General features: G+C 44.9%; 3 protein-coding genes and 2 long non-coding RNA genes across 6 annotated transcripts; 1 reads left to right on the top strand and 4 right to left on the bottom strand.

Annotated features, from left to right (window-relative positions):
* Window positions 1–17,845: 17,845 nt before the first annotated feature.
* LOC100276774 (uncharacterized) lies at window positions 17,846–19,909 on the bottom strand. The gene is made up of 3 exons (NM_001371578.1): window positions 19,522–19,909; window positions 19,344–19,403; window positions 17,846–18,204 (listed from the first exon to the last, which is right to left on the bottom strand). The coding sequence occupies exons 1-3, from the start codon at window positions 19,786–19,788 to the stop codon at window positions 18,046–18,048; spliced, it is 486 nt and encodes a 161-aa protein (NP_001358507.1). The 5' UTR covers window positions 19,789–19,909; the 3' UTR covers window positions 17,846–18,045.
* A 27,171-nt stretch (window positions 19,910–47,080) lies between these two features.
* Window positions 47,081–48,611, top strand: LOC100217248 (rho GDP-dissociation inhibitor 1). The gene is made up of 5 exons (NM_001143603.1): window positions 47,081–47,435; window positions 47,516–47,582; window positions 47,692–47,910; window positions 48,117–48,241; window positions 48,328–48,611. Exons 1-5 carry the CDS (start codon window positions 47,280–47,282, stop codon window positions 48,406–48,408), a joined length of 648 nt encoding a protein of 215 aa, NP_001137075.1. The 5' UTR covers window positions 47,081–47,279; the 3' UTR covers window positions 48,409–48,611.
* A 6,173-nt stretch (window positions 48,612–54,784) lies between these two features.
* Window positions 54,785–57,113, bottom strand: LOC103630292 (aspartic proteinase oryzasin-1; the record flags this gene model as incomplete). The annotated part of the gene is made up of 9 exons (XM_008651358.3): window positions 54,785–55,095; window positions 55,184–55,272; window positions 55,390–55,509; window positions 55,591–55,750; window positions 55,892–55,956; window positions 56,060–56,173; window positions 56,697–56,761; window positions 56,843–56,882; window positions 56,967–57,113. Coding segments are annotated over 9 exons (885 nt in total), but the record flags the coding sequence as incomplete, so codon positions are not given.
* Window positions 57,114–59,135: 2,022 nt separating this feature from the next.
* LOC118472255 (uncharacterized) lies at window positions 59,136–59,518 on the bottom strand. The gene is made up of 3 exons (XR_004850368.1): window positions 59,463–59,518; window positions 59,316–59,388; window positions 59,136–59,221 (listed from the first exon to the last, which is right to left on the bottom strand). It is a non-coding gene; the product is annotated as an uncharacterized lncRNA (long non-coding RNA).
* Window positions 59,519–60,494: 976 nt separating this feature from the next.
* Window positions 60,495–60,885, bottom strand: LOC118472254 (uncharacterized). 2 transcript variants are annotated; one of them, XR_004850367.1, is made up of 3 exons: window positions 60,798–60,885; window positions 60,629–60,704; window positions 60,495–60,545 (listed from the first exon to the last, which is right to left on the bottom strand). It is a non-coding gene; the product is annotated as an uncharacterized lncRNA (long non-coding RNA). The 2 variants fall into 2 exon arrangements; XR_004850366.1 differs by having other exon boundaries at window positions 60,497–60,565.
* Between the last annotated feature and the right edge of the window lie 10,741 nt (window positions 60,886–71,626).

The raw sequence follows: 71,626 nt of genomic DNA, 5'->3' as shown, positions 1-71,626 counted from the left end.
GGTTGATTCAAATGCTTGTAATGTTTCAATTCCCAATCTTAAAAATGATAATGTTGATTTACTTGCTAAGATTGAAGAATTAAATGTTACTCTTGCTAACCTTAGGATTGAGAATGAGAAATTAATTGCTAAGGCTAAAGAATTAGATGTTTGCAATGTTACAATTTCCGATCTTAAAGATAAATGATATATTGCGTGCTAAGATTGTTGAATTTAATTCTTGCAAACCCTCTACATCTACCACTGAGCATGTCACTATTTGCAGTAGATGTAGAGATGTTGATGTTAATGCTATACATGATCACTTTTCCATGATTAAACAACAAAATGATCATATAGCTAAATTAGATGCTAAAATTGCCGAGCATGAACTAGAAAATGAAAAAATTTAAGTTTGCTCGTAGTATGCTTTATAATGGGAGACGCCCTGGCATTAAGGATAGCATTGGCTTCCAACATGGAGGCAATGTCAAACTTAATGCCCCTCCTAAGAAATTGTCCAACTTTGTTAAGGGCAAGGCTCCCATGCCTCAGGATAACGAGGATTACATTTTGTACCCTGCCGGTTGTCCCGAGAGCAAAATTAGGAGAATTCATTCTAGGAAGTCTCACTCTGGCCCTAACCATGCTGTTATGTATAAGGGTGAGACATCTAGTTCTAGGCAACCAACCCGTGCTAAGTTGCCTAAGAAGAAAACTCCTAGTGCATCAAATGATCATGACATTTCCTTTAAAACTCTTGATGCATCCTATGTTTTAACTAACAAATCCGGCAAGGTAGTTGCCAAGTATGTTGGGGGCAAGCACAAGGGGTCAAAGACTTGTGTTTGGGTACCCAAAGTTCTTGTGTCTAATGCCAAAGGACCCAAAACCATTTGGGTACCTAAAGTCAAGAACTAAAATTGTTTTGTAGGTTTATGCATCCGGGGGCTCAAGTTGAATCATCGATAGCGGGTGCACAAACCACATGACTGGGGAGAAGAAGATGTTCTCCTCCTATGAGAAAAACCAAGATCCCCAACGAGCTATCACATTCGGGGATGGAAACCAAGGTTTGGTCAAAGGATTGGGTAAAATTGCTATATCTCCTGACCATTCAATTTCCAATGTTTTTCTTGTAGATTCCCTAGATTACAATTTGCTTTCCGTTTCTCAATTATGTCAAATGGGCTACAACTGTCTATTTATTGATGTAGGTGTCACTGTCTTTAGAAGAAGTGATGATTCAATAGCATTTAAGGGAGTGTTAGAGGGTTAGCTATACTTGGTAGATTTTGATAGAGCTGAACTCGACACTTGCTTAATTGCTAAGACTAACATGGGTTGGCTCTGGCACCGCCGACTAGCCCATGTTGTGATGAAGAATCTTCATAAGCTTCTAAAGGGAGAGCACATTTTAGGGTTAACAAATGTTCATTTTGAGAAAGATAGGATTTGTAGCGCATGCCAAGCAGGGAAGCAAGTTGGTGCTCATCATCCACATAAGAACATCATGACGACTGACAGGCCACTGGAGCTCCTACACATGGACCTATTCGGCCCGATAGCTTATATAAGCATCGGCGGGAGTAAGTACTGTCTAGTTATTGTGGATGATTATTCTCGCTTCACTTGGGTATTCTTTTTGCAGGAAAAATCTCATACCCAAGAGACTTTAAAAGGATTCTTGAGACGGGCTCAAAATGAGTTCGGCTTAAGGATCAAGAAAATTAGAAGCGACAACGGGACAGAGTTCAAGAACTCACAAATCGAAGGCTTCCTTGAGGAGGAGGGCATCAAGCATGAGTTCTCTTCTCCCTACACCCCACAACAAAATGGTGTAGTGGAGAGGAAGAATATAACTCTATTGGACATGGCAAGAACCATGCTTGATGAGTACAAGACTTCGGATCGGTTTTGGGCGGAGGCGGTCAACACCGTCTGCTACGCCATCAACCGGCTGTATCTACACTGAATCCTCAAGAAGACATCATACGAACTCCTAACCGGTAAAAAGCCCAATATTTCATATTTTAGAGTCTTTGGTAGCAAATGCTTTATTTTTGTTAAAAGAGGTAGAAAATCTAAATTTGCTCCTAAGACTGTAGAAGGCTTTTTACTAGGATATGACTCAAACACAAGGGCATATAGAGTCTTTAACAAGTCCTCAGGACTAGTTGAAGTTTCTTGTGACGTTGTGTTTGATGAGACTAACGGCTCTCAAGTAGAGCAAGTTGATCTTGATGAGATAGGTGATGAAGAGGCTCCGTGCATCGCGCTAAGGAACATGTCCATTGGGGATGTGTGTCCTAAGGAATCCGAAGAGCCTCCAAATGCACAAGATCAACCATCCTCCTCCACGCAAGCATCTCCACCAACTCAAAATAAGGATGAGGCTCAAGTTGATGAAGGAGAAGATCAAAGAGATGAGCCACCTCAAGATGACGGCAATGATCAAGGGGGAGATGCAAATGATCAAGACAAGGAGGATGGAGAACCAAGGCCGCCACACCCAAGAGTCCACCAAGCAATCCAACGAGATCACCCCGTCGACACCATTCTTGGCGACATTCATAAGGGGGTAACCACTAGATCTCGTGTTGCACATTTTTGTGAGCATTACTCTTTTGTTTCCTCTATTGAGCCACACAGGGTAGAGGAAGCACTACAAGATTCGGATTGGGTGGTGGCGATGCAAGAGGAGCTCAACAACTTCACTAGGAACGAGGTATGACATTTGGTTCCACGTCCTAATCAAAATGTTGTAGGAACCAAATGGGTCTTCCGCAACAAGCAAGATGAGCATGGTGTGGTGACAAGGAACAAAGCTCGACTTGTGGCCAAGGGATACTCCCAAGTCGAAGGTTTGGATTTCAGTGAAACCTATGCACCCGTAGCTAGGCTTGAGTCAATTCGTATATTATTGGCCTATGCTACTTACCATGGCTTGAAGCTTTATCAAATGGACGTGAAGAGTGCCTTCCTTAATGGACCAATCAAGGAAGAGGTCTATGTTGAGCAACCTCCCGGCTTTGAAGATAGTGAGTACCCTAACCATGTTTATAAACTCTCTAAGGCGCTTTATGGGCTCAAGCAAGCCCCAAGAGCATGGTATGAATGCCTTAGAGATTTCCTTATCACTAATGGATTCAAAGTCGGAAAGGCCGATCCTACACTCTTTACCAAAACACTTGAAAATGATTTATTTGTATGCCAAATTTATGTTGATGATATTATATTTGGGTCTACTAACGAATCTACATGTGAAGAGTTTAGTAGGATCATGACACAGAAATTCGAGATGTCAATGATGGGGGAGTTGAAGTACTTCTTGGGATTTCAAGTGAAGCAACTCCAAGAAGGCACCTTCCTAAGCCAAACGAAGTATACTCAAGATATTCTAAGCAAGTTTGGGATGAAGGATGCCAAGCCCATCAAGACACCCATGGGAACCAATGGGCATCTCAACCTCGACATGGAAGGTAAATCCGTAGATCAAAAGGTATACCGGTCGATGATAGGTTCACTACTCTATTTATGTGCATCTCAACCGGACATTATGCTTTCCGTATGCATGTGTGCAAGATTCCAAGCCGACCCTAAGAAAGCTCACCTTACGGCCGTAAAACGAATCTTGAGATATTTAGTTTATACTCCTAAGTTTGGGCTTTGGTATCCTAGGGGATCCACATTTGATTTGATTGGTTATTCGGATGCCGATTGGGCGGGGTGTAAGATTAATAGAAAGAGCACATCGGGGACTTGCCAGTTCTTGGGAAGATCCTTGGTGTCTTGGGCTTCAAAGAAGCAAAATTCTGTAGCTCTTTCTACCGCCGAAGCCGAGTATATTGCCGCAGGTCATTGTTGCGCGCAATTACTTTGGATGAGGCAAACCCTTAGGGACTATGGTTACAAATTAACCAAAGTTCCTCTTCTATGTGATAATGAGAGTGCAATCCGCATGGCGGATAATCCCGTTGAGCATAGCCGCACTAAACACATAGCCATTCGATATCATTTTCTAAGGGATCACCAACAAAAGGGAGATATCGAGATTGCATATATTAACACTAAGGAACAATTAGCCGATATCTTTACTAAGCCACTAGATGAACAAACTTTTAACAAACTTAGGCATGAGCTAAATATTCTTGATTCTAGGAACTTCTTTTGATGTTTTATACACATAGCTCATTCATATACCTTTGATCATGTCTCTTTTATATATGCTATGACTAATGTGTTTTCAAGTGGATTTCAAACCAAGTCATAGGAGTATTGAAAGGGAATTGGAGTCTTCGGCAAAGACAAAGGCTTCCACTCCACTCTATGATTCATCCTTCGCCGACGCTCCAAACAATTCTCCGCTTTTGGTATAATCTTCACTCATATGTCTTTTACCAAAGGGGGAGAAAGTAATTCAAAGGGCTTATATTTCACTCAAAGTATCCGTTTTTGGCGATTCATACCAAAGGGGGAGAAAGTATTAGCCCAAAGCAAAAGGACCGCACCACCACCTAATTTTAAAACTAATGATTTTCAAATTGGTATCTTATTGTGTTCAAAAGGGGGAGAAAGTAGTATTTTCAAAATAGATATCTTAAAACCCTCTTGAACACTAAGAGGAGAATTTCATTGAGGGGGAGTTTTGTTTAGTCAAAGGAAAAGCATTTGAAACAGGGGGAGAAAATTTCAAATCTTGAAAATGCTTCGTAAAATCTTATTCATTTACCTCTGACTAGTTGCAAAAGGACTTTGAAAAGGATTTACAAAAGAATTTACAAAAACAAAACAAGTGGTGCAAGCGTGGTCCAAAATGTTAAAATTAAAGAAACAATCCATGTGTATCTTATAAGTATTTATATTGGCTCAATTCTAAGTAACTTTTGCACTTACATTATACAAACTAGTTCAATTATGCAGTTCTATACTTGATTTGGTTTGTGTTGGCATCAATCACCAAAAAGGGGGAGATTGAAAGGGAATTAGGCTTACACCTATTTCCTATTTGATTTTGGTGGTTGAATTGCCCAACACAAATAAATGGACTAACTAGTTTGCTCTAGTCTATAAGTTCTACAGGTGCAAAAGGTTCACAAAAAGCCAATAAAAAGACCAAGAAAAGGGTTCAACAAAGAGAGCAAGGGATAACCAAAGTGTGCTCTGGTCTGGCGCACCGGACTGTCCGGTGTGCCACCGGACAGTGTCCGGTGCACCAGGGGACTCCAAGCTAAACTTCGCACCTTCGGGAATTCTCAGAGGCGCTTCGCTATAATTCACCGGACTGTCCGGTGTACCACCGGACAGTGTCCGATGCCCCAAGGGAGAGCAACTCTGAACTCGCCAGCTTCGGATTTCCGCTCCGCTAAAATTCACCGGACATGTCCGGTGCACACCGGACTGTCCGGTGAGCCAGCGGAGCTACGACTACTTCGCGCGCAACGGTCGACTGCAATGCATTAAATGCGCGTCTGCGCGCGCAGAGGAGCAGTGCACGCGCGGGTGGCACACCGGACAGTCTACAGGACTTGTCCGGTGTGCCACCGGACAGCCAGGCGGGCCCACACGTCAGAGCTCCAACGGTCGGAACCCAACGGCCTGGTGACATGGCTGGCGCACCGGACAGTGTCCGTTGCGCCCGTCGACAGCAGCCTTCACCAAACGACTAGTTTGGTGGTTGGGGTTATAAATACCCCCAACCACCCCACATTCAAGTCATCCAAGCTTTCCACCTTCCAACTACTTACAAGAGCTCTAGCATTCAATTCTAGACACACCCAAGTGATCAAATCCTCTCCCAATTCCACACAAAGCTTTAGTGATAAGTGAGAGAGATTTGTTGTGTCCTTTTGAGCTCTTGCGCTTGGATTGCTTCTTCCTCTCATTCTTTCTTGCGATCAACTCAATTGTAACCAAGGCAAGAGACACCAATTGTGTGGTGGTCTTTGCGGGGAAGTTTGATTCCCGTTTGATTGAGAAGAGAAGCTCACTCGGTCCGAGGGACCGTTTGAGAGAGGGAAAGGGTTGAAAGAGACCCGGTCTTTGTGATCACCTCAACAGGGAGTAGGTTTGCAAGAACCGGACCTCGGTAAAACAAATCCGCGTGTCACACTCTTTATTCGCTTGCGATTTGTTTTACACCCTCTCTCTCGGACTCGATTATATTTCTAACGCTAACCCGGCTTGTAGTTGTGATTAAGTTTGTAAATTTCAGATTCGCCCTATTCACCCCCCTCTAGGCGACTTTCAAGGGGAAAGCGCCATGTTGCCCTCGGAGGGCGCCGAACATGGTGTCTCCAGTGAGTTGCTAACGGGTGATCCGAGTGGACGCCCGTGCCCCGTTCGATAAGGGTCGGCTAGTGGCCCAGAGGCGCGCTCCAAAAGTACCTGCCGGTGATTTGCCGGACCCGGTCCCGTTTGATAGGGTCCGAGGGCTCGATGCCTCCCTTTGATGGGATTCTGTTACAAAATCGTTCCTGCCGGTCTCGGAAATGTCCTAGGGTACCTCGGGAGCGCAGCCCGAGCCTCGGCCATGTATCGGATGTACCCAGAGTCATCCCTCGCTCTGCACGTTCTGGGGCGGCTATCGAACCCTTCGGGGGGCCAACCTTCGAACCCTTGATCAGTAGTGGGCGCGGAGCCCGAGTGGTCTGAGGCGGCTGTCGAACCCTTCCGAGGGGCCAGCCTTCGAACCTCTGATCAGTAATGAGCCTGAAGCTCGAGTGCTCTGGGGCGGCTGTCGAACCCTTCCGAGGGGCCAGCCTTTGAACCCCTGATTAGTAGGAGGGCTCGGGGCCCGCTTCCTTCGCGGAGAAGGATCCCTTTCGGAGTATCCCCTTTCCCGATCCCTATAGCAAGAGAGAGAAAGGGGAAGGAGAAAAGGATACGAATTTAAATGATGTGGCGCACCTTTTTTGACGCGGTCATCATGGCGGAGGTGAAACGTCGCCCGCTTCACCTGCCAAAGGTGTCGCCTGCCCTACCGCGAAGTTAATGCGACGGGACGGGTGGTTCGCGGGGCAGCCGTTGCGCGAGCCGTTCGAGGGACGGATCACGGGCGCGTCGTCTTCACGCCGTGGGAGAGGGCTCCCCCGCTGCTCCAGGAGGGGACGTGAGCCTGCAGACGATTTGACTGTTGCCTCCGCCCGCCTGATGCCGCCATTACTGTCGACCTACTTTTGGCCATATCGACTGTCGCGCCTTCTCCCGCGGCTGACTGACCTGTGACCGATGTGCTTGGTTGGCACTGTTGGGCCATGCGCAGGGTCGCCTCGAGTCGCGGCACCGGTTCCGCAGTCGAGAAAGCGCGGTATTGGCGCAAGTGGCGGTGCAGTTTTTCGCACGTAGCAACCGGCGCGCCGGTTACATGACATGTGGGCCTGGGCCTCCATGCTCGATGCGTCGAAGTCGAAAGGCTGCATCCCCGTGGTGCAGTTGCACGCTGCCTGCAAGGCGGTTCGCCCTTCCACCCGCTGGTTTCGGCGAGAGTGGAGGGGTGCTTGTAACCGCTGGGCGGTTACATGCTCCGCGCGCGGCGGTTTGGCTTCTTCTGTCCCGGGGCAGCTTGCATGACGTGTGGGACCCAGCCCCCGTGTCGTAGGGGGAGGACCCTGAAGCGCGTTGGTGAAGACTTAGTCCGCGACGCCTGAGGACGCGAGCGGGGAGAGTCGCCTTTTAAAAAGGGATCGACCCCCTGGGTGGTAGCCACGCCTTCGCATTCCCCTCATGCATTGTGCCCTTCCTCCTTCCGAGCCCCCGGATGGGGAGCGCCCGCGTTGCTTTCATCTTGCTGTTGTTGGAGGAGCGCAACTTCGCGGAGGTTGGCACCTTTCAGCCATCGCTCGGCTTCGAGGATTTTCATCAGGCAGCCCGGCTGCATCCCCTCACCAATGGTCACGCAGGAGGGTGACCATCGGTTCGATGGTGGGGAGAAGCAAGTCGAGCTGCAGCCTCTGCCTCGCCCTCAGCTTCAAGGATCTTCATCATCCTTGCTGGGGCGGTGGGCGAGCTGAGTCGGAGCTCCACCTCCCGTATGGGCCGGCGAGCCACCTCTTCCTTCAGCATTCAGGGGAGAGGGCGCTCACCGGCCCAGCGGAGGGGGCGAACTTCAACAACGCGGGGCCGATCGGCCGCAAGCGTCGTCAGCTCCAGCATGCCTAGCTCGCTGGCTCAGCTGGCTCTGGCACAACTTCCGGTGCCACCTCCCACCGCTGGGGCGGAGTGTGGCTGTCTGCCCGTCGTACGGGCGGCTGTTGCGCCTTGCGCACCGGGGGACCGCCCAAGACGTCGCACGCCGCTAGGGCGGCGTTCGTGTTCTTGGGTTGTCCTGCCCTTGCTCCGGCACGACGCCTCCGTGCGGAGGTTGGTGCCCGCCCGTCCAGGAGGACTTGAGTGGGGATCTGTCGGTGCAGGCTGGGGGGCCACTCGCGGACATACCTCCGTCTCTTTGGCTTTGACGGCTTGTCCTCACCCCTCGTGTGGGGACGTGGGCGTGGGCCTTCCCACAGCAGCGTTTGCCCTAAGGTCATCGCTGCTGCTGTTTAGTCGCCCGAGACGGAAGTCGTTGTCGCTGCTGCTGCAAAGGTCGCCGGCGAGCCACCCGGAGTTTGTCGTCCCGTAGGCCCCCCCGATGTGGGGGTTGTTCATACCCGCGGGAGTGGAACCGGAGTTCCTTTTGTAATGGCACCTTGAGTGCCGGTGTTTGTTCATTGTGGCTGTCGGGGCCTGAACATCTAGGTATTTGGGCGTGAAGCCATGTTTTCCCCTTATTTTGAGCATTGGGACTTGCCTGTCGACTAGCTGAACCGCTTAACCGAGTGTGAGTTGCTTTGCGCGAAAGGTGACGAGTGAGGTATCCGTATCCCGGAGGTGTAGGAGTCCCTCGGCTCGGTCGGCCTTGCCACTCAAGGCTTCTCTTGCTCAGTTAAGGAACCCTCAGCTGCTCTGCGATGAGCCGGAGCCGGAGGCAGCGGTGTCAGCATGGACAGAGGCGGAGTCGGCTCGAAAAGGGGCTCCGTCGGCCCAGGAGCAGGTGGCTTCCCAGGCCGAGGAGGTGCAGCAGCGGCGGCCGGAGCCTGGCCGGGTCATCCGTGAGCGAGACCGTCTTCGGAGTTATGCTGCCGAGGCCGTGAGCCGGGCTGATGTCCTCGAGGGACAGCTGGCTGAGGCTACGGAGCGGCCGGTCGAGGTGTTTGCTCGGGCCAGGACCCTGGAGGAGACCCTGGCGGCGATGGCCCAGGCACGGTGCCGACATCTTCCTTCGAGGTGGAGATCCTTCCGCCCGTGTCGCCGTCCGAGGTCGGGCCAGATCCCGCCGAAGGTGGAAACAACGCCGAGGGTGCTGCCGTTCCCTCTGTTGATGTCAGAACCTGCAGGAACAGTTTGTCTATAGCATGCTTATGTCTTTTGCGGCCGCCGAGGCCCAAACATATCATTGTCGTGTTATAAAGCTGTGTTTCTTTTCCTCTTGTTTCGAGTATCAGGACTTGTTTGTCGGTAGCAGAATCACTTATCCGAGCGAGAGTTACTTATCGCGGAAGGTGATGAGTGAGGTATCCATATCCCGGAGGCGTAGGAGTCCCTCGGCTCGGTCGACCTTGCCGCTTACGTGTACTCTTACTCGTCCGCAGGATTCTGATATCGATATAGTCGAGAAGGCACGAAAAATCGTTCTGGCAGAAAAGTTTTCGAGCGTTAAGACTTGTTCGGTCAGCAAAATCGCTTATCCGAGCGTGAGTTACTTATCACAGAAGGTGATGAGTGAGGTATCCGTATCCCAGAGGCGTAGGAGTCCCTCGGCTCAGTCGCCCTTGCCGCTTACGTGTACTCCGTCGTTTTCAGGATCCCGCTATCGAAGTAGTCGAAAAGCGCGAAAGATGTTCTGGCAGAAAGACTTTTTTCGAGGAAAATTTTGACGCAGAGGGGGTTCCCCCTTCTAGCCCCCGAGGGAGGGTCGGGCTTTGCCGAGGCAAGGCTGACCCTTCCTTGACGGTTAGACTCTATTTGTGTATGTAAAAAGAACGAGGTGTATGAACGACTTGAAAACATCTTAAGGGTAAAAGCGATGTAGCTGTCGAATGTTCCAAGCATTGTTGTAGACCTCGCCTTGACTGTTTGCCAGCTTGTATGTTCCGGGCTTCAAAATCTTGGCGATGATGAACGGCCCTTCCCAGGGAGGAGTGAGTTTGTGGCGCCCTCGGGCTTCTTGTCGTAGCCGAAGTACCAAGTCCCCCACCTGGAGGTCTCGGGACCGAACCCCTCGGGCGTGGTAGCGTCGAAGAGACTGCTGATACCGCGCCGAGTCCACACGGATGTGGTGGTCCTCGCAGAAGTCCAGGAACTTCCTGCCAGTGAACTGGGTGCCGTTGTCGGTGATGATGGAGTTTGGGACCCTAAAGCGATAGATGATGTTGGTCAAGAACGCCACCGCCTGCTCGGACCTGATGCTGTTTAGGGGTCGGACCTCGATCCACTTGGAGAATTTGTCGATAGCGACCAGCAGGTGCGTGAAGCCCCCGGGTGCCTTCTGCAAGGGACCGACGAGGTCCAGACCCCACACAGCAAACGGCCAGGTGATGGGTATCGTCTGCAGGGCCTGAGCGGGCATGTGTGTTTGTCTTGCGTAGAATTGACACCCCTGGCAGGAGCGTACAATCCTAGTGGCGTCGGCCACCGCGGTCGGCCAGTAGAAACCTTGTCGGAAGGCGTTTCCAACGAGGGCTCGAGGTGCTGCGTGGTGACAGCGAGCCCCCCGAGTGTATTTCTTGCAATAGCTCCTGACCTTCGGCGATGGATATGCATCGCTGGAGGATGCCTGAGGGGCTACGGTGGTAGAGCTCCTTTTCGTCACCCAGCAAGACGAACGACTTGGCGCGCCGCGCCAATCGTCGAGCTTCGGCTCTGTCGAGGGGTAGCTCTCCTCGGTGGAGATATTGCAGGTACGGGGTCTGCCAGTTTCGATTAGGCGTGACCCCATTCCGCTCTTCCTCGACGTGCAGTGCCTCACCCTCGACGGCCGAGGGTGCCTCGGGCTGGGCCGAGGCCTCCTCGGGCTCGGGCGTGTCGTCGATCTTGACGGAGGGTTGATGTAGGTCTCGGGAGAAGACGTCCGGGGGAACCATTGTCCGCCCCGAGGCTATTTTAGCTAGCTCATCTGCAGTCTCGTTGTACCGTCGAGCGACGTGGTTGAGCTCGAGCCCGTAGAACTTGTCTTCCAGGCGCTGAACCTCGTCGCAGTAGGCCTCCATCTTCGGGTCACGGCAGTGGGAGTTCTTCATGACTTGGTCGATGACAAGCTGCGAATCGCCACGAGCGTCGAGGCGCCGAACCCCTAGCTCAATGGCGATCCGCAACCCGTTAACCAGAGCCTTGTACTCAGCCACGTTGTTTGACGCCGGGAAATGGAGGCGTAGCACGTAGCGGAGTTGCTTTCCGAGGGGTGAGATGAAGAGCAAGCCCACACCCGCTCCTGTTTTCATCACCGACCCATCGAAAAACATGGTCCAGAGTTCCGGCTGGATCGGAGCTGTCGGAAGCTGGGTGTCGACCCATTCAGCCACAAAGTCCACCAAGACTTGGGACTTGATGGCCTTCCGAGGAGCGAACGAGATTGTCTCGCCCATGATCTCCACTGCCCACTTTGCAATCCTACCTGAGGCCTCTCGGCACTAGATGATCTCCCCCAGGGGGAAGGATGACACCACAGTCACTGGATGAGACTCGAAGTAGTGTCGCAACTTTCACCGCGTCAGAATTACCACGTACAGTAGCTTCTGAATTTGCGGGTAGCAGATCTTGGTCTCGGATAGCACTTCGCTGATGAAGTAGACCGGTCTCTGGACGAGCAATGCATGCCCTTCTTCTCGTCTCTCGACCACGATCGCGGCGCTGACCACCTGAGTGGTTGCGGCTACGTAGATCAAGAGGGCTTCTTCCGCAGCGGGGGGGTACCAGGATGGGCGCGCTTGTAAGGAGCGCCTTTAAGTTCCCGAGGGCTTCCTCGGCCTCGGGGGTCCAAGTGAAGCGCTCGATCTTCCTTAAGAGGCGGTACAAGGGTAGGCCTCTTTCGCCGAGGCGCGAGATGAAGCGGCTCAGGGCCGCAAGGCATCCCATGACCCTCTGTACTCCTTTCAAGTCCTTGATAGGCCCCATGTTGGTGATGGCCGCTATTTTCTCCGGGTTGGCCTTGATGCCCCGCTCGGAGACGATGAACCCCAGGAGCATGCCTCGGGGGACTCCGAAGACACACTTCTCGGGGTTAAGTTTTACGCCCTTCGCCCTCAGACACTTGAAGGTCGTTTCAAGGTCGGAGAGGAGGTCGGAGGCTTTCCTCGTCTTGACTACGATGTCATCGACGTAAGCCTCGACCGTTCGGCCGATGTGCTCTCCGAACACGTGGTTCATGCACCTTTGGTATATCGCGCCTGCATTCCTCAAACCAAATGGCATAGTAATATAGCAGTACATGCCAAAGGGTGTGATGAAAGAAGTTGCGAGCTGGTCGGACTCTTTCATCCTGATTTGGTGATACCCTGAGTAGGCATCGAGGAATGACAGGGTTTCGCACCCAGCAGTGGAATCCACGATTTGATCTATGCAAGGCAGAGGGTAGGGAACCTTCGGACATGCTTTGTTTAGACCGGTGTAGTCTACACACATCCTCCATTTCCCACCTTTCTTTTTCACAAGCACAGGGTTGGCTAGCCATTCGGGATGGAATACCTCTTTGATGAACCCTGCAGCCATCAGCTTGTGGATCTCCTCGCATATGCCTCTGCGCTTTTCTTCGTCGAATCGGCGTAGAGGCTGCTTCACAGGTCGGGCTCCAGCTCGGATATCCAGCGAGTGCTCGGCGACATCCCTCGGTATGCCAGGCATGTTCGAGGGACTCCATGCAAAAACCTCGGCGTTCGCGCGGAGAAAGTCGACGAGCACTGCTTCCTATTTTGGGTCGAGCTCGGAGTCGATTCGAACTTGCTTGGAGGCGTCGTTGCTGGGGTCGAGAGGGACGGACTTAACCGCCTCTGTTGGCTCGAAGTTGCCGGCGTGGCGCTTCGCATCTGGCACCTCCTTGGAGAGGCTCTCTAGGTCGGCGATGAGGGCCTCGGACTCGGTGAGGGCCTCAGCGTACTCCACGCACTCCACGTCGCATTCGTACGCGTGTCAGTACGTGGATCCGACGGTGATGACCCCGTTGGGGCCCGACATCTTGAGCTTGAGGTAGGTGTAGTTGGGGACGACCATGAACTTGGCGTAGCATGGTCTCCCCAGTACTGCGTGGTAGGTTCCTCGGAACCCGACCACCTCGAACGTGAGGGTTTCCTTTCGGAAGTTGGAGGGAGTCCCGAAGCAGACGGGCAGATCGAGTTGTCCAAGGGGCTGGACGCGCTTCCCGGGGATGATCCCGTGAAAGGACGCCGCACCGGCCCAGATTGTGGACAGATCGATCTGCAAGAGCCCGAGGGTCTCGGCGTAGATTATGTTGAGGTTGTTGCCTCCGTCCATGAGGACCTTGGTGAGCCTGACGTTGCCGATGACGGGGTCGACGACGAGCGGGTACTTTCCTGGGCTCGTCACGTGGTTGGGGTGGTCGTCTTGGTCAAAGGTAATGGGCTTGTCGGACCAGTCTAGGTAGACTGGCGCCGCCGCCTTCACCGAGCAGACCTCCCGGCGCTCCTGCTTGCGGTGCCGAGCCGAGGCGTTCGCCACTTGCCCACCATAGATCATGAAGCAGTCGTGGACCTTGGGGAACTCTTCTGCCTTGTTGCCCTCCTTCTTGTCGTTGTCGTGGCCGCTGCCACCTTCTGCCGGGGGCCCGGCCTTATGGAAGTAGCGCCGAAGCATGACGCATTCCTCAAGGGTGTGCTTGACGGGACCCTGATGATAGGGACACGACTCCTTGAGCATCTTGTCGAACAGGTTGGCCCCTCCAGGAGGCTTTCGAGGGTTCCTGTGCTCGGTGGCGGCGACAAGATCTGCGTTGGCGACGTCGCGTTTCGCTTGCGACTTCCTCCTGGCCTTCTTCTTCGTGCCGCGCTGGGCGGACGCCTCGGGGACGTCTTCCTGCTGGCGTCCCTGAGGCTGCTTGTCCTTCCGGAAGATGGCCTGAACCGCCTCCTGACTAGAGGCAAACTTGGTGGCGATGTCCATCAGCTCGCTCGCCCTGGTGGGAGTCTTGCAACCCAGCTTGCTCACCAGGTCGCGGCAAGTGGTGCCGGCGAGGAACGCGCCGATGACATCTGAGTCGGTGATGCTGGGCAGCTCGGTGCGCTGCTTCGAAAATCGCCGGATGTAGTCTCGCAGGGATTCCCCTGGCTGTTGGCGGCAGCTTCGGAGATCCCAAGAGTTCCCAGGGCGCACGTATGTGCCCTAGAAGTTTCCAGCGAAGGCTTTGACCAGATCGTCCCAGTTGGAGATCTGCGCAGGAGGCAGATGCTTCAGCCAGGCCCGGGCGGCGTCGGCGAGGAACAGGGGGAGGTTACGGATGATGAGGTTGTCATCGTCCGTTCCACCCAGCTGGCAGGCCAGCCGGTAGTCCGCAAGCCACAGTTCTGGCCTTGTTTCCCCCGAGTACTTGGTGATGGTAGTCGGGGCTCGGAACCGGGTCGGGAACGGCGCCCGTCGTATGGCCCGGCTAAAGGCTTGCGGACCAGGCGGTTCAGGCGAGGGGCTCCGATCCTCCCCGCTGTCGTAGCGTCCCCCACGTCTGGGGTGGTAGCCTCGGCGCACCTTCTCGTCGCGGCGGTGGTGCTCGTTGCCGAGGCGACCCGGGGCTGCAGGCGTTGCGTCCCGCGTGCACCCGGTGTGGACCGAGGCTTCCCGCATGAATCGGAAAGTCGCGGCGCGATGCTCCGGGGGGTACCCTTGCCTTCGGGAGGCAGAGCTCTCGGCCCGTCGAACCGCGGCATCCTCCAGGAGATTCTTGAGTTCTCCCTGGATACGCCGCCCGTCGGTGGTGGATGGCTCCAGCATCGCTCGGAGTAGTATTGCCGCTGCAGCCAGGTTCTGGCCGACCCCACTGGAAGCCGGGGGCAGCCTTGCCCTGGCATCGTCAGCGACGCGGTGCTGGACGTCCTGGGCCCGATGACGCGCTTCTCCGGCTAGTGCTCGATCCGCCCACTCCTGTCCGATGTTTTGCCGGAGCTGCACAAGTTGTCCTGCTTCCTCGTCGAGCTTGGCCTGCATCTCGCGGATTTGCTCGAGCTGTGTGTCCTGACCCCCCGCAGGGACTGGGACTACAGCTAGCTCTCGAAGGATGTCAACGCGAGGCGCAGGCCTAGGGGGATCATCATCCTCCGGCATACCAAGGTGGTTGCCTTCGCTGAGACCCCCTAGATCGACGTGGAAACATTCGCGACCTAGGCCACAACCCTCGTTGTCAAGGTTGTGGCCATCATCGGAGCAATCGGAGAGGCAGTAGTCACACGCGGTCATGAAGTCTCGCATGGCGCTAGGGTTACCGAGCCCGGAGAAATCCCAACCAGAGTCGGGCTCGTCACCTTCATCGGAACCCGGGGGCCCGTAGGTCGAGATGGTCGTCAGTCGGTCCCAGGTTGACCACATATGGTACCCAGAAGGTTAGGATATGCCTTTATGAAAGCATCCACCGAAGCGGGGTTGCTTGGTGGGTCGAAGCTGAATCTAAAAGGCACGAGGTGGAAAACGGACGGTACCTCTCGATCGATGGACGGTGACGAAGTCGTGTCGGGGACAGACTGCACCGTTGTCTCAGGTACGAGGCTAATGCCCAGCAGGCCCTTCGCGAGCGTGCTGGCGTCATCCGCCTGCTTGGGGTTAGCGTGTTGCGGGGAAACGACGCTCGTCTTCGTCTCAGGCGCGAGGTCAACGCCCGACGTGTCTCCCGCTGGGGCACCGGCGTCGTCGACTCGCTCGACAGCCAACGAGGTGCCGCCTCCTGCTTGGCCACGGTTGTCCCGCCTCCTTCTCCTGCGGCAAGGAAGGCGACGGGACAAACCTGGATGCTGCTCTTCCGCCATGGGGGAAGACGTCGCCGATTCCGCCGCCGTCGGGCGGGCTGACGACCGTCGTTGTCGCTGTCGCGCGGCGGAGGAAGGAGTACCATGTCGTAGCTGCCGTCGAGGGACATGAACTCGAGACTCCCGAAACGGAGCAGCGTCCCGGGTTGAAGAGGTTGCTGGAGACGACCCATCTGGAACTTGATGGGAAGTTGTTCGTCAACACGCAGGAGGCCCCTACCTGGCGCACCAACTGTCGGCGTTTCGACCCCGGGGGGTCCCTGGATCGACGAATAAATTGTCGCTGCGTGTCCCAGCCCAGATGGGTCGGCGCGAGATGGAACACAAGGGAGGAAAATAGAACTGCGGCTCGTGTTATCCTGCGCCTAAGGCGGATGCGCTTGCAGTAGGGGGTTACAAGCGTTCGCAGGGGGGAGAGAGAGCCTGTTCGTCAGCCCGTCCTCCCACGCGGCCGCCTCTCTTTGTACGAGGGCCCTGGACCTTCCTTTTATAGATGTAAGGAGAGCGTCCAGGTGTACAATGGGGGTGTAGCAATATGCTAACGTGTCCGACAGAGAGGAGCCAGAGCCCTATGTACATGCCAATGTGGCTGTCGAAGAAGTGCTAGAGCCCTGTGCATGCGATGTCGTGGCCGTCGGAGGAGCGTTTGAGCCCTGTAGAAACACAGCTGTCGTAGTTGCCGGGACCTTGCTGACGTCTCCTTGCTTCCGTAGGGGGCTGAGAGCCGCCGTCGTCATGGGCGCACGAGGGGTGCCATCATTACTTGTTTACCGGGGCGAGCCAGATGGGACGCCGGTCTTGTTCCCCGTAGCCTGAGCTAGCTAGGGGTAGGGTAATGATGATCCCCCCTGTGGCGTGGTCGGTCCGAGCGCAAGGTCGGGCGAGGCGGAGACTCCTCCTGAGGCCGAGGCCGGGGTCGGGCGAGGACGTGATTCCGCCCGAGGTCGAGGTTGAGGCCGGGCCCTGGGGTCGGGCGATGCGGAGACCACCTTCCGAGGTCGAGGTCGAGGCCGAGCCCTGGGGTTGGGCGAGGAGGAGTCCATCTTCCAAGGCCGAGGCGGGGGCCGAGCCCTGGGGTCGGGCGAGGCGGAGACTTCTCCCGAGGCCGAGGCCTAAGGTCGGGCGAGACGGAGCTTCCTGTGGCGCCTGAGGCGGGACTTAGCTGTTGTCAGCCTCACCCTGGAAGGTGGCACAGCAGTCGGAGCAGGGCAGGCGACGCTGTTTTCCTGTCAGGTCAGTCAGTGGAGGGGCGAAGTGACTGCGGTCACTTCGGCCCTGCCGACTGAGGAACGCGCGTCAGGATAAGGTGTCAGGCGATCCTCGCATTGAATGCTCCTGCAATACGGTCGGTTGGCGAGGCGATCTGGCCAAGGTTGCTTCACTGCGAAGCCTGCCCGAGCTGGGCCTCGGGCTAGTCGAGGGTGCGCCCGTTGCTTGAGGAGGCCCTCGGGCGAGGCGTGAATCCCCCTGGTCTACTGTTCCTGCCCGAGGCTGGGCTCGGGCGAGGCGAGATCGCGTCCCTTGAGTGGACGGAGCCTTGACCTGAATTGCGCCCATCAGGCTCTACAGCTCGTGCTGATGGTGATGACCAGCCGAGTTTAGGAGTCTTGGGGGTACCCCTAATTATGGTCCCCGATAACTATCGGGCGACAACTAAAACGAAACGGATGGAGTATAAATAATAAGAAAGGCTGAGTCCATGAGCGGGACTAATTCTAAACAAATATAACATAGAAGGAGCTTACCCGAACCAAGCCAAGGTCCAAAAACAAACGTAAAGCAATTGCATGTTGAGCCAAAGCCTACAAGGATAGGGATATTAGGCAGTTTCGGCCCAGAATTCCCAAGTATTGGAAGCGCTGCCAAATGAATTTACTTAAGCCATCACTAACTTCACGAATCAGCCAAAAAAAACAAATGTTTTTCCTTAAAAATATTCATTGATTTCTCGACCATTTGCCAAAAAAAAAACAAGATCGTGCTTGGGAAATCAAAGGTAAGGAGCAGGGTAAACAAAATCAGGAGACCGAATTATATGCATTTGGCACCACGCACGGCACCACAAATTAGCTCACTCGCTGGATTGGACAGTGCCTCCCGCTCCTGCTGCTGGCTCGTCGAAATCATCGAAGCTCAAGCTTAGAGTTTGCAGCTTGAACCCAGCTCCCTGGATAGCTTCCACCAGGTTCGAGGCTACTCCAGTAGCTTGCACAGTTGTCTCCTTTGTTAACTGAAAAAGAAGCGATAACACAGGAATGTACTTCAAGCACATCAGACTGGAGATATTACATAGGAAATAGTCATCTAATGTGTTTAGAGAGTATTCATCCTTATTTCACTGAAACCATGAAGCAGTTAGTGGTACCTCATTTTGCTTGCTGTTACCCATGATCTAGGTGGTACCTACAATTGTGGGTTTCAAGCTCTTTCTAATTCAGAGCTCATATATATCCTTCGCATAGGAATGCAACACAACAGTCTGAGAACTCCTTATTAAAATAAAAATAGCCAAGAAATCATGTCAGTTAAGAAGTTCCAGCCAAGTTTTACTCAGTCAGTGATTACTATTTTTCTTCAATGTTTAAAGGTTTTGCTGCTACAGTTTGTGTATTGGGACTCAGCAATCAAAAGCCAGGGTCCTTTTTAATTGTATTTCATTTTGCATCTATGGCTGTTGTATCTTGACGACGTACAAAGAGAATAGTCAAATATCTTACATGGATAAAATCTTTGTCTCATTGTTTTCCATCCTCATCAAATCAATGCAGTATATGGCCATCCAAACAAAGAAATCCAGTTTTCAAGGAACATAATAAATGAATTGCAGAGAAATTGGAATACACTTAAAATTGTGTACGTCTTGCAAAATGACTAAGTTGAATGCATGGAGTTCATTTACTTCATTTGCAAGAAGATTGAAGTGATTTCTTTTCTTTTTGTAATTGAACAAGGTTCTATATGCGACACATGATTTGAAATCTGGTTCAGAGATCTTGTTTAAAATATTTGAACCTAAAATTAGGCTTTCAACAGCTGGCAATGCTGAAACTCTAAGATTCTAGTGTCTATTTGTTTTCTTCTTTCACTTAACCTTGGCGGCTTCAATTGAAGCATCTTCTTTACAGCCGAATGTTTCTACCATATATTCAAGTTTCTGGAAAACTGTGCTCCACCTCTAACTACGGATTAAACTCTTTCTAACAAAACGAGGAGATAGATTAAAACTGTATCTCGACATGGTTGCAGGTACAGTTTCAGACGAACTGCTGCAATGTGCAGCAGAAAACCAATCTGCACAGATGAAGCGCACTAACTAGTGCCCAGTGGGAGCACTAATCGAGCGAGTGGCAGCAAGAAAACCTGACGTACCACAACGCTCCCTATGCCTTCTTCAATGAGCACCTCCAGGTCCTTGACTCCCTCCATACCCTTCAAAAAAAGAAAATATATTTCTTTAATTATGATTTAGTATTTAAGTTCTGCAAATTAATTTGCAAGAAAATGGTAATTAGCGGTAAAATAGAACGCAAAGAGAGCGAAGCCGGACCTCAAGAGATTCTGTGATCTTGGGAATGGCCCTCTCCTCCATGGTGCCCTCCGCCTTGAAGTAGAGGATGAGGGAATCGGAGGTGTAGGCGGGCGCCGCAGCATCCACGGTGGCCGCGCGCACCATGGCCATGCGGCGGCATCTTCTCCTCCATCCAGGGACAACTCCACCGCTGGCGCAGAAGAGCTGCAGGGAGACGCAGCGAGGGACGGGGGATACCGCAGCGGCGGAAGGGAACAGTTGGCTGAACGCCGTCGACGACGTCATCTTGCTCTTATCTCGATTTGGCCGCGTCGGTCGTAAGCTCTTACACCTTTTGTTCGCTTGTCCGGCTAGTTTGTGGGTGAAGTGAAGGTGGGGATTTCTTAGCCGTTTCGTTTTAGATAAGGGGCGGGAATTTTTTTTCTTTTATCAGAAACTCATTTATCGACGTTACAAGGAAACAATCTCACAAAAAAATATATTTTCTGCGATTAAGGTTATGTTAGGAAGCAACCAGTTTTTAAGAAACATGTTTTTATCTTTTAGATAGGAGAGGACAATTTTTTGGTTTTTAAGAAAACTGAAATTTAATTTCTATAAACTAAGATATAAATAGGTATGTTTGGAGCCACCTTAATTTCTATAAACCAGTTTTTTTAAAAACTCGATGCTTCCAAACATGCCATAAATTACAAATTCATATTAGTAAAAACATCGATTTTTTATTTTTATCCCTTTTAAATATTATTTCTAAAATATATGGTTCGAAAACTTTTTCCAAAACTAATGTGTTCGGTTGTGTCAATCTTATTGACATGGCTAAACTGTTGTACCACATCGTCCCGCCTGGCTCATGAAGGAAGCCACCCTGATAGATCAATGAGCCGGTGATCGAGTGATGTTACCGATGTGTCACACACTCACACTAGCGACATAACTATGACCCCTACCGACCAACTCGCTTAGTGCAACACAGGGTGTAGAAAGTCATGCGCAGCTATGTCCTTGCTTCCTCTATCTCTTCTTCCTCCTCTAGACAGGGTCTATGCCTCCACCATTTGCCACCTTGTCACCAATATCAACGGATTTCAGTGGAGAATTTCTCCTCCTCTCGTCCTCCCTAATAGCAGGGCAATACATTAACATTCCCTCACTCCTTTGCTTGTTTCTCTAAGCACCTAGGTTTTAATGAAATCTAGATTAGTTTAAAATGGTACGTGGTTTTGGTAGATCGAATACATGTAAAAACTCTCGCTTACAGTGTGTTGATTTATGCATGTCCATATAGTGCATTTATGTTACAAACTAGTTCAGGTTAGCATATATGTTAGAATGTGTAGTTAGAAACTAGTTTAGGTTTTATCTTGTTATTTAATTAGTTCAAATTATATGCTTATATTTAGTTTATATTTCGCTATATTAGTTTGATGTAGTTGGGTTTTAGGGTTATATGTTTAAATTTAGTTAAATTGGTTACTTTAGGTGATATGTTTATATTTAATTATGGGTTTAGAGTTTTATTAGTATTAGGTTATATTTAGTTAGTTAGGTTAGGTTATATTACTTAGTTGTGTTAGTTTTTATTTATATTTACTTACATTTTAGGTCATATTAGTAGGTTATATGTTATATATGAATTCAAATATTGAACGTAGTTTGGTGATTAGTTTTGCAGATGGATTGTTTAGTCTATTTGTTTTATGGATGAATTATTAGACAAGAAGATGAGGTGTTTGAGAATATGGAATATGAAGTTGACATATTTGATATGCCTCCTAGCTTTAGTGATCTTGTTTTGCGGGTTAAGGAGAAGTTGCAAGGCGATTTCACATTGAAGGAGAGGTTGGATAGTGGAAAAGGTAGGGCACACTATGTGGCAATGCCCTTATGCAGTGAGGCCCATTGATTGTGCTACAAAATCATAGTCGAAGGATCAAGCATGACATTGCCTAAGGTGGGGTGGAGAATGGACACAAGAAGGAGGATTTGTCATCTTTTGATGGCATTGGAGGCGATGGATATGAATAGGGGGTGATGTTGACGTAGCACCGATCAATATGTTTTGCAGAGTCCCTTGATGCAGGAGCCACTTTAGTATTCTCTAATGGTAGTCAATGAATCTATATATGGTTTTTAGTAGGTTATGTGTGGAAGGATCAAGATATCCAAGAGGAGGGGGAGTGAATTTGGCATCTCTAAATTTTCTTACATAAATTAAATCCTAAGCACAAGTCAACTTCACCCGAGTGCATAAAGATATGATAAAGAGTTTTGTAACCTAATTTTCAATCTTATACTAGCATGATAATTCTAGGATTGTAAATACTTGAATTGAATTGCTCAAATATAAATGTGTAAAGTAAGAAAAGGGTTAGAAGACTCCTCGATGTTTTATTGAAGTCTCAGAGATTTGGCACTGCCCACTAATTCTCATTCGAGCACTCGTGAAAGGGTGTCACTCCCCATTGGTCTGTGCAAGGACCAAGTGCTCTCTATAAGCTAGTTTTTTTTGCCTCTTCGACACGGTGAACCGTTCCAACCATATGCAAGCCCAAGTCAGATCACCCACATGCTCTCTAGGTGATTACCACACTATCAATCACCACCTAGCCATCCATGTGACGTCGATCATTAAGAGTAACAAGCACTAACTCTCATTGACTTAACCCAGTCTAATGATGGTGGTAAATGCATACAAGTTACTCTCAATGCACTAATGAGATTACTAATCACATGCTTATCAGCCCTTAAGTTCCTCACTAGAAAAAGGATATTCCTCACTCTCAAATGGATTCTCCAATAATTAAAATGAGCAAGATACCTCAATATGTTGGGTTGGGGGTACAAATAGCCCCAAGGGGTGAAACTAACAGTTACACCCCCACTCAACACAGTTGGGGCACCTGACAATTCTAGTGCTCACCAACACACTACATCAGACATGCGGTTCAACGGTTGCATTCCTGACATCTAGTTTCTAAAACTAGTCGTTATTGTACATGGTATCTGGAACTCACGTTTGTACCACACTGGACATATCCAACAAGTACAATCCTTGGGTGCATAGTTGTAGACATCTTTGTGTATCCTTTCTAGTGCCATGTCTAGTGGCACATCAAATACATTTAGTGAGTACCCGACCTCTCTAATATAGTTTACAAGCTCTCTAAGTACCTTGTCCGGTGACATGTCTAGTGAATACAAGTGTTTTAGGCTACTTATGTAATCTCTTTGAGTGCCATGTTTGGTGCAATATATCTGGTGCACACCAGACACATGTGTGTATATCTCACACACTATAGGGAAAACTCTTGTCTAATGCTTTATGTGGTGAAGCACCAGACACATTTGGTGCTACTACGTATACAACACTGCCAACTCACTTGTTTCGATTTTTGTGGGCTCTCTTGGGTCTACCTAGCACTACAACTTAAAGGAAAATAAAGGTAATATCACTCATTTAAGTGTCCAACAACTCCATTAATACATAGAACTAGCTAATTCTTAAACTTCTTGAGCATCATTTGAAAATCGACCATTATTCTCGAGCAATAAGGGCATGAATACCATATAAGCCCAACCATTTTTCTTTATTGTGATCTAACTTACCTTATTTTTGCAAAACAAATGTTAGTCACAATAATTATGTTTACATAAATCACTGAAACAAAACTAGGGCCTAGATACTTGTAATATCCCCATTTTAGTGATTGATGACAACTTATCCTCAAGTATGTGGAAATAATTTTGGGGGTTTCAATGGATCCCTATTCATATGAACTTTTAGCACTAAAACATGAAAGAGAGTAAGGTTAAGCTCATGTGAATGTTCATATAATAAAGTCCACATACATGTACCATAAGAGAGAAAGGTTAAGCTCATGTACATGAAAGAGTAAATTCATTTGCAATATATATGAAATAAAAGATCATAAACGAGCATATGTGACATATTATAGCATATGAATAGGAGCTTATGTTGCATCATTACATACATATCATACATACAAAGCATGCATGAAAGAAAGTGCATGTGGGAGTATCACACATATAAGATACAGCAAATCGAAACCATGTGTATCTCTCACTCATTAATCCCCCTATTGATTGCACTCCCTTTGTCTACATATTCTCCTCTGTCGAACCTCACCTCCTGTCACATACTTTTGCAAGTATTTTGGAATATTCCAAATTGTCATACTCATAGGCTAGGAAGTAGGAACCATGAATCAGGACTTGTGATGCTAGGACCTCTACATACATAGCAACAAAGTTTAACATGCAATAAATCTTATATAGGTCTTCATGAATTTGCTTGTTGTTCCTTGGAAGTAATTGTTGGATTATGGGGAGGCTACACTAGCGCAAAACAAAATTTTCAACTCATAAAACCAGAAACTACTGCGGTTATAGATCATGGAATTCCCACTAGATGCGCAGGGTAGCGGAAGACGTCTCGATGTAGACGAACGCGTCGAGCAGTGATGTGCAGTCGCCGACAACCTTCACGTTCTCACGTGGTTCGTCCTAGTGCTCCAGATGCAACACCTCTAAGGTATTCACACGTACAGGGAGGAAGCGTCGCGTTCCGAACTACTAGGTTCGCAATGGCGACTAGGCGAGGGTGAGGGGCGGGCGGCTGCTCATTTATTGGTGACGAGATAGGGTTAACTTAACTGTGCCCCTGCCCCTCATTATATAGGCATTCTGGTGAGCTTCTAACTCTGAGGTCCATCGGTAACCCTAAAGCCCTATCTAATTTCGGATCTAATCAGAGTTAGGCTTCGTTCCCCTTAAGTGTGTGACCCTATAGGTTCACGTACATATAGACATGGCCCAAGTACTCTTACTTGGCCCAATAATTGGCAGCGATCTCTAGCAAGACATGCCAACTCCTATGCGCATGTAAAGATTATATCAGATGAACCATTGCAACATTACATACATGTTGTTCCCTTTCTCTCACGATATTTGATCTGGCTCTAAGCTGGCCTCTCTTTCGCGATACTGTGATTTGGAATCCTTTCATTGGTTAAGACTTAACTCTAGCACGACCATGCATTTCTTGATCTAATCACTCGAGGGGCTCAGAGATATCTCTCTCAAGAAGAGAGGGACAAATTCCATCTTGACCGACCATGCCTCACATCATGCTTTCTGACAAACTCAAAACTACCTTTATAACTACTCATTACGGAGTAGCGTTTGATAGTCCCTAAGTAAGTCAATTCACATCTTTAGAAAATGCGACAATCTAAGGTCTAAAGATACAATATACATGTTGCAAAAAGAGAACTATATTACAATATCTCACGTTGGGTCGGTCAGCCTCATGTCATACATGCGCCCATATTATTAGTTTAACATTTTCATGTCCATGACTTGTGAAATGTAGTCATCAACTAATACATGTGCTAGTCATCGACTCTGACTAGGGACGTCATTTAGAATAACCATACAAGTAAATAATCTCACAAACAATTCACATAATTGCTAATCAATACAATGTGCCTTTCCTAGATATTCAATTAAGCAATATATATATATATATATATCATGGATCAAAGAAATATGCTCATCTCTATGATTATCTCTTGGGCATATTTCTAACAGTAATAGTACAAGTTGGTTGCACACAAGCTTTGTTGTCATAATATTTTGTGCAGGAGTCATGTATACTTGTTGTCCGTGGAATTCGATCATTCAAACATGACTAGGGACATATTCCCATTGCTCTATTTGGATCGTAGTGGTTCCTAGCCCATAGTTTGTTGACATTGTCTTCTTCGTGGTCACAAAGACATTCATATCAGTACTCACTAATAGAATTGATCATGAGCACAAATTGGCCTTTCATTAAGTTTCTCTTATATAAACCCTTAGTTAAGCAACCAGAGTTTGGCTAGGCCTACTTGGTGAATCTGGGCTCAACCTATTGAGTTTATGGTGAGAACATTTTCTAGGGATGCTTGAGATCTCTCGCCTCCCCATCCTTAAGGTGACTCTATTTGAGGGCTTCTTTTAGGACATCACTTTGGCCTGCATCACTTGGGATTCGGCGAGGTCGTACCCTCCTCTATCATAGGTGTAGAACTATCTCAAGTCGGCTTCGATGGTTATTACCCCATTAGGACCTAGCATCTTAATGACTAGATATGTGTAGTGAGGAATGGCCATAAACTTTGCAAGCCCGGGTGTTCTCATGGATAGCATGGTGGCCCGCATCAATATCCGCCACTTCAAAATGTAGAAACTTTGTTTAGAAACTCTTCTTGGTTCTAGAGGTAACGAGAAGAATTATACATCCTAGAGAAGTCATTGACTTGTTTGGAATAGTTTCGTAGTTCTACGCCTGTTGGGGGCCTTCGGCTTCCGAAGGTCCTCAAAAACATGATTTAACAATGTCTCTGGAGTATAATGTGTAAACAGGTACCTTCGGACTTAAATCAAAACCACAGCATGAAGAAGCACAAAGAACACGAAGGTTGACGCAGAGCCGAAGCTATGCGAAAGGGAGCTTCAGCATGGTAGCGGAAAAGGGAACCGACTTAAAAGGGAAAAGGCTATTTAGACCTCGATGGATTACTACAGAGTTATTAGCAAATGTAAAGGGCATGGATGTAATTTTACATGGGTTGTGTCCCGTGCCTATAAATAGATGAACAGTGCTCCCGTACTGTTCACGCTGACTTGGCATTTACTTTCGCGTCACGCTTGTACCCCTGCTTTCCTTCGAGCCGAAGGTACATTTGTAATTTGTTATTCTGGATACAGTAACGCAAATAAAAATAAGTTGATAATAATGTTTAAAGTGTTTATATTATTTTTCATATCTTGTGTATGAATCCTTCTTCATCATTTATTGTGTTTATGAAGGTTTGTCCTTCATAACATTCGTCCGGAATTCATTATATCCGAAGGGAGATAATGCTTCGAAGGGTGAAGGACTTTAACATTTAACACTTTTCATGTTGCCTTGTTCTTAACTCTTAGCATTTGAGAACAAGTCCCCAACATTGGCACCCACCTCCGGTGAACTCACTTCCACTTTTTGAGTTTCGAACACCTTCGGCAAGCATAGACCTTCATCATGCCGCCAAAGAAAGCTTCAGCAACAGGGGTTGTCGCTCTGCAGCCGCTGGACCCCAACCAGGAGACCCTCTCTCTTCGGGAGGCCCGAAGCCAGAAGAGGAAGGCCACCAGTCCAACGCCTCAGGAGGACGACTTGGACCAAGAGATCAGAAATATGGAGATGCTCCATCAGCAGGTGCAAAGCAAGAAGGAAAAGATGGCTAGGCTAGCTGACCTGCAAAGGCAGATAGACGAAGCCTCTGAAGAAGTTCGCCATCTTGCTCAAGATGAGCAGAACCGAAGGCCTCAGCACAGAGAGCTTCATCAAGAGGGCTTTTTCAACGAGGATGACTGGTATGAGGATTTCCATCATGGAAATTTTGCTTTTGATGATGCTTATCCTCTGTCAGCAGAACTGCAGGCTACACCTTGACCTCCGTCCTACAAGCCACCTCAACTCCCCATGTACGACGGACACTCAGATCCGAAGCAGTTTCTGATGAGCTACGAAGCAACGATATCTTCCTATGGTGTCAATACTGCAGTCATGGCGAAGTCTTTCGTCATGGTCATCAAGAATGTTGCACAAACCTAGTACTCCTCCCTTCGGCCAGGAACAATCACATCATGGCAGAAGCTGAAGGATATGCTGATCACCAGTTTCCAAGGGTTTCAAATGAAGCCGGTCACCGCTCAAGCTTTGTTCCAGTGCACCCAAGATCATGAAGAATATCTTCAAGCGTATGTCCGAAGGTTCTTACGCCTGAGGGCACAAGCGCCAACAGTGCCCAATGAAATTGTCATTGAGGCCATGATTAAGGGGCTCCAGCCGGGACCTTCAGCCCAATACTTTGCCAGGAAGCCCCCTCAGACTCTGGAGAAACTGCTTCAGAAGATGGATGAATATATCCGCGCTGACAATGACTTTCGATAGAGAAGGGAGGAAGCTTACAGGTTCTCCAAAATAGCCAGGGGCTTCAGAGGGAGAATTCATCCTAGACATGTCAGATCGATTCATAACACTCAGAATGATGACAGGGGAAGCTAGCAGCAGAGGTCGCAATATTCCTCCGAGGCTTCTGGGCAACAACAGAGCTATCCTCGGCCTCCAGCTCTAAGGGGCAGAGGTGCCAGGGGCTTCGGAGGAAGATTTGGGGATCAGCCTAGGAAGATTTATTACCTATTCTGTGGTGAGGACAAGGGCCACACCACTAGGATGTGCCATGTCACCATCCAGAAACAAAAGGAAATAGCAGAAGCTGCAGCCCAACAGACCCAGCCGAAGCAAGTCATGCATATTGCTTCGTACCACTCGCCTTATATCCCAGAGTATGTGGGCAACCACCCTGCAGCTTCTGTTGCTTCGGCAAGTCAATCTCAGGCATCTTGGCAACAGCCTCCACCTCCACCACCAATGCAACGAGGCCAGCAGCCAGAAGGGAGTCAGCATACTCAACACCAACGAGACTTCAGAGAAGAGTCCGAAGCTCGCCCAATCAATAGTACTGTGCCAGAATCGAAGCACATTTACTAACAAATATCCTACCTCAGCAGCAGTTTTTGCATTCAGTATCATTTTATTTTTAATAAGGAACAATTATTGAAAGCTTAAGTGTTTTTGTCGTTTTCAATTTCTTGTAATAGCTTCGCCTTTGCCATAGTAAAAATGTACTTTCCCCACAGAATAACGGAGTCCAAAAAGTTGCCGAAGCATAAGAACTTATGGTTATAGGGAGAACCTCCGAAATAACAAAAAGTCGTTCCTAAGGGAGCGCAGCGTAAGTTTTCTGCTCAAAAGTCGTTCCTAAGGGAGCACAGCATAAGTTTTCTGCTCAAAAGTTGTTCCGAAGGGAATGCAGAGCTTACAGCGAAAAATAAACGCTGATTCCGCTGAAGTAAAAGGCGAAGAAGCTCCTAAGGGAGGCTTACAGCGAAAAATAAACGCTGATTCTGCTGAAGTAAAAGGCGAAGAAGCTCCTAAGGGAGGCTTACAGCAAAAAATAAACGCTGATTCCGCTGAAGTAAAAGGCGAAGAAGCTCCTAAGGGAGGCTTACAGTGAAAAATAAACGTCGATCTTCGGCAAATATCATTTTGCATAACATCACATCATCACATCATTTGCATAGCATAACATCATACATCATATTGCATCAATGACACAAGAAGGGGGTTCAATGTTGATATTCGGAGATTGTTTCGAAGAAACAGTGCCAAGGCACAAAAATAATTATTGAAGAAGCATACCTTCATCAAACTTTGAAATGAAAAGATCTATTGGTTACTGAATTTACGAAGATTGGATGTTTTTATGAAATACGAATATTATTTACGAAGCATGAAAAGAAGGGAAGGTGTTTTTTCGCCGAAGGCTCAAAAACGGTATGTATGTAAAGTTTCATGCATCGTAAAGAATTGAACCATAAAAAGCTTATATATTACATTCAAAGTTACAAAATATTACACATATTGTTCAACAAATATTACATTCCAAATGTTTTTACAATAACATCTAATCTTCCCTTAGAACTACTTCTGCAGCTTCGTTTAGTAGTTGATCAACAACTTTGTCCATGATAGCTTCGGCCATTTTTCTAATCTCGTCATCCCCCTTTATGTTGGGGTCCGTTAATGGCTCGGCGGGCTCTGAGGGAGGAGAAAGTGCGGCTATATTACAAAGTGTAAACAGGTTCGAAATCAAAAAGTTACAACAAAAAGCCAAAAACTAGTAGTTAATACCTATTCACCCTTCGAGATCCGCACTTTTCTCAGCGGCCTCTGCTACTTTTCTAGCGTCATGTATACCTTTTTCGCTTCTCCGTATAATTTCTTGAGCCATCTCCCGCCCACCATTTTCCCAGATGTCGGTGAAAAACTTTCCACCAACTAAACTTGCCTCGGCCGAAGGGTCTTTTATGTCTTCAGAAGATAAATCGGTTTCGGTCTGTGCCAAGGATTTCACGTGATCGCAGCTTTTTTTCTCCAAAATAGTGGCAATCCCCCTAGCACCCGAGAAGGCACATATGTCTCCGCGGCTATTCAAAACTTCTTCAAAAGCTTCAGCTTCGTGGCTGATCCATCCAATTGGACCCTCGGGGTCGCCCCTTATGAAATTTTCTTCACTTGAGAACGCGCCAACGCTGGCGAAGCTGGTTCTTATCTTCTTAACACATTCTATGGATTTTTCATAACACCTTTTCTTGGATGCACGAAGCTCTTCAACGTTTTTCTCTAGATGATTTGCCCATTGTTCACTAATTTCTCGTTTCGTTTCTTCAACTGTGCATTCTCCTTTAGCTCTCGCTAGCTGTTTCCGAAGATCCTCAGCTTCGCGCTTTTGAGCCTCAACTTGAGCTTTGAAAGCAGCTTCGTCTTCTTTTATTTTATTCACCAACGAATGTAATATTTTATCTTTTTCGAGACCTTCGTTCCTTAGTTCAATTACTTCGGAACGAAGGTTGCTCAAGGCTATGGTACACCCTTCGTCTTCGACATCTTTTTGTGCCCTGAGGGTATTGCTAAGTATAAGGCCCTGCAAAAAAATGCGTTAATAAGTTCAAGCAAATGAAAAATTTTGGTTTCAAGGAATAATGCAAAGATCTCATTTTTTCACCTTTAAACTATTGTACGCTAAGCTGTCGGCCAGCTCGTTTTTTGATAACACCGAGAGCCCGTCTTCTAATGTTGGGAATCCGAAGCTCTTGCTCATCTCCCGACAGACAGAAATCTCCTTGCTGTCAGGGAGACAATACAAGAAGTCTTCTTCTCCGCTGCCGTTGAATATCAGCACCCCTTTTGGATATTTCAATTTTTGTGCATAGAACTGAGCTTCTCTCTTTTCTTTTTCGGTCAGATTTTTACCCGAAGCATGACGTAAGACATAGTCAAAAGCTTCAGAAGATGCTTCGGGAATAGGTGTGGCGATTTTCTCAGATAAAATTTCCTCTGCAAATTCTTTTTCCGTTTCTTTTTCAATTTCCAAGAATTCCCTCTTGGTAGGCTCTGAAAGCCCAGTTTCAGTTTCCGCTTGACTTTTGGCAGCTTCGGCCTCAATTTGTGTCTTTGGAGCTTCGGCAGCTATCTTCGAAGTAGAGCTTGAAGATTTTATCGTTTCCAGCACATCTAGCATGTTAACCATTCTTTTCCTCTTAGGAGTTGTTAAAAGATCTTTTTGTGCCCTCGGCATTGGTGTTGGCACCTCAACTTTTGCTGAAGGACTTAAAATTTCCGATGTCTTTGTTTCTTCAGCCCTCAGTTCTTCTATTTTCTCCATCTCCGGCATTATGGCCGGCTCTTCAATATTCGGCAGGGGAGTCAGCTCCTTGGCTTCGGTGGCCGAAGAGGTCTCACCGACAAACTCAGGCACTGTGGCCGGTTCAATATAGCGTGGCCGGTGCGTAAGAACCTTCATCTTTTTTCTCTTCGGCGATGGCTCACTAGGAGCGGCTGAAGCAGCTTCCTTCACAGAAGCTATATCTTTCCTTTTTTGACCCCGTGTTGGGTAACGGTAGTCAGGATAAACGAACCCAATTGCATCAAATACTCGATTAAGTCTTTTCTTCTTCCGGCCTCCGAAGGCCGCAGACAGTGCAGTATCTTCTGCCTTCGAGTATGGTCCAAGCAGTTCATCGTTTGTGGCCTCAATACATTTCAACCAGTCATCATCTGGCTCGACAAACTTATCTCCATATCTGAAGGTATATTTTAACCTAACTAGTCCACCTTCGTCAGGTTTGCTGATGGTTTCCTTTGGCATTTCCCACTTTTCTACAAGTGGCCATACTCTGAAGGCAATGTGTTCCTGGATCAAATCCCTCGTCCCGATGAAAGAGCAAACTACACCGAAGGCTCTCCGGCATTCTTCGGCTGCTTCGTCAATATCCACCTTTGGTTTCCGAAGGCCAAAACGCTGCCAGATGGGGCGCATGATGATACCTTTAATATCTTCTCGCGTCTTCAAGTCGTTTTTCACATAGAACCATTCCTTCATCCAGTCCTCGGGCCATCTCTTTCGAAAAGTTGGCACGTGACAGCTTGACCCAGAGCGAGCACCGAAGCTATAACAGCCAAAATTGTTATGATATTGCTCTTTACCCCATGGTTTCGTCTCATATAATAACTCATGCATACTACAGAAACTTTTTGCATTTGGCTCCAAACCTTGGCTCTTCACGGCCCATACGAAGATTCCCATCCTTATGATTGCTTCGGGAGTAATCTGATGAAGGCAGATTTCAAATATCTTCAACACTTCTACTACGAAACTGCTCAAAGGAAACCGAAGTCCAGCCTTGAAGAAACTTCGGAATATCACGACTTCATTCTCCTCGGGAGTCAGACAAGTTTTCTCTCCTTCGTCAGCCCTCACAATAGATAAATCCCGAAAATATCTACCCCTCATATTGACAAGATGGCTTTGTTTAATGCTTGATTTTCCAAAAACTGCATGGCTTGGTCGCCAAGGTCGATCTTCGGAATCTTCACCACCACTTTCTACATCATAGCTGTCACTGTCACCAGTGTCTTCAGATAAACCCTCTAAGATCTCCCTAGTAATCTTCTCTGTATTTGTCTTTGCTATTGATTCAAGAAAGCCGAGATTCATCTCCTCAGAAAGGCTCAGCTTCGATTCAGCGACAGCTTTCTTATCTTCAGACATCTTCGAAAATGCTGAGAAAGTGCTCTCGAAACCGAAGCTTAAAAATTTAAAAAGCCAAGCAAGTGTTGGTGCGCAAGGGCTAAAAGTTGGGTGAGCAAGAAGCAGATGGCAAGAAAGCGTGCCAAATGAACTCATGGTGAGCTCTTATTTATACGCCTAGTGCGCTGAAAACTGGAGGGTCCCGCTTGTCAATGACTGTTGCTATTCTAGCAAAGGGAAGGTGTTTTTTCGGACCTTCGACTTAAGGCCTTCGTCCATATCGCAATCTGAATTTATCACTCTAATAAATTAATATTACGAGGGGCTACTGTTGGGGGGCCTTCGGCTTCCGAAGGTCCTCAAAAACATGATTTATATTAACAATGTCTCTGGAGTATAATGTGTAAACAGGTACCTTCGGACTTAAATCAAAACCACAGCGTGAAGAAGCACAAAGAACACGAAGGTTGACGCAGAGCCGAAGCTATGCGAAAGGGAGCTTCGGTATGATAGCGGAAAAGGGAACCGACTTAAAAGGAAAAAGACTATTTAGACATCGATGGATTACTACAGAGTTATTAGCAAATGTAAAGGGCATGGATGTAATTTTACATGGGCTGTGTTCCGTGCCTATAAATAGATGAACAGTGCTCCCGTACTGTTCACGCTGACTTGGCATTTACTTTCGCATCACGCTTGTACCCCTGCTTTCCTTCGAGTCGAAGGTACATTTGTAATTTGTTATTATGGATACGGTAACGCAAATAAAAATAAGTTGATAATAATGTTTAAAGTGTTTATATTATTTTTTATATCTTGTGTATGAATCCTTCTTCATCATTTATTGTGTTTATGAAGGTTTGTCCTTCATAACCTTCGTCCGGAATTTATTATATCCGAAGGGAGATAATGCTTCGAAGGGCGAAGGACTTTAACATTTAACACTTTTCATGTTGTCTTGTTCTTAACTCTTAGCATTTGAGAACAAGTCTCCAACAACGCCAAACTCGGTTTTAAAGATTTCTCAAATAACCCCATCTCTCTAAAGGTGTAGGCAAAAAATAATATTGAAGCCACTTCAGCCATTAATAAGGACTCGGTGCAGCCTTATGTCACCCTCGCTATGAGGTTTAAGATGAGAGGTATAACACCTAGGACGTGGTATATGTTCAGGGTGCTCAGATCCATCAAAAGAAATGGGTACCTTTGACCACCAGAGGAACTCGATGGTTGTTGGATCCTCCTCGCAGACACCTCTTTGTATCGAGCTTCTGCTTCCTTTGGCTATCATAGGAGTCGGGGCCACCTACGACATACATGTTGTCTTGTGTCGACTCTGGAAACTTGGCCCCACCTTCTTCATTCGAGTCAATTTTCTTGCTGGTCTTTAGCTTCCGAGTTTTAGATTTAGGTTCTTCAACAACTTCTCCTTGAAACCTCTGATATATTGACATTCCTGAGTGATGTGCATTCCCTACACGTGATAAATGCATCACCCTTCCATGATTTGTTATAATTATTCCTCTTGGTGGGAGCATTGCATCGTTAAGCCCCCACTCAATGGTAGCAACTCGACGCTCTTGTTTTCTCTGGGTCAGCCTTTCGCTCTGCCTTTTCCTTGTTTTGTGGTGACGATGACATATACAAGAGAACTTCTTCACTCATGGTATACTTATCAGTCTCCTGGAAGAGAGAGGTCGAAACCTTGCGCATGAGCAGGGCCGGCGCTGACTACAGGGCTGCCACAGCGGCCGCCCTGGGCCCCCAGATCCTAGGGGCCCCACCCCATGCATGCATATGTAGTAGTCTTGGATCAGTTGAAGGCTTGAAGCGATGGGCCCTGCATGCAATCAGGCCTGCAAGCAATCGTCCGCACAGGCCTGACCTGCTTGCTACCTGCCTCCCTACGCCTAATTAGATTAATTAGATTAGATTGTCCGGCCATCCGTCCCAGCTATACCACGCGAACGCTTCGACTGCTCCTGCGCACAACTCGCCCTGACCTAATTCTGTAACGCGCCGCCACCTAATTGGATCATCACGCCGCCTTGGAGTCCAGGCAGGAATCAGGACGCCTGGTTCCGTGGTTCGCCGTCGCATTGACGCCTTGCTTCGCCGGCAGCTCCACGCACTGATCCATCACGCACGCACGACGCACAAGATTTAGGTACGGTTCTCAGACCTATTGCCTAATCAGTGTGTGCTTGTTTGTGATCTGTAGTCCTGTAGATTAAATATATTTCGTTTTGCTTAATGAATTTGCTTCCATAAATGTTAGAAGAAAATTTTTAAGGTATTGTAAATTTTATTTAGTATATTTTTAGATATTATATTACTTGTTATAAATAAAAATATATGTATTATAGAAGAATATATATTTATATAATATAAGGGGGCCTCATTTCTGTGTTCGCCCTGGGCCACCAAAATCTCAGCTCCGGCCCTGCGCATGAGCATCTAAGATAGCTCTCGGTCCCTGAGGGCTAAGGCCCTATGAAAAACATAAATGTCCATCGTTTTGGGCATACATCTTTAGTATATACTAATATACACATACACACATATATAAGTATTTTCATTAATATCATTTTGTAAATATATAGAATAAATATTCTCTAGACGTTTTACTACCGGTTGGTGTCTTCAACTGGTACTAAAAGGTCCTCGTAGGCACACACCCTCTTTAGTACTGGTTCGAGCCACGAGCCGACACTAAAGACCCCTCTTTAGTACCGGGTCATGCAATCGATACTAAGAGACCATTTGGTTTTAATGGATTAAATTTTAGTCCGGTCACATGGGATATTTGAGTACTAGTTAGAAATGCTAAATATAGTTTAATTATAAAACAAATTTCATAGACGGGGACTAAACGATAAAACGAGGCTATTAAATCTAATTAGTCCATGATTTGTTAATGTGATATTGTAGTAAACATTTGTTAATCATAAATTAATTAGGCTTAACAAAATTTGTCTTATCACTTAGTCTTTATCTTTGTAATTAGTTTTGTAATTAGATTATATTTAATACTCGTAATTGACATTCAAAACATCGTACTAAACTTTAGTAAGGAAACCAAACAACCTAAACTGTAGATGATTAATTTCAAGCCATTACAACAATGCTTAATGTAATACTCAAAATTGTGTACAAGGAATATATAGTGTTTTCCTTATTTGATGTGCCTCATTTGCATCATAAAAAGAGCATACACAAAATTTAGAGTTTAATTCAAACAAATGATAAAAGAATGCATCATGTTGGAGTTTATATGTTTGTGCATTAAATAGAATAATAATGTTAATGGTAATAAGATAATAATTACTAGAAGTTGAATTAAGCCCTAAATTAAACCTAGGGTTTTTGAAAATGAGAAGAAGAGAAATGATACAAAAATATAAATAATGTAATTATATTTCTAAAATTGGTATTTCTCATTTCACAATATGATTTGAGAATAAATTTGCACAAGGTTTGATGTTAAATTCGAATTCAAATTGACTTTAGGAATAAAGAAAAGAAGGTGGGAGATAGAAAGAAAAGATTAAAACAAATTTAGTGTAAGTGGGCCGGCTGCAACCCTTCTGGCCCAACTGGCCTCTGCAGTCACACGGCCCGACCAGCATTCCACTACGCCTGAGTCGCTTACGCAGGGGACCCACGACACAGTCACGCGCGTTCTCCATCCCCCGCTGGGCACCGACATCGCGGTCCCCCGGCCTGCCGCTCGCGGCTCGCCCGCATGCGGGTAGACTGCGGGGATCCTCACTCGCTGACACGCGGGACCACGCTGTCAGGGCAGCTTCTTCTCCCAACGACCTCACCGTGCATGGCGGAGCGCGGAGATCTCGCGCAAGCCGTTGAGGCACCTCGGCCTCGCATGCGTCCTTAAAGGTAGCACGTCCGGGCTCGCCTCTCCCTCCTTGTTCTCCTACCTCGCGACCGCCACCAACGTAGGGGGAGAAAACGCAGGAAGCCGCGCACGCCATTGATAGAAGAGGGAGAGCGCGCAGGAAACGGGCAGGGGACTTCCATCCCTGTTCTTCCTCCGACGGGTGCTCTGGGACCTTCGGCCGGGTGCGTGGATCCAAACGAGGGTGGGATTGGCGCCCGCGGGACCTTGGCGCGACGTGAATTGCCCACTGGAGCAGGGGGTTTGTGCCGAGAGGACCCCCCCACCGTGGTCTGACCTCCACGTAGCGCTACCGCCGGTGAGCCCCCTCTTCTCATGTTCGCCTTTATATCCACTAGACGTTGTTGTACCCACATTTGATGGTTAGGCTCGTATGTGCCTAATGCGCATCGCGCCGGCGAGAGCTCGCCGCAAAAATCCTTGCGCCGCCGTCGGGATTGAATGGGAGTAAGAAGATTAACCGGATCCGTTGATCTAGTGCTCGACGACCCAGATTAGGAGAGAGGTACCGAATCGGGTGGGCGGATCGTACGTCGTCCGATTCCGATCGGTCGGCGGTGAATCAATGTAGGTTACTTAGAATCATGGGCGTTGAGGTTTGATCCGAGGGCCTGAAGTGCGTACCGGTTTGCTTGTAGAAGAAACCTAATCCAAGCCGTCCATAGATGATCGGGCGGCTCACGTTGGCCGATACCCCTTCGGCCAGGCACTTTTTCATAAGAGACCCTCTGTTTATTTGAAAACAACCCGCCATCCTCGGTAACAGTAAGCTGTGTCTTGGGGAAAACTCTGGTTTAACCCCTGACTTCTCTGGAAATCGAGGCCCGATCCAGAAATTGTTTTAAATCGATTAAATGGATTAGAAATTGGATTTTTAATATGAAAATAAACCCTAGAACTTGTATAAATCATAGAAAATCCATTTTTAGTCCAAATTGAACCATTCCAATTTCTAAAATTTTGTAATAATACTCTCTATCATTTAGTGTCTCTGTTTGGTCATGAAAGCAGTAAGAAAATTAATTTATCATTTAATCCTATCTCAAACACATTAAATCTTAGGAAATTCATAACTTGAAATCTATAATTCCAAATTTAATGATTCCAGTTCCTATGGTCTCATTTTAATGTATAGATTTTTACTGTATATTTTATTTACATGTTTGATGTGATGTTAATTTATGCTATACTATGTATGTATTGTGTTGATGCGAGTAGACGAGCAAGCCACTGTGGATTCTGAGGTTCAACAAGTAGAGATAGCTGAGCAGGAGCTCATTGAAGGCAAGTTGTGCCCTTGATCACTTACTTTCCCAGCCATGTTCTTATTAATTTTAATGATCTGCATAGGATAATTTTGATGGGAGCCTTTATGTTACCCCAGTTTTGATTACCTCTATACCTTGTTCACCCCTGAAATATTTTTGGGTAGTACTTGCTATTGCTTTATGTGGATTGGGTATGGAGATACACTATTCATGATTATTCTGTTATTAACTTGTTATTATTATTGTTCATGTTAAGATCATTAAATTAATGGGAACATGGAGCGACCACCCGGGAAAACAGTGCTACCACAAGGGTATAATGGGACGCCCTTGGCTAACTAATTAGGAAAGCTAGTGGAAGACTACCTTACCCGAAAGGGGCAAGGGCAGTAGGGGAGAGGTCAGTGCGGGGAGGTCCCTGGTTGATTTTGCTGCGATGGCTGTCAGCCAGGAACCCTGTACTGGATCTTCCTATAAACTGTAGCGGGTTTTCGGAAGCTAGTGGAACTTTGTAAAGGCCTCGTAGTGGATCCCTAGCCATTCACCTCGGTAGTGTCTAAGGGCCTTGCAAACCCAGGCGACATGGGATACACGACTTGTGGGTAAAGATGCGCAACCTCTGCAGAGTGTAAAACTAGTATACTAGCCGTGCTCACGGTCATGAGCGGCTCGGACCCTCACATGATTAATTATGGAACTTAAATTTAATTTGACATTTGCATCGCATTTGGGATTATTTTATTATTACTTTATTATTATTAAGGTTTGGTATTTACTTACACTTAGTAATTGCTAATAAAATTTTGACCAACTTATAAAAGCAATGCTCAGCTTCAGCCTTTATTTCATTGATCAGCCTTACACTTCATGAACTCCCACCTTTGTGAGTTCATGCCACATTATTCCCCACAACTTGTTGAGCGATGAACGTATGTGAGCTCACTCTTGCTGTCTCACACCCCCCCCCCACAGGAGAAGAGCAGGTGGTCGAAGAGGAGCCGCCTAACACTGAGGAGTTCGATCTGATCTAGGTGGCGTGTCTCGGTCGACATTGGCGCCAACGATCCTTAGTTCGCTTTATCTTTATTATTTTATTTTGTAATAAGACTTCCGCTATGTAATAAGTACTCTGATGTTTTATGACATTTATCTCTATACACTCTGTTATTATATATGTTGTCTTCTTGGCGCATGTATGAGATGCACCTGACTTTGTTCCTTAAAGCCGGGTGTGACAGAAGTGGTATCAGAGGAAATGTTGACTGTAGGACGAAACCTAGATAGAAATGGACAACCCTTACCCACTTATCTTATTCTAATTCATTCTATACTTACCTTACTCTGATTCATTCTATACTTATCTTGATTCTGTCTCACCTTCTACTGTTCTACTCTGATCATTCTTATCTTTTTATTCTAGGACAAGAAGGATTTCACACCTTGGAATCCCTACCCCTATGACATTCTTAAGAGATAGGGAACCTAAGACAAAATTTAAAACTATTTTCTTTAAAATGTTGTTTGAATTGTGCTGATGTTAAATGTCTGATTTGCTTCTTTGATTGATTGATATATTATATATGGACATCTTAGCATGTACCACCATAAGGTATTGTATTAGCTTTAGTAGGTGACCCACTAATCTACTTAGCTAATAAATCCCCCGCAGTAACATTTCTCGTAATTATTCGCCTTGTCTACAATTCTTCCTTTCTACCCTGTATTTCTAACCCGGATGGACTACCCCTATAGTGTTAGAAGAGAGCACTATAGACGTGATCCTTGGTATGTCATGGTTAAAAAAGGCAAAGGCAGTCTATATACTGTGCTAAAGGAACCATAGAGCTCACTACCACTAAAGGAGAAAGATTTCAAGTTAATATTGCAGTAACCTCCTCATCCATGCGTGCAATGTTCTTTATGCCTGAGGAGTTTGTTGGTGACAACATCCGGGTGGTTAGGGATTTTCCGGATGTCTTTCCAGAGGAGTTACCAGGGATGCCACCTGATAGAGAAGTTGAGTTTGTTATTGATCTCTTACCTGGAACCGCCCCTATTTCTAAACGGCCATATAGAATGTCCGTAGAGGAGTTGAAGGAACTGAAGAAGCAGTTGACGGAGTTACAAGAGGCTGGGTACATTCGTCCGAGTCTTCACCTCGGAGAACACCAGTTTTGTTTGTACAGAAGAAAGATGGATTGCAAGGGATGTGCGTGGATTAAAGGTCCCTTAACGATGACACTGTGAAGAACAAGTATCCATTACCCCGCATTGAGGATTTAGTCAGATGAGAGGTGTCGAAGATTGATCTCCGACCGGGTTATCATCAGATGAGGATTAGACCATCGGATATTCCTAAGACAGCTTTCTCAACCCGATATGGATTATACGAGTTTACTGTTATGTCGTTTGGTTTAACCAATGCACCAGCATATTTCATGAATTTGATGAATAAGGTGTTTATGGAGTATTTGGACAGATTCGTCGTGGTGTTCATTGACGATATTCTTATCTATTCTAAGAATGAAAGTGATCATGAACAACATCTAAGGTTGGTGCTGCAGAAGCTGCGAGATAATCAACTCTACGCTAAGTTCAGCAAGTGCGAGTTTTGGATTGACAAGGTGCCATTTCTTGGTCATATTATTTCTAATGGAGGAATGGCAGTGGATCCTGCTAAAGTGAAGGAGATAATGGAGTGGGGAGTGCCCACTACAGTTACTGAGATTCGGAGTTTCTTGGGACTCGCAGGATATTATCGGAGATTTATTGAAGGATTTTCTAAGTTTGCTAAGCCCACGACCTCACTTATGGAGAAGGGAAGAGAGTTTAAGTGGACGAGAAGTGCCAAGAGAGCTTTGATCAATTGAAGGAGAGATTGATGTCACCTCCAGTGTTGGTTATGCCAGATCTACAGAAAGGATTTGACATTTATTGTGATGCATGTGGACAAGGATTGGGATGTGTACTCATGCAAGAAGGACACGTGATCGCCTATGCGTCTTGTCAGTTGCGGAAACATGAATTGAACTACCCCACTCATGACTTGGAACTGGCAGTAGTTGTGCATGCTCTTAAGATTTGGAGACACTACATTATGGGAACTAAGTGCCAAGTATACACGGACCATAAGAGCTTGAAGTACATATTTACTCAGAAGGACCTCAACCTTAGGCAACGCCGTTGGTTGGAGCTCATTAAGGATTATGATTTGGAGATTCACTATCACCCGGGCAAGGCAAATTTGGTTGCAGATGCCTTGAGTCGGAAGGAGCATGTTCACTCCGCTTTCGTTGTCCAGCTACCTGATGAATTAGCAAAAGATTTTGAGAGGCTCAACCTGGGAATTGTTACACATACGGAAGGAGTTACTATTGAATTGGAACCTACCTTGGAGCAAGAAATTCGTAAAGGTCAGGTTGGTGATGCCAAAATCCAGGAGATCAAGGATCTGATAACAGAGGGTAGAGGCCCAGAGTTCACAGAGGATGAGCAAGGCACGATATGGTTCAAGAATCGGATCTGTGTTCCCGATATCGATAGTCTTCGGGAAACCATATTGAAGGAGGCACATGATTCAGTTTATTCTATCCACCCTGGGAGCACTAAGATGTATCAGGATTTAAAGCAAAAGTATTGGTGGTATGGACTAAAGAGAGATGTGGCTGCACATGTGGCTATGTGCGATGTGTGTCGAAGAGTTAAGGCTGAACACCAGAGGCCAGCCGGACTACTGCACCCACTAAAGATACCTGAGTGGAAATGGGAAGAGATTGGCATGGACTTCATTGTTGGATTACCCCGCACGTCTGCTGGTTATGATTCTATATGGGTGATTGTGGACAGGCTAACTAAGGTAGCCCACTTTATTCCAGTGAAGACCACGTATTCAGGTGCCAAGTTGGCAGAGTTGTACATGGCACGGATTGTATGCTTACATGGTGTGCCAAAGAAGATCGTGTCTGATCGAGGATCACAGTTTACCTCTCGGTATTGGAAGAAGTTGCACGAGTCATTGGATACAAGATTGAATTTCAGTTCGGCTTACCATCCCCAGACTGATGGGCAGACTGAGAGGACTAACCAAGTGCTTGAAGATATGTTAAGAGCTTGTGCTCTTAAACATGGTGGTAGTTGGGATAAGAGTTTGCCGTATGCGGAGTTCTCATATAATAATAGCTACCAGGCCAGCTTGAAGATGTCACCGTTTGAGGCTTTGTATGGCAGAAAGTGCAGGACTCCCTTGTATTGGAATCAAACTGGTGAAAGGCAGTTGTTTGGACCTGAGATTATACAAGAAGCAGAGGAACAAGTTCAGCAAATAAGGGAGAATTTGAGAACTGCACAATCCAGGCAGAAAAGTTATGCTGATACCCGGAGAAGACTGCTTGAGTTTAAAGAGGGACATTATGTCTATTTGAAGGTGTCACCACTCCGGGGCATGAGAAGGTTCAAAGTCAAAGGAAAGTTGTCCCCTCGCTTTATTGGACCCTTCTTAATCTTAAAGCGAGTGGGAGAGGTTGCATACCAATTGGAGTTACCGGATCATCTCGCGGATGTTCACGATGTCTTTCATGTATCTCAGCTGAAGAAATGTCTCAGGGTGCCTGAAGAACAGTTACCAATGGAAGACCTTAGTGTTCAAGGTGATCTAACTTATGCTGAGTACCCCATAAAGATTATGGATACACTGACTCGTGTCACGAGAAATAAGGTGATAAAGATGTGCAAAGTCCAATGGAGTCAACACAGTGAAGATGAAGCAACTTGAGAAAGAGAAGAAGAGCTTCGTATAGACTTTCCCCATCTTTTCCCTCGTTCCTCCTAAATCTCGAGGACGAGATTATTTTTAAGGGGGGTAGGATTTGTAATACTCAAAATTGTGTACAAGGAATATATAGTGTTTTCCTTATTTGATGTGCCTCATTTGCATCATAAAAAGAGCATACACAAAATTTAGAGTTTAATTCAAACAAATGATAAAAGAATGCATCATGTTGGAGTTTATATGTTTGTGCATTAAATAGAATAATAATGTTAATGGTAATAAGATAATAATTACTAGAAGTTGAATTAAGCCCTAAATTAAACCTAGGGTTTTTGAAAATGAGAAGAAGAGAAATGATACAAAAATATAAATAATGTAATTATATTTCTAAAATTGGTATTTCTCATTTCACAATATGATTTGAGAATAAATTTGCACAAGGTTTGATGTTAAATTCGAATTCAAATTGACTTTAGGAATAAAGAAAAGAAGGTGGGAGATAGAAAGAAAAGATTAAAACAAATTTAGTGTAAGTGGGCCGGCTGCAACCCTTCTGGCCCAACTGGCCTCTGCAGTCACACGGCCCGACCAGCATTCCACTACGCCTGAGTCGCTTACGCAGGGGACCCACGACACAGTCACGCGCGTTCTCCATCCCCCGCTGGGCACCGACATCGCGGTCCCCCGGCCTGCCGCTCGCGGCTCGCCCGCATGCGGGTAGACTGCGGGGATCCTCACTCGCTGACACGCGGGACCACGCTGTCAGGGCAGCTTCTTCTCCCAACGACCTCACCGTGCATGGCGGAGCGCGGAGATCTCGCGCAAGCCGTTGAGGCACCTCGGCCTCGCATGCGTCCTTAAAGGTAGCACGTCCGGGCTCGCCTCTCCCTCCTTGTTCTCCTACCTCGCGACCGCCACCAACGTAGGGGGAGAAAACGCAGGAAGCCGCGCACGCCATTGATAGAAGAGGGAGAGCGCGCAGGAAACGGGCAGGGGACTTCCATCCCTGTTCTTCCTCCGACGGGTGCTCTGGGACCTTCGGCCGGGTGCGTGGATCCAAACGAGGGTGGGATTGGCGCCCGCGGGACCTTGGCGCGACGTGAATTGCCCACTGGAGCAGGGGGTTTGTGCCGAGAGGACCCCCCCACCGTGGTCTGACCTCCACGCAGCGCTACCGCCGGTGAGCCCCCTCTTCTCATGTTCGCCTTTATATCCACTAGACGTTGTTGTACCCACATTTGATGGTTAGGCTCGTATGTGCCTAATGCGCATCGCGCCGGCGAGAGCTCGCCGCAAAAATCCTTGCGCCGCCGTCGGGATTGAATGGGAGTAAGAAGATTAACCGGATCCGTTGATCTAGTGCTCGACGACCCAGATTAGGAGAGAGGTACCGAATCGGGTGGGCGGATCGTACGTCGTCCGATTCCGATCGGTCGGCGGTGAATCAATGTAGGTTACTTAGAATCATGGGCGTTGAGGTTTGATCCGAGGGCCTGAAGTGCGTACCGGTTTGCTTGTAGAAGAAACCTAATCCAAGCCGTCCATAGATGATCGGGCGGCTCACGTTGGCCGATACCCCTTCGGCCAGGCACTTTTTCATAAGAGACCCTCTGTTTATTTGAAAACAACCCGCCATCCTCGGTAACAGTAAGCTGTGTCTTGGGGAAAACTCTGGTTTAACCCCTGACTTCTCTGGAAATCGAGGCCCGATCCAGAAATTGTTTTAAATCGATTAAATGGATTAGAAATTGGATTTTTAATATGAAAATAAACCCTAGAACTTGTATAAATCATAGAAAATCCATTTTTAGTCCAAATTGAACCATTCCAATTTCTAAAATTTTGTAATAATACTCTCTATCATTTAGTGTCTCTGTTTGGTCATGAAAGCAGTAAGAAAATTAATTTATCATTTAATCCTATCTCAAACACATTAAATCTTAGGAAATTCATAACTTGAAATCTATAATTCCAAATTTAATGATTCCAGTTCCTATGGTCTCATTTTAATGTATAGATTTTTACTGTATATTTTATTTACATGTTTGATGTGATGTTAATTTATGCTATACTATGTATGTATTGTGTTGATGCGAGTAGACGAGCAAGCCACTATGGATTCTGAGGTTCAACAAGTAGAGATAGCTGAGCAGGAGCTCATTGAAGGCAAGTTGTGCCCTTGATCACTTACTTTCCCAGCCATGTTCTTATTAATTTTAATGATCTGCATAGGATAATTTTGATGGGAGCCTTTATGTTACCCCAGTTTTGATTACCTCTATACCTTGTTCACCCCTGAAATATTTTTGGGTAGTACTTGCTATTGCTTTATGTGGATTGGGTATGGAGATACACTATTCATGATTATTCTGTTATTAACTTGTTATTATTATTGTTCATGTTAAGATCATTAAATTAATGGGAACATGGAGCGACCACCCGGGAAAACAGTGCTACCACAAGGGTATAATGGGACGCCCTTGGCTAACTAATTAGGAAAGCTAGTGGAAGACTACCTTACCCGAAAGGGGCAAGGGCAGTAGGGGAGAGGTCAGTGCGGGGAGGTCCCTGGTTGATTTTGCTGCGATGGCTGTCAGCCAGGAACCCTGTACTGGATCTTCCTATAAACTGTAGCGGGTTTTCGGAAGCTAGTGGAACTTTGTAAAGGCCTCGTAGTGGATCCCTAGCCATTCACCTCGGTAGTGTCTAAGGGCCTTGCAAACCCAGGCGACATGGGATACACGACTTGTGGGTAAAGATGCGCAACCTCTGCAGAGTGTAAAACTAGTATACTAGCCGTGCTCACGGTCATGAGCGGCTCGGACCCTCACATGATTAATTATGGAACTTAAATTTAATTTGACATTTGCATCGCATTTGGGATTATTTTATTATTACTTTATTATTATTAAGGTTTGGTATTTACTTACACTTAGTAATTGCTAATAAAATTTTGACCAACTTATAAAAGCAATGCTCAGCTTCAGCCTTTATTTCATTGATCAGCCTTACACTTCATGAACTCCCACCTTTGTGAGTTCATGCCACATTATTCCCCACAACTTGTTGAGCGATGAACGTATGTGAGCTCACTCTTGCTGTCTCACACCCCCCCCCACAGGAGAAGAGCAGGTGGTCGAAGAGGAGCCGCCTAACACTGAGGAGTTCGATCTGATCTAGGTGGCGTGTCTCGGTCGACATTGGCGCCAACGATCCTTAGTTCGCTTTATCTTTATTATTTTATTTTGTAATAAGACTTCCGCTATGTAATAAGTACTCTGATGTTTTATGACATTTATCTCTATACACTCTGTTATTATATATGTTGTCTTCTTGGCGCATGTATGAGATGCACCTGACTTTGTTCCTTAAAGCCGGGTGTGACACTTAACACATATGAGTCATACCATACCAACATGTCGTGCTCGAATCATTCAGAATTAGTTTACAGCTTAGTCTAAATTTGATTACTTATAGGTTTGTTTGCATAAACTGATAGTTTCTTATATGCTATTATTGTCTTTTCTTCAACGGCAAACATGCATGTGCATGTAACAAAACATGCAGCTTGTTGTGAGATGATCTGGACCTGCCAATGGCGATCAATGAGCTAGCTATATCCCGTATGGAAATTGACTGAAGACTAGCTGAGCTCAAGACTGATGCATGGTAGCTGTTTCCTGCATATGTTGTTATGTTAAGAAAGGTGGAAGACGAATCATATGCCCGGGAAGTCGAACATTCCGGTGCGTGCAACACCATGTGTACTAAACTAGTAAGTTTTCAAAAAAGATCTGAATATTTTACGCCATAAGGCTGAATTGAATATTTTGGAAATTCTTAAAAACGCTAAAGTCACAAAATCATAAAAAATACGTCGGATATAATAAAGTAAAGATCTTTAAAAAAACGAATAGACATGATAATTTTTTGACAGGAATAGCTTAGTCTAAATTTGATTGGCATTAAGGATGGTAACAAGTCAGATTTGCATTGAGTTTGGAGTGCAAAAATCCGCCCGTGATCACACCCATAAAGTATATCTAAATCCATTCACGATCGCATTCGTGGGTACAATTCTAAACCCGCACTTGAATGTTTTCGGTGGGTTTTAGGCCATCCGTGAATTTTTGCTCAGTGTACACTTTTAAATAATAATTTAGATATAAGCAATTAAGTATAAACAATAATTGAGTTATATCTGCGAATTTTAAGTCTTCTCGCATTAAATAGCAACAAAATATTTCATAAATAATTAACCAAGTTACTTACTTAAAATAATTACTTAACTATTTTTGCGCAAAGTAAAGAATAAACAAATCTCGAATCGAGTATATATGTGTCACCTGTAGGTTGGAATAGAAACTTGTATTTACACCCACGAATCTTCGGATGTGTGTGCACCCACAAAGTTAAAACCTTTACTTGTATCTATTAGTACTAATAGGGTCGGGTATCCATCGCATAGTGTTTGGGCCTTTCAGTTTAAATTAACATCCATAAGGTCTAGTTTGAGAACACCATTTTTTCAATGGATTTTCATTTTTACAAGAAAAATTAGTTCATTTTTATTTAGAAAAATAAAAAATCCTTAAAAATTGTGTTACCAAACTAGCCCTAATTGTTATGCATATAGCGGGTATATTATTATGTATTATTTTAACCAAGTGGTACTTTCCTGACTAAAGAATATCTGGATGCATGGATTCCTACCCAAATATAGACGCAGGACAAGGGAAACATTCATGCCAACCACAGAAAACTACCATGCCAAAGCGTAACAAGCGGCGCGATTGTACTAACGGCTGGCTCCCCGGATCCCCAGCAGAGGAGCGGCGGTGAGCGCACACCTGGCGCCCGGCGGCCCGCTCTCTTGAAAGCTATGGACCGTTCCTCTTCCTTTCCTGTCTCTCCACCACCCAGATCAACCCCGCACGCGACATCAATAGTCCCTACCATTCGGCGAACGTACAAATCAAAGTGCGGCGTGCCCGCTCGCAAACTTTGAGTACGTACTGCTACTCCGGCTCGTCCTCCTCTCTTCTCCATCGCCGTTGGTTCTCTCACGCCACACGGTCATCCGATCCCTGTCCACCGCGTTGGGAGCGGCGCAGCCCATGGACGACAACGAGAGAGAGAAAGAGAATGAGAATGAGAAGGAGAAGCACTACGGGACTGACGTCGAGGATGAAGAAGAGGACGAGGAAGGTAACAAGCGAGTCGTGGTGCTTGGCCCCCAGGTCCCCCTCAAGGAGCAGCTCGAGCTCGACAAGGTACATATATGTCCTCTCAATGCTTGAATAATGTTTCTGAACAATTCTGATAGATGATGATCTGCTACTTGCTTGCATAGGATGATGAGAGCCTGAGGAGGTGGAAGGAGCAACTCCTTGGGCAGGTCGACACAGAGCAGCTGGGAGGTGATCGATCATTAAATTAGAACCACCATACCCTGTCGTCCTCATGTTCATAATATGGATTGTGCCGTGCCCGTGCTGCATTCCTGAACTGCTGTGTTCTTCGGCGCAGAAACTGCGGAACCAGAGGTCAAGGTGGTGGACCTGACGATCCTGTCACCTGGCAGACCGGACCTGATCCTTCCGATCCCGTTCCAGGCTGACGAGAAGGGCTATGCGTTTGCCCTCAAGGACGGCAGCCCCTACAGCTTCCGCTTCTCCTTCATCGTCTCCAACAACATCGTGTCAGGCCTCAAGTACACCAACACTGTCTGGAAAACTGGAGTCAAAGGTGTGGACCGCACAACTCCTTAGTTACATCATCTTTTCAGTCCACACGCTGTCATCGAGAATTCACAAATCGACATATATATATATTTGTGTGATCCAATCACAAAGAATAACAAGGCCGGGAGCTAGCTAGTAAAGGAGCAGGGATTTGGTCCTTTAATTTGTCCAAATGACGATGCTGTTGATATTTTCACCGTTTCATTGCAGTGGAGACCCAGAAGATGATGCTGGGGACGTTCAGCCCCCAGCTAGAGCCCTATGTCTACGAGGGCGAAGAAGAGACCACCCCTGCTGGCATTTTTGCGAGAGGTTCTTATTCTGCCAAACTAAAGGTATCTATATATCTAATTAACCACGCTTTCTTTCTGATGGTGATTGAAGATGCTTCAACACAGTCACTAACGCTCTGCATTCTCAGTTTGTTGACGATGATGGCAAGTGCTTCCTGGAGATGAGTTACTACTTTGAGATTAGAAAGGAGTGGCCAGGAACTCAATGATGTGTGGACCAGCATGGCTGATTCGTCGGAGTATGTTAGAGCTCATAGCTAAGCCAAGCACAAGATGTGGACTCATCTTCAAGAATGATTCATTCGCTACTTCATCGTTAATCGCATTTTAATTTGTTTTGAATTGTCATTGTACGTCGTTTATGACATAAAACTGTTTATTCATCACATATATAATTCATGTATCGAGATATATATTCAGATATTTTTTTTTAGTGTTGTTGAACTTCTTGACCTGAAACATAGACAATGTCTTTGATTTATATCCATGAATTCTTCAGAATTTCGGTATCCTTTAGTTGTGGGGTTGTCACTAAATTTGTGAATTAGTTGCTTCTTACAATATTAACACCCTCTAATGTTAAAAAAATGTGGTACTAGGGCATGTTCGGGACTGTGGTCTCTAATGGCATGATGTGTGTGCGAGTCGCAATGCCTAAAATCTCTTGGGTTGATCTCGAGTCAGAGACATCACACTCGCGCCATGATCACATTCACAGGTGCAATAACCTATTAGTTGCAGCTACCTCTCACACATGTATGTAAATAGACAAGAGGTTGGCAAACGAATCAACGTTCGTCATACCCCTTTATACATACACTCTCACGAGATCCGATTTTAATCTCCACGCGACTAGTGACGAGAAGGGCATCACCATTGTAACCAACATCGAGTATCAAACTCTGACTCTCTAATGGCATCTTTCCAAAACCCTCAAGGTATAACTCTCTTTATTCTAGAGTTCTAGTAGCTACGAGCTAAAAGGTCCTAGACACACAAGAGTGGTACCAGAGCTAGGTTTTGGGCTCAAACCCTAACCCAAAAGGCTAGATTGCATTGGCTTTTGGACGAATACGAGCAACCCCGGCCCGTCTCAAGTCTCGGATTTGTGTTCCTATCCTATTAGAAGAACAAATAGAAGATGGAGAAAAGGAAATAGGAACCCAATATCTAACTGTAACATAGTATCCCCAAACTCTAACCATGATTCCCTCCCAAATCTCTACCACCCGGGTGTTCTTAGGACTTACCTTGGTCGTTGATGACGATGATAGGTCATGGGAAAAGATGGTTTGGCCTTAGGACATAGCTGTGAGGCTGCTCGATGGTGGCACGCTCACCCTCGGGTGAACATACACACCATCAAGAGCCCATGTGGGCGGCACTGGTACTCGCAGTCTCCCTCTCAGGGCTATTTTGGAAGTCCAAAACCCAGAGGGGATTGCAAGGGCTAAAATCCCCTATTTATTCAATTTTGAATAAGGAGGGGATTTTAGCCCTTCCAATCCCCTCCGGGTTTGAGACTCCCAAACTAAGCATTATTGGGGATGGGGAAGAGGGGTACTGGAAGGAGATGCTCTAGCAGGGAGAAGCAGACATAGTTGAGGGAGAGGGAGAGAAATGAGTAGGGTTTTTGGGTGAATGACAAAAATTTTCCCCTTTTATACCTATCATGAAGGATTATAGCAGGCACTTAAGATATGGCGGAGGCAAAATATAGGTAACATCCCGCTGCAGTTGGCAATGGTGCAAGTAACTCTGCTACATCTTGAGCGGGCACAAGAAGACAGACAACTCTCAGGGGAGGAACTGGAGTTCCGCCACTATCTTAAAGCAAAAGCCCTTGGATTAGCAGCCATCCAAAAAGCCAGGGCCAAGCAACATTCCAGACTCTCGTGGATTCGCCAAGGGGACACAAACACCTCTTTCTTCCAAATACATGCTATGGTCAGACGTAAAAAACTTATATCAGGAACATCAACACTAGCTCAGCAATGGCATTCACTCAGAAAGAAAAAGAAGAGGCGACATTCTCACATTTCCAGCATGTTCTGGGGGAGAGCTCTGTTAGGACCATGGCTTTTAACTGGTCAATCCTCGACTACATACCCTATGACCTATCACATTTGGAAGCCTCATTCACTGATCAAGAGATCACTGACTTAATTAAGGCTTTACCAGCGAGCCACTCCCCAGGCCCTGATGGCTTCATTGGGATCTTCTACAAAAACTGTTGGGAAATTATCAAGGTCGACTTGATTAAGGCATTACAAGATTTCCATAATCATAAAACCTCAAAGTTACATCTCGCAAATGAGGCACACATTGTTCTGCTTCCAAAGAAAGAGGGAGCTACAGAGTTCAGTGAGTTTCGGCCAATCAGTCTGATCAACAGTCTGGCTAAAATTATTACTAAGGTGTTGGCTGACCGTCTGGCTCCAATGCTTGATAAGCTCGTATCCACCTCACAAAATGCTTTCATAAAGAAACGTTGCATTCATGACAATTTTCTTTACGTGCAAAATGTTGTTCGTAGTCTCCACAAGAACAAAAAAGCAGCTCTTTTTATTAAATTGGATATATCGAAAGCTTTTGACTCTTTGAGCTAGCCTTACCTTCTAGATGTCTTGAAGGCCCTGGGTTTTGGCCAAAAGTGGAGGGATTGGGTTGCGGCCATCTTGGCTACATCATCGTCTAGAGTTCTAGTCAACGGTCGTCCAAGCAATAAGTTTAAACATGCTCGGGGGCTGCGGCAAGGCGATCCGCTTTCGCCTATGTTATTCATCTTGGCCATTGATCCCCTTCAAAAATGATTGAGCAAGAAGCAAGAATAGGTTTTTTAAGGCCGGTGCTACCCAAATCAGCTCGTTTGCATTGCTCGCTTTATGCTGGTGATGCTGGAATTTTCGCCAATCCAGACCATACGGAGCTGCAAAATTTACGACAACTCTTGTCAATTTTCACTAATTGCTCAGGCCTCAAGTTTAACCTAGCAAAAATGGAAATCTTTCCAATTTGTTGTCAATCTGCCACGGTCAGCTCGCTCGTTCATCTTTTTCCCAGGAGGATCTCGACCTTCCCTGGAAAATACCTAGGTCTACCTTTACACACTAGAAAACTTCGACGGATTGAGGTGCAGCCTCTAATTGATAAGATTGGTGCTAGACTAACCGGTTGGAAGGGCAAGCTCCTATCAAAAGCTGGTAGAGAAACCATAGTAAAGACTGTTCTATCATCTCAACCTATCTACCACTTAACAATGTTCCCACCGCAAAAATGGGTCATTCAGAGGATTGATCGTATCCGGCGGAGTTTTCTTTGGAAGGGTGATGGCCTAGAAAATTCGAGTGGAGGTCATTGTCTAATCAAATGGCAAGTCACAGTGAGGCCCAAGTCTCTGGGAGGCCTTGGGATCTTAGATTTAGAACGCTTCGCACGGGCTCTACGTTTGCGTTGGATGTGGTACAACTGGAAAAATGAGGACAAAGCCTGGGTGGGTTTGGACATTCCCTGTGATAAAACTGATCAGGACTTATTTCACACCTCTACGGTGGTCACAGTGGGCAATGGAAATAAGGCATTGTTTTGGAAATCCAGTTGGATCTTTGGGAGGGCACCTCATCACATTGCACCATCTCTTTTCAAAAAAACGAGACATAAGAATATCACGGTCAATAGGGGACTAGAGGAAAATAGATGGATATCCAATACCTGGCCAATTCAGGAAGGTACTAAAATTCAAGAATTGATGGCACTTTGGGAAGCCATCAATGACGTTGAAAGAGACGTTGCAAATGAAGATCAAATCTTATGGCGTTGGACTGCCAATGGCGAATACTCTACCTGTAGCGCCTACCAAGCTCAGTTTAATGGAAGCATGTCTAGAATTAAAATTGAAGCAATATGGAAGGCAAAAGCCGAGCCTAAATGTTGTTTTTTCGCGTGGACGCTCCTGCATGAAAAGATCCTCACAGCTAACAATTTGCAGAAGAGGGGATGGGATCACAACCCTATTTGTCCTCTTTGTCACATAGATCTAGAAACTCCGAGTCACCTGTGCAAAGATTGTAGTTACTCAAAAAGCATTTGGCGGACTTTGTTAAATTGGACCAATCTCAACTCTTTAGCAAACCTAAACCAAGATGGCCAGATACATACTTGGTGGAGAAGATGTAGACTCAGAATTGATAAACCAAGACGAAGGTTATTTGACGGGCTAGTGGTCTATTTTTGGTGGAATATATGGAAAGAAAGAAATAGGAGAATTTTTAAAATTCTAGGAATGATCAACTTGTCGTCGCCAATCAAATCAAAGAGGATGTCTTACAATAAAGTGCGGCTTTCTCTATCTTTTGATCAGAGAGTTCTCTAGTGGTGTTCTTTTAGGGTTTTTTTTCTTTTCTTTCTCTCTCTTCTTCTTTTTTTGTAATGGTTGTAGTTGGGACTTTGTTGGCCAGTAGTGTCTGTATTTGGTTAGTTGTACTGATTCTCCTTCTTTAAATATATTCGGCAATCCTCTTGTCGTCCTTTCGAAAAAATGAAGGATTATAGTTGTTGAATAAAATAAACGACATAGATTATGGTGGGGCGTGCCAGGCCGCTTTCAACCTAGGCAGGACCACACTTTGGCATTTTAACTTGTTATAAATTGTAAATGTATGTTGTTTATGCCATAAAATTCTTTATTCACATACATAATTCATGTACCGAGATATTAAGAGATATTTATTTAGTGTTATTTAACTCCTGGACCTGAAACATACGCGGTTTTTTTAAGGGTCCGTTTGGATGTAGATATTGGAGATGTTAGAACTGAATTAGATCTAATATCAAATCTAACAATTATTGTAAATGGGTTGCAATATGAATTTGTTGTTTGGATGTAATTAGAATTGCAATTCCAACAAATACATAGGATTTAGGCTCTAAATTATGAGAGGCAACATCTAGTTATAGATCAATACTGAGAAATTGAGCTTTAATTCTAACTCTGAATTTATTATACAACCAAACAACCGAATTCTGGAATCCTAGGGTGTAACTTATATATGTGAATTCTTTTCTATATCCTTTATTTGTGTGGTTGTCACTAAATTTGTGAACTTGTTACTTCTTACAATATAGGAACGTGCCCGTGCGATGCCACGGAACACAAATTGTGACCCTCCAATGGACTTAGGGCCTTAGCGACGGGCGGCGTGAGTACAATAGTGACGGCAAAATATGTGATTATTAAACATAGATACAGAACGATATAAATATGTCTACCCAAATAGATTGAAATAGAATCACACAATTAATTTCTAAAGAGTAAATATATAATGCTTAATCATAAGTAAATATGTTGACACCTTGTACACTAACTAATCTTTTTTAACAATATTGTTAACTCTCTGTTGTATATTTGCCGGGATGGCATATCTGCACGAATTTTCCTCGTAACTTAACAGTTCGATAATAAAGTTCCTTCGAAGAATCTTTACATCCTACACATAAGACATATATTGTAGTACATCATGCCTTGAGCCTGGAACGTGTATATACCACAATATATGTCTTTGCTACGGTTTTTATATATCATATAAATAGACTCTATGCATGCGACGAGGCGACGACCGGCTTGGTAATGGTAGGGGAAGGAGGGAGCCTGAGCAGGTAGGAGGGCTGCCGCGGTGGGACGGTAATCGCGCCGAGCGCCGTCTGTCTCTCGTGGGAAAGAAGCGGAGCATGGGGAGGACGACGGGTATCGCGGCGGGGGCTGGGGCAACGCGAGGTGAGGGGGCGCCGGGGTCCGGGGCGGGCGGCTGCGCGGGGAAGGATGCGGATGCACGCTGCGCGGGGGCGGCTGCGGTAGCGGGATCGGACGGTGGGGATGGACGCAATCGGACGGTTGGGATAGAGGCGGGGGCACGGTTGTGCCTGGTCTACACTATCGTCTTAAGGATTAGTAGAGATATGTGGTATGCTATTTGTGATGTTTTTGTTTAGTTATTTTTTATCATCAAACGGGTGCCTAATCCAGCAAGCGCGGATTTAAAAGTCCACGCGTTAGGCATTATGAGTGGGGACAATATTCAGTGCACGTAAAAAGTTTGTGCACGTGTAGAATCTTGACCTTACATCCTTGGTTGGTTCGTTTAAAAGACCCCCCCCCCCCGATATCGTGCACCGTTAGATCTGATTTGAGAAGGTAGTATTCTATATATATACACATGTACATGTACATAAGATACCATCTTTATAAATACAGAATAACTTAATATAAACATAGACATGTATTTATTCACCCGCACTACAACCACTCGTTGACATCTCTAGAGCCACGCGGAGCATGAGACGACTACGGATATGTTGTCTGCTTCAAAGGCCAGCCCAGCCCAACCAAATGCCCGAAATCTGACGCTGGGAGCACGCGCAGTACGAGACAAGGTTGCCTGAGTTTAAAAACTAAACAAATCCTACGTAGCTTAAACTAAACAAAAGATAAAACCAAGACAAAGCCTCCCGCATATCCCACAAATACAAAAAAAAATCTTTTCCGAACCCGCAACCGCAAATGCCCACGAATGCGAAAAGGCTATTTCAAACACGCAACCGCAAGATGGTCACCATTGCATCAGACACGCCTTTGTGTACGGAGAATACATGCAGAACCAGAATTATTCTTGCGCCACGTTAAAACAGACGGGCGTTGTCTCAGGTCTCGGAATGCATCACTAAACATGTAGTAGCATATATACACACATCGCCGGCCGCATAAACACACAAATTACGCGTTTGCCTCTGGACGGGTAGCTGCCAGACCATATCCCTAGGCCGACTCTGCGAAGCCAACCCTCAGCTTGCCATAATCGAAGACGTTGTGGTAGACTCCCATGAAAACATCACCCAAGATCCTGGAATTGCAATTAGTCCAAACGTTATGCGCAAAGATTTTAGATTCGTGCGAGCCAGGACCAGGAGCTTAGCGGTGCACGGTTTTACCAGAGAGGGCCACAGGGTGGTGGGATATCCATAGCTGTGAATCCGCTGATGCACTGGGCAGCCTGTCCTTCACCAACCTTCAGAATGTACTGCATAACCAAAAGAGAGAATCAAGTTCAGATACTGCAACAAGATGGCGTGTGGGGGTGTGGTTGGGCTAATAAGGATCAAGGGCCAAGAGTGTGATAGTGGAGAGGGGATCACACCTGCTCTGGTTTCAGCTTGAACTTCTTGCCTCCAATGGTGAACGCAATGTCAGGCATGGACGCAAGACTGCCACAGTCCACGGCTGATTCTCCCATCGGACTCGGAAGACGCTCGCAAAGCTATCATAGTGAAATAGTTAAGCAAAGCAGCATGCTAAATGGTACAGAAACGCCTCTGTGCTCTGGGTCAGTTAAGCTCGCCTGATTAATGTAGTTTAGGATGAGCTCCTGCGTCTTGTTCTGGGCAAGTTGGTTCTGCATCCATACCACAGCCATCTCACAGGCATTGCACATTGGATCACTCTTGAGACCACCATTTGATTTCCCAGCTTCATCATCCACTACGCTCCGAATTCCAGCACTGTGTTTGTATAGCATATAGCAAAGAAACAAATGAGGTACAGGGACACCATAATATAAGACAGGATTGCCCAGATGGTTATCGTTATCATGAGTTCATGGCAGGCTATGTCACACTACAGACATTGTTTACAATACTCACCTGACACCATGAGTGCCATCAAAAGTGCACAGACCAACCTGAGAACAGATCTTCGCTGGTTGTGTCTGCAAAATAACCCAATAGCAAGTTGAGTTACCGCAGAGCTTCAAGAGCAATTGATCAAACCAGCAATCAGAAAAACAAATCCATGGTTTGGAATATACAAACCTCAGCTAGCAAAAGATCTAGGATCTGCTGTCCATATTGAGAAACAACAGTCTTGCACTCCTGGCTGACTACACCAGCAGCACCAATCTTTTCATTGATTTCAGTAATTATGGCCTGCATTGAACATATTAACTTGTAAGCATCAGAGCAAAACAGGGTGCAACACAAAATGCAAAGCAATGCAAAGCAGGGAATGGTAATCAGACTCAGGTCACCACCTAGATAGTTTTATGTGAGCACCACAGGATTGAACACAAAATACAGAAAAAGGAGAGTGATGATCATATATGTTCAGACCACCACACACCATCTAGGCAAATATCAAAAGTAGGGTAAAGTGTCCAGGAGGCAACCCAGTATATCTAACTGGGTCTAATTTCCAAACTGTCTATCAAGGTCTTAAGCACCTGACAATCGATTTGTCAACACAAGGGCATGATATGATGATACAGTAATAGAAGTAGCAAGGGGGCATTTTTAGGCAGACACGATAGCATCAACTACATTTTTCATTCAACGAAGATAAGGGTCATTCGGAAAAGGTTTTATTATATACGTAAAATATCACCAAAGACACAAAAAAACTAAGCACATGCTTCAATCTCAAATGCCGATAAAAACAGAGCTCAAAACTTACTGTGGGGCCAGCAAGCAAGGAAGTTCCAGAATCTGCCATGGCTGCACAGCCGCCGGCACAAAACCCTGATAATGATAGATGCCACATTTAGTTATATTTCTCATTGACATGAGATTAGATAACAAAAGATATAAACATTGCAGTACCAGTGGACTTTCCATCAACCAGTACATCACCCATGTTGAACTGCATCAACAAATTGTACACTTTAAACCGATATATACATTCGAAAAACAAAGTTATTAGAGAATACAAGAAACAAAAACCAACCTGCCAGTATCCCTTCCGAGTGACTGGGACAAACGTGTGATCACCCTTGTAGTGGCTAGAATCCATTCCACCAAATACAATTTCACCACCTTCTCCTTCATCAGCATGTCGGTTAAACCAGAAAGAGAAAACAGGGTCGCTGAAGCATTGAGTAGTATTCATGATCTTGCCTTCCTCCTTAGATCAGAAAACCCAAGGCAGTGAAAAAAGAAAGACCAGTAATCATGAACTGCCAGATAGTAATAACTTATAAAATTGCTTACCTTAGAAAAACGACCACACCTGAATACCTATCTACCAGTTACAGGAAGGTGCGCTGCTGTTTACCTTTCAACGATAGACCACTGCGTCAGTCTTCTCAACAACTTCACAGCACAGGAGCTGCATACCTACCTACCAGTTACTGGAAGACCAGTAATCATGTGTTGGTAAACCAAATCGCTAATCAGCTGAAAGAATTTTATGCATTTGATGGTTTCTATCAGGGGAAAAAGAACTTACCCCTGATACTGTTTTCAACTGAGGGATGTTTCAAGACGACAACATCCAGCGTGATTTTGACTCCCTGCTTTTGCTTGTCAGGTGGATGATCTGGAAAGAAAGGAACACGAGCATGTTTGGCGGCTCAAGCACCACGCCTACAGAACTAAACACAGCTGATGGTTCTCTTATGAGTACACCTGACTGTTGCTCAGAAACCAAGTGAGGAATAAAGAGCTCATTCAGTTTTTGTAATATGTGACCGATTCTCATGCAGTATCAAGTGATGTAGGTGTTAGTAGACGTTCAAATACTTGGATCTGTTGATTCTAAACTGGAAAAAAAGACAGGCCGGGCCAAATTAGATAATTTACCTCCACAGAAGATACTTTTTCAGGAAGCAAACGATCATTACGGTCACCAAGACCTAAGTTTCCATATCGACCCCAACCCCATCCGTAGAGGTCACCGTCTTCAGTTACTACAGCAGTATGTTCGGTACCGGCAGCAATCATTTTCACGCAAACACTCTACAAACGTAGAACCATTAGCACAGGACATTGAACAAACACTGACAGTTCTGTTCCAGAAGAAACAAGGTGGTATGGGTCACTGGCCAACGTTCACATCATCATTACTGAGGAACATAATGACAGCACATACATGGTATATCTCATGAGTATAGTAGTTTAGCTAATAGAGTGTTGTGAACCAAATCATAGTTATTAAGATGCGAATCAAAAACTTTGACTTGCTACTCATGATTTACAATTTTACATACATGTTTTATGCATAGCATGTTTGCCTAAGTGCAAAATGGTAGTTTTTTAAGCACAGTAAAGAAGTTAAGAAGCAATCACAAAATATTCTAGTTTTGCTCACCAACTAATCCAGCTTGGAATGACAAAGATAGTACCTTGACAGTTATCTTCAAGCCACTGTAATCAGTACAAAACAATTCAAAACGGGATTAATTAATAAGCATTGATCACCAGAAGAAGGGGTGGGGAGAGAGAAATGATGGATGCATTGGTTTAGTCTATGGGCTGAAGCAACCTGTTGCTTATTGCTGGTATACTTTCTGGCACCCTTTGGCCAAATATCAAAGACCTCTCATTCTCCCAATCAAATGCAGGCTCATATGCTGGCAGTGGTGACAGACTACAGTGCTGAGAAAAACACAGATGATAAAGATACTATTAATGTTCAACACCAAGATGAGAATTGATAATGATTGCAATAACTTGGAGGAAACATTATCACATGAAAGCTTTAAAGAATAAAAACACATGGTATGTTATTTCAAAAGGCTTACAATGATTTCACCAGTCTTCAAATTTGACTCACGAAGCTAGAAGGTGCTATGAGCCCTATCCCTCCATACCTGTAAGTCACTGTACAGTACAATAGTATGGTACTTCGTTTCCAATAAAAAGATGGAAACCCATAGGAGTCTTTTAAGCACAGTACTACAGTAGGATAAGCTGAATCTTCTAAAACACCAATGCATCATTGAAAGTACTGAAATCTGAACTGCCTTCATATTTGCAACATATAACTAAAATATATGTTGGCACATGTTCCTAACGATACTACGAACCTAAAATGCAATAAAATTAATTAGGATAATAAGTTGAGTACCATTACAAATAAAATCATATCTATCTAATGTGCCTAATAATTTCTTTTATTTCTTCTGGAATGTTGTCTTTGGATTCATTGTCCTTGTACTTCAATAATTCTACTAAGAATTTGGTCCTCAGGTCATTCCCATTCTGCACATTCATTATTACATATCATTGAACTCGATTAATAATCAATTATAGAAGAACAATATTGACAAAGTATTAGAACAAATAGGATACTCACAGTGCAAATGCAGGGTAACCTTATACCATTCCAATCGTGCATAAAGTTGATAACAAGAAAGCCAGATAAATCCCTACAAATTAAAATAATATGTTGTTACATATATGTAGACAAAATTAATACGTTGTTCGGGTTAAAAAAAATTACCAGTTTAATGTTCTTGGAACCCATGTTGGTACTATACGACGCCACATATAAATATCATCTTTCCATGTAGGATTGGCCAATTCCATGGCAGCATTCATATTATTGGCAATATAATGTATATTATGGATATAATGCATGCTAGGATGATCACCCTTAAACCATGATGGTATAGGCATGGAGTCCATTATATAAATGCTTCTAGTGTCCATGTTAAGTACATATAAGGTGAAGTGACCCATGAAAGAAAAGGGCAATAGAATCTGCAAGTTAAAAAATTAGTTCAAGTAAGAGAAAAAACAAGATTACAAAAATGATGAAGAGTATAGCTTACTTGTTTGCAATCTGAAACATCGTACTCCATGTCAGGCCAACATTCTAATAATTTTGCCAGCATGTTGATATCTGGCTTTGCACGAAGGCGAGGGTCTCGACCAAATTTAGTTATGGACTACTTTTTGTTAGTAAAATAATAATGATATAATGAACACACTTATATGAATAAAGACTAATTACTTGAACTTACACAGAATTGTAGATCCATGTAGTGGTATTTGTCTTCCAACAAGAACAAGGCATCATTGCATGCGATCATCCGAACAGCCATGTTAAAACAATCTGTATCCATCGGCTTATTTACATCCAATATATCTTTAAGTTTTTGAAGACTTAAAGAAATTGGATAAGGTTTAGTGCTCTGAATCCAATGTTTCCTATTAAATGAACATTTGTTTTTATAGTTAAAGCAAGAACATATGCGTTGAATATTTACCATGCATATACTATAATAAATGAGAATTAACTTACTTTAAATATTTGGTGTTGTCTATCCCCATGATATATGTGCATAATACAAACATCAGTTCTTGCGTGTTTGTTGATGTTACTTTAGCAGGCAGAACATATGGAGATATATATGGTTCAATCTGATGTGATGTATTTGACGATTTAGATAACTCACATGGAGTATCGATTATTTGAACATCACTTGAACTCTCTCCATCTTCATCCACATTGTAGTCAAGATATTGATGGCTTTTCTTTGTGTTTAATCTCGAGTCCCATAATATTGCAGGTAGCTTAAACCTAAACATTGTTATATCATCCTGCAAGTATATAAATTAGAACAAAAGAAACATTGTTCCTATAAATAAATATACGTCCTCTACCTGAGTTACGTTATCAGATAGGGAGGATCCTGTCCAGTATTCCATATAGTTTATCATCCATAGCCCGCAAGATACCCTAATATGAAATTTAACAGATCAGGTGAGTTTCTATGTATATATGAAAATAAATATAACTAATTTTATAGAGTTGTGGTCACATGAATTTTACCCATCGGTTTGCATTTGTGTTGTGATCTTCTCTATAACTGGCCATGATGCAACATCAAGGTTCGACCACTTGCCTTGGTAAAGCTCTTTATGTTCTGCTGCAAGTTTAATCTGTCTTTCTAGACCTTTTAACTATGTGTATATATAAAACATATCAAGATTTATAGATAACAAATAATGTAATGATGAAATAATCATAATATAAAAGAAATGATTACTCACTGTAGTATAAAGGCCTCGGCGATCCGTTATTTGTTGTCCCATAGAATCGAGTACATGTACCTCACTTTTTTTTGCATTCAGAACTGCCAGATACCAATGAAAATTTTCTATATTCATTGGAATGAACACCTTCATAGAACATACATTAACATTAATTTGTAAGTATTGTGCACCAATATATTACATATACATATATTAAAAATGAGATGAGTTTTAGGTCAACCATGTCAGACTGTAAATAGTTGTCCATCCTTGTTTCAATTGTGTCTTCCTTATAATTTAAGAGCATCTTAGGGTCGCCATCACGCTTAAGCAGACTGGAAATGAATGTGTTCTCTAAGAAGACCTTTCCACCTTCTCTATGAAGTAAATGCTCTTCATCCCTAATACAATGTATATATGCACTGAGGGCATGTACACCAAAATAATACAATTAGCAGATCAAATATACATGCTAGCTTTAAATATGTATACCATACTGTATAATATGATAATTATAAATATATATATACTTTATTACTGTATATAATATGGACATACAGATGTACTTACTTCGCCAGACAGTTCGATGTCACCATGAAAAAGACATTCCATATCATTTCTATTTAACCATGCGCTGTCGATGTTCACCACAACTTGTTTCCCCGGTAATGTTTTAATGTATTCAATAAGCTGAACATCTTCTGGGGTGCACTTATAATCTATACAATGTAAAATATTATACTTAATAAGCAAATGATATATGCGAAATCCAATAAGATGCAATAAGGCAAGAACAAAAAATTACCTTCAGAGACAACTCGAGCTACATTCGATTTCTTTGGTTTTTTATGTTGTGATATTCTAATAAGTGTGTCCAAAGCATCTTTTTTGTTCTGCTCTACCATATCCGCATCAGAACTTATTTGACTTGATTCATTTGGAACATCCAAAGATGTCAAGTGTATCACATCTGTATGAGGAGTGAATGAAACATAAGTCTCTTGACAAAAGCATTTTTAGGAGTACTCATAAGACAATATTTACATTTAGGAGTGTAGATAAGAGAGCCTACCCGGTTGTGGTCCAAGATCGGCTTCAGTTGACACTTTAGCATGATTGAAAATACAGTCAATGCCTACTCCCACAACATCGTGTGATTGTTTTGCAGCATTACCAACACTGACCTTACTATCCTCGCTCTCTATAGCTATAACGCACAAGAGAAGAATTAGGGGTCAAACAAATATTTATTATGCAGACCTTAGTTTTTTGTAATTGATAATAGCACTTACCCAGTTCATGTTCATCAATGTCATTAGTTGACAATTGTGCTGAACAACCACTTCTAGCCACAACCTCATACGATGGTTCAGCAGTATTGCCAACATCGACATTTCCTTCCTCCACCACTATCTCCATTGTGATTGGGTCTGTACCCATCAAATTGAAAGTGTCAAACATAATTTTATTGACAAAAGTATTGTAAGTATATAAAGTACATCGTCAAATAGCACGAAACTAAATAAAACACGAACTTTAGCTTAAGTTCTTCATTCAAATAGAAGTGACAAGTGAAATTGTATAAACTTACGGAGGAAAGGGACACAGGCCTGCCACCATCCTATTTTGATTAAGTATACCCGATGCCATTGATCTTATAGGATGTATATCATGGCATTATTGCAAAGATACAATATTGCTCCTTATAAAAATGCTAAAATAATATGAACAATATATTGTTGTATTATTACGACTGAATTTAGAGGTATCAGAATTTAGCAACATATAGAAGTAATATTAGGTCATATCAGCAGATCTCTGAGAGGCAGAATCAGCTGTCCTAATATTAATTTAGGATTAATGGATCCAGATATTCGTTCCCATTTCCCAATTCAAGAGATAAGTGTAGTTTGTTTGACGCTAGGTAAAGAAATGTTAGCTGGACACTTCCTTCCTAATAGCTATACTTATAATTGCTTTCTTGATTATCTGGGAAATGAAGGAGAGCTCAAAAAGGCTAAAGTTCTACACGCAGCCATGCTTGAAGGCTGTTTAGCTAACACAGTGACATTTAACACATTGATCAAAGGGTTCTGTATGGCTGGGCAGATCCAAGGGGCGATTAACCTTATGCAGAAGAATACTGAGAGTGGTTTCTTTCCTAATTGCATCAGCTATTCTACAATAATAAATGAGCTCTGTAAGGTTGGTGACACCAATCTGAATTATATTACGATGCTTAACTGCTTAAGGTTGTATTCGGATCGGAGGGGATTGAGAAAGATTAAATCCCCTCCTGTTCAAATTTGAATAGCAAGGGATTTAATCCCCTCCAATCCCGTTCAATCCACCTCTAACCTAACAAGCCCTAAGAAGTTCTGCACTTCAATATTCCATGAAAATTCTACTACACGCCTCTTTGCTTGTGAGGCATATCTGATAATACAAATGTGCACTACTTCAGAACTAACGCTTCTTAGGATCATTTCCTTTTCACCACGAAACTGTTGCCCTCATTTTGGCTACAGCCTACAGTTTGGAACTGGATATATTTATTCAGATTCACTGATTCCAGAATAGCAGAAGGGAAATACAGCCAAACTACATGTGACCTCTCTGAATAAAACTTCATTAGCCCTGCAGCCTGAATTCGTTGTCATATACATTGACATGAATAAAGGAAGTAACAGTGAAGTTTACAATGCTCTGACAATTAAGAATATGATTTGGCCTCTTATCTCTCGAGTAACTTGTAGTGACTTTTGTTTCTCTATCTACATATCAAATTTGCTTCTCCCATATTTGCACTGTGATTTTTTTATGTTGGGCCCAAAAGGATAGCAGGCACAAAACATTTGAAAGAACAAAATTAGATTGATATTAACTTAACTTTTCACTATGAACAAACACTATCCCAAGGATATAAAAATAACCAACTTTTAAAAGGGATCAGATTGACACCTTTTATTAGAGATTTTGGTCACTATCATGGCTCTCGCTGATATATTAATGTGTTACTTGGACCGATTGGGAAATTAGACTTGCATTGCTTTACATGTTAATTGATTTTTCTTTCAAATTCATGTGAAAGTTTTCCACAGAGATCTGCATTTACACTATTGGATAGTAATGTGTGTCATATAATATATTAGCTTGTGCGCATATAAAGCTTCATAATGCATTAATATGTAATATGATATGGAAACTATTATTTGAAAGTAAATTTAGTTGGCAGGAAACATGAATGGCTCCAAAAAATGATTATAGGTCAACTAATTGGGACAGATTACAAAGCAACGCATAGCCCAAGAGCTAAGGGTGGTTGGTTGATCGTGATCCAATTATGTAATTGCTTGCATGTCTCACAAGTGCTGGGACCTTTTTCATTTGCTTGATAGAGTTGTATTGCTCATGTGACCTGCGTGGAGTGACGGCGGGCAGTCACGTGTTGTGGCGGCCATCCCAGTGCAAGGATTTTGAAACCTGATATTGTGGCATACAATATTTTGATTCGCTGGTGCAACATTCATGGTGAATTTGATAAGGGCTTAGGAATTTACAGTGATATGGTTAAAAATGGTGTGCGACCAAACTGGGACACATATAGAGCTCTTTTCTTAGGAGCTTCTTTGATGACCACAAATAGAAGAACTTTACTATTGACCACCTGATGTTAGGGCAATATCTGTTCTCATCTACTGGAATAGGCTGAATCAAGACGGATGCAAGATGCAAAAATCAATTTGACCCTGAACTGTTGCTTCATATGCAAGTGGCTATAAGCCTATAACATACACATGCATATCTGCATATTGGCCTCATCTACTGGAATAGGCTGAATCAAGACGGATACAAGATGCAAAAATCAATCTGACCCTGAACAGTTGCTTCATATGCAAGTGGCTATAAGCCTATAACATACACATGCATATCTGCATATTGGCTTTTTTCTATGCTTGAGAAGATGGACTCCAGTCTGAGGTAAGACGCCTGAGATCATCACCTTTTTTTCAAATGGCTTTTTGGTAATTGTTTTGCTAATCTTCTATTACAATTTTGGTACATGTCTAATTTAACAATTCTGTATTGTAATAGTCCTTAGTCCTTATAATATTTGATGTCTAATTAGAAGTAGTTCAATTATATTTGAATTTGTTGCTTGGCAAGACCACAAATGTAATTCTATTAGCCTATTAAATCTGGAATAGCCCTACATTCTAGTGGGTTCCAAAGCCTATTCCAAATTTCCAATCATCCCTCCAACCATAACAATACATATCCTATAGTGACCAGTTTATAAATCCAGAGAGTTTCACAGTTTCCTTTAGCAGGCAACTGGTGTAAAGCGCCTTCTTTTCTGCGGTGTGGGCTGTCAAGTGCAAGGTCTTTTCCTTTACCTGGCCTTTCTTCTCTTTCTATTGCTGATGTTTTATCAAATGTAAAAGTAAAAGTTGCTAAAGTTATTGTTTGAACTGCAGCTTTAAGATCTGTGCTTAGAACAAACTGTGGTAATTTCCATTTCTCCTCTCAAACCAGTCAATATTTAAATTTTCTGTGGAATATAATATTGTAGATCTGACATACTGTAATTTTCTTAGTTGACAATGGTACTCGTGAAGGGCATGACAAATTCTTGAAAGCGGCAATCAGTGAGCCATAAACTGTTATGCATTATGAATTTATGCAAGACTACAAGGTATGACATTGAAATAATTAGCTGCATACATTCTTTTTCCCACATTGGTAGGTTCATGTATGGATGATCAATAGTATAGGAATACAATTTTCCATATCAATAGCTCAAGGAACAATTTCAGGATCAACACAAGAACACATGACATTTACAAAATTGCCATGATTTTCCTTAGATTTGTTTTATTTATGATCACATTGTATAACTGAGAATATTTACAGGTGCATCTAAAGCATTTACAGCTCCACGACCTCCTTATAAACAAGATTTGCATACTGAACATTGTTCTTCTATTTAAGTGAGATGCAGTTATCTATATATCTAGTTAAGTTGGGTCCAAAGACCAAGACTATTTACTAAACAATACATGAAACATAATGAAAAGAGACCGATAACATCTATTCAATGATCATCTGCTTTCTTTGTTGTATCAACCAAATGACCACTAAACAATAGGAAGCTAAAAAGGAGCCAAAATAGAGAAATAAAAGGCAAAAATACATCTTCACCTAAAAACCTAAATAATTAAGTGCATTACAGGTTGTTAATTGCCATGCATTCATCAATGTCAGCTACGGCATAAGGACCTCCTTATAAACGATATTCTTTGTGTATGTTGCGCCATTTATCGCTGAGTTCCTTTCAACCCCCTTCTTCTTCTTCTTCTCATCATGGACTGGAATGGCAAGTATCTTCACTTTCGATCGAGCGGTGGCCCTTGATAGAGCAACATAAAGCTGGCCATGAGAGAACACTGGTTCCGGCAAGTACACACCAACATTAGGAATCGTCTGGCCCTGGGCCTTGTTAACCGTCATGGCAAAACTTAGTCTTATCGGAAACTGCTTCCTTTTAAACTGGAAAGGGAACATCTCATCATCAGAGGGGCACAAGGGTATACGAGGCAAGAAAATTCGCATTCCAGCATGTTGGCCAAGGACAATTTCAGCATCAATACTGTTTTTTTGGAAACCACGAACCACCAACCTCGTGCCATTGCAAAGTCCATTAGTGAGAGCACCTAGAGGGGGGGGGGGTGAATAGGTGATCCTGTAAAAGATTAAACTTATAGCCACAAAACTTTGATTAAGCGTTAGCACAGTTTATGCCAAGTGGCTAGAGAGGAGTCAAAAACACAATAACCACAAGAATTCAATCACAGAGATGACACGGTGGTTATCCCGTGGTTCGGCCAAGTACAAAACTTGCCTACTCCACGTTGTGGCGTCCCAACGGACGAGAGTTGCACTCAACTCCTCTCAAGTGATCCAATGATCAACTTGAATACCACGGTGTTCTTGCTTTTCTTTTCTCAATCCCGTTTGCGAGGAATCTCCACAGCTTGGAGCCTCTCGCCCTTACAAAAGATGTTCACAGAGAATCACGGAGCAAGGGAGGGAATGAGCAACGCACACAAGACTTCAAAAGATCAGAGCAACACGCACACAAGCAGCAATAAGAGCTCGCAACACAACTTAAAGAGTACACAACTCCACAAGAGCTCTATATGCTATCACAATGAATCGAATGCACTAGATCAATGTCTTGGTGCTTAGAAAGGTTGTAGGAATGCTTGGTGTTCTCCTCCATGCGCCAAGGGGTCCCTTTTATAGCCCCAAGGCAGCTAGGAGCCGTTGGGAACAAATCTGGAAGGCCATCTTTGCCTTCTGTCTCGTGGCGCACCGGACAGTCCGGTGCACACCGGACACTGTCCGGTGCCCGATTTGTTTCCATAAAAAGCTCATCCGACCGTTGCTTTCTGATGCAGATCTGCGCACAGTTGGCGCACCGGACATGTCCGGTGCACACCGGACAGTCCGGTGTACCTTTCCGACCGTTGGCTCGGCCACGTGTCGCGCGCCGATCGCGCGGCCGACCGTTGGCCCGGCCGACCGTTGGCTCACCGGACAGTCCGGTGCACACCGGACAGTCCGGTGAATTTTAGCCGAAGTCGCCGGAGAAAAACCCGAGAGCGGCTGGTTTGCTCCACGCTGGTCTGGCGCACCGGACACTGTCCGGTGCACACCGGACAGTCCGGTGCCCCAGCCCGAAACAGCCTTTGGCTGTACACAAAACACTCTCCACTTCTTTTCTTTTCTTCTTCTTCCTGTTTCTAACACTTAGACAAGATATTAGTACACAAAACCAATGTACTAAGGCTTAGAAACATACCTTTACTTGTGATTTGCACTTTGTTCAACCCGTGGGCATAGATTCACATTTAAGCACTTGTGTTTGCACTTAATCACCAAAATACTTAGAAATGGCCCAAGAGCACATTTCCCTTTCAATCTCCCCCTTTTTGGTGATTTATGCCAACACAACATAAAGCAACTAGAACAAGTGCAAAATCACTTCAAATAGAACTCAAATCTATTTTGATTCATTTTTGGCATATATGGATCATCCTTTGCCACCACTTGGTTTGTTTTTGCAAATCAAACTCAAATCTCTATCTCTATGTCAAACACACATGTTGAGGCATAAAGAGAGTCATTCCAAAAGAGATTGATCAAGGATTTCAAAAACTCCCCCTTTTTCCCATAATTACTACTTCTCCCCACAAGAAGCCAACTTTTGACAAGAGAGACAATAAAAGCATTTGACAAAACAAAAACTCTACTCTATTATTTTCAAAATCTCTCAAGTGGTAGCTGATCCATTTATCGCTTTGGCCTTTATTTTCTCCCCCTTTGGCATCAAGCACCAAAACGGGATCAATCTTGGCCCTTTAACCCCATTGCCTTACCAAAATCTTTAATTAAGAGTACAAAGGCAATAAGATTATAGAGATGAACTTGGAATAAGTTACTCTCTCATCGGAGTGCAGTGGAAGTCTTGCATGGTCCAAGTTCACCTTTCCCTTTCAATCCACCTTCGAGACTAAAGCAAGCAAACTCAAGCAAATGGTTAGTCTCAAAGGGTCAAGTTGTAACACATCTCCCCCTAAACATGTGCATCACTTGCAACGGACTTGTGAGGTCCAGGGAGTGTTTGTACAACTTGAGCACCACAATAAGCAACAAAATGCAGAAAGGAACATGATCAAAAGCATAACTACATGTATGCTACAATTCAATCCAGGTTCCGCGAATCTAAGACATTTAGCTCACTACGCAACCTGCAAAAGGTCTTCTCATCTAGAGGCTTAGTGAAGATATCGGCTAGCTGGTTCTCGGTGCTAACATGAAACACTTCGATATCTCCCTTTTGCTGGTGGTCTCTCAAAAAGTGATGCCGGATGTCTATGTGCTTTGTGCGGCTGTGTTCAACAGGATTTTCCGCCATGCGGATAGCACTCTCATTATCACATAGGAGTGGGACTTTGCTCAGATTGTAGCCAAAGTCCCGGAGGGTTTGCCTCATCCAAAGTAGTTGCGCGCAACACTGTCCTGCGGCAACATACTCGGCCTCAGCGGTGGATAGGGCAACGGAAGTTTGTTTCTTAGAATTCCATGACACCAGGGACCTTCCTGAGAATTGGCACGTCCCCGATGTACTCTTCCTATCGACCTTACATCCAGCATAGTCGGAGTCTGAGTATCCAACTAAGTCAAAGGTAGACCCCTTTGGATACCAGAGCCCGAAGCAAGGCGTAGCAACCAAATATCTAAGAATTCGCTTCACCGCCACTAAGTGACATTCCTTAGGATCGGATTGAAATCTAGCACACATGCATACGCTAAGCATAATATCCGGTCTACTAGCACATAAGTAAAGCAAAGAACCTATCATTGACCGATATGCTTTTTGATCAACGGACTTACCTCCTTTGTTGAGGTCGGTGTGTCCGTCGGTCCCCATCGGAGTCTTTGCGGGCTTGGCGTCCTTCATCCCAAACCTCTTTAGCAAGTCTTGCGTGTACTTCGTTTGGGAGATGAAAGTACCGTCCTTGAGTTGCTTCACTTGGAACCCAAGGAAGTAGTTCAACTCGCCCATCATCGACATCTCGAATTTCTGCGTCATCACCCTGCTAAACTCTTCACAAGACTTTTGGTTAGTAGAACCAAATATTATATCGTCGACATAAATTTGGCACACAAACAAATCACCATCACATGTCTTTGTAAAAAGAGTTGGATCGGCTTTCCCAACCTTGAAAGCATTAACAATTAGAAAGTCTCTAAGGCATTCATACCATGCTCTTGGGGCTTGCTTAAGTCCATAGAGCGCCTTAGAGAGCTTACACACGTGGTCGGGGTACCGTTCATCCTCGAAGCCTGGGGGTTGCTCCACGTACACCTCCTCCTTGATTGGCCCATTGAGGAAAGCGCTCTTCACATCCATTTGGTACAACCTGAAAGAATGGTGAGTGGCATATGCTAGCAAGATACGAATGGACTCTAGCCTAGCCACAGGAGCGAAAGTCTCCTCAAAGTCCAAACCTGCGACTTGGGCATAACCTTTTGCCACAAGTCGAGCCTTGTTCCTCGTCACCACCCCGTGCTCGTCCTGTTTGTTGCGGAACACCCACTTGGTTCCCACAACATTTTGCTTCGGACGAGGCACCAGTGTCCAAACTTCATTGCGCTTGAAGTTGTTGAGTTCCTCTTGCATGGCCAACACCCAGTCCGGATCTAGCAAGGCCTCTTCTACCACCCTGAAAGGCTCAATAGAAGAGACAAAAGAGTAATGTTCACAAAAATTAACTAATCGAGACCGAGTAGTTACTCCCTTGCTAATGTCACCCAGAATTTGGTCGACGGGATGATCCCTTTGGATCGTCGCTCGAACTTGGGTTGGAGGTGCCGGTTGCGCTTCTTCCTCCATCACGTGATCATCTTGTGCTCCCCCTTGATCACACGCCTCCTTTTGATGAACCTGTTCATCGTCTTGAGTAGGGGGATGCACCATAATTGAGGAAGAGGGTTGATCTTGCTCATCTTGTTCCTGTGGCCGCACTTCTCCAATCGCCATGGTGCGTATGGCGGCCGTTGGAACGTCTTCTTCATCTGCATCATCACAATCAACAACTTGCTCTCTTGGAGAGCCATTAGTCTCATCAAATACAACGTCGCTAGAGACTTCAACCAAACCCGATGATTTGTTGAAGACTCTATACGCCTTTGTATTTGAGTCATAACCTAATAAAAACCCTTCTACAGCTTTGGGAGCAAACTTAGAATTTCTACCCTTCTTCACTAGAATGTAGCATTTACTCCCAAATACACGAAAGTACGATACATTGGGTTTGTTACCGGTTAGTAGCTCATACGACGTCTTCTTGAGGAGGCGATGAAGGTAGACCCTGTTGATGGCGTGGCAAGCAGTGTTAACGGCTTCCGTCCAAAAGCACTCGGGGGTCTTGAACTCTCCTAGCATCGTCCTCGCCATATCGATGAGCGTCCTGTTCTTCCTCTCTACCACACCATTTTGCTGTGGTGTGTAGGGAGCGGAGAACTCGTGCTTGATCCCTTCCTCTTCAAGGAAATCCTCCACTTGAAGGTTCTTGAACTCGGATCCGTTGTCGCTCCTTATCTTCTTCACTTTGAGCTCAAACTCATTTTGAGCTCTCCTGAGGAAGCGTTTGAGGGTCCCTTGGGTTTCGGATTTTTCCTGCAAAAAGAACACCCAAGTGAAGCGGGAAAAATCATCTACAATAACTAGACCATACTTACTTCCTCCTATGCTCAGATAGGCGACGGGTCCGAAGAGGTCCATATGCAGCATCTCCAAGGGTCTTGATGTTGTCATCACATTTTTGGTGTGATGAGAGCCTCCCACTTGTTTCCCTGCTTGACAAGCTGCGCAAGGTCTATCTTTTTCGAATTGAACATTAGTTAGACCTATTACATGTTCTCCCTTTAGAAGCTTGTGAAGGTTCTTCATCCCCACATGTGCTAAGCGGCGATGCCACAGCCAGCCCATGCTAGTCTTAGCAATTAAGCATGCATCTAGACCGGCCTCCTCTTTTGCAAAATCAACTAAGTAAA

The sequence above is a fragment of the Zea mays genome, chromosome 6 (assembly GCF_902167145.1).
Source record: "Zea mays cultivar B73 chromosome 6, Zm-B73-REFERENCE-NAM-5.0, whole genome shotgun sequence".
NCBI classification, from domain to species: Eukaryota; Viridiplantae; Streptophyta; class Magnoliopsida; order Poales; family Poaceae; genus Zea; species Zea mays.
This window is presented reverse-complemented; position numbering and strand designations above follow the sequence as displayed.

Excerpts from the sequence above, each read along its gene's own strand:
- LOC100276774 (NM_001371578.1), bottom strand. The coding sequence starts at position 19,788 with ATGACGTCGTCGACGGCGTTCAGCCAACTGTTCCCTTCCGCCGCTGCG. Across the intron at positions 19,404-19,521 it reads AGATCACAGAATCTCTTGAG|GGTATGGAGGGAGTCAAGGA; the intron begins GTCCGGCTTCGC and ends CTTTTTTTGAAG. Across the intron at positions 18,205-19,343 it reads AAGGCATAGGGAGCGTTGTG|TTAACAAAGGAGACAACTGT; the intron begins GTACGTCAGGTT and ends CTTCTTTTTCAG.
- LOC100217248 (NM_001143603.1), top strand. The coding sequence starts at position 47,280 with ATGGACGACAACGAGAGAGAGAAAGAGAATGAGAATGAGAAGGAGAAG. Across the intron at positions 47,583-47,691 it reads CGACACAGAGCAGCTGGGAG|AAACTGCGGAACCAGAGGTC; the intron begins GTGATCGATCAT and ends TCTTCGGCGCAG. Across the intron at positions 47,911-48,116 it reads CTGGAAAACTGGAGTCAAAG|TGGAGACCCAGAAGATGATG; the intron begins GTGTGGACCGCA and ends GTTTCATTGCAG.